The sequence below is a fragment of the Simochromis diagramma genome, unplaced genomic scaffold, assembly GCF_900408965.1.
Source record: "Simochromis diagramma unplaced genomic scaffold, fSimDia1.1 OVJJ01000510.1, whole genome shotgun sequence".
Lineage (NCBI taxonomy): Eukaryota > Metazoa > Chordata > Actinopteri > Cichliformes > Cichlidae > Simochromis > Simochromis diagramma.
The window spans coordinates 1,279,638-1,337,552 of record NW_024387326.1 but is presented as its reverse complement, the minus strand read 5'-3'; the positions used below and the strand labels follow the sequence as shown (position 1 = coordinate 1,337,552).

At 38.6% G+C, this 57,915-nt stretch overlaps 3 protein-coding genes and 1 long non-coding RNA gene across 6 annotated transcripts; 1 reads left to right on the top strand and 3 right to left on the bottom strand.

The window, feature by feature from the left end:
* Positions 1 to 5,893: 5,893 nt before the first annotated feature.
* Positions 5,894 to 11,494, bottom strand: LOC120717880 (cytoglobin-1-like). Of its 2 annotated transcripts, XM_040006170.1 has the most exons (5): positions 11,292 to 11,493; positions 11,056 to 11,198; positions 7,929 to 8,160; positions 6,757 to 6,956; positions 5,894 to 6,470 (listed from the first exon to the last, which is right to left on the bottom strand). In XM_040006170.1, the coding sequence occupies exons 2-4, from the start codon at positions 11,196 to 11,198 to the stop codon at positions 6,792 to 6,794; spliced, it is 540 nt and encodes a 179-aa protein (XP_039862104.1). In that variant the 5' UTR covers positions 11,292 to 11,493; the 3' UTR covers positions 5,894 to 6,470; positions 6,757 to 6,791. The 2 variants fall into 2 exon arrangements, with proteins under 2 accessions (XP_039862104.1, XP_039862105.1); XM_040006171.1 differs by having other exon boundaries at positions 5,894 to 6,956; positions 11,056 to 11,200; positions 11,295 to 11,494.
* A 2,423-nt stretch (positions 11,495 to 13,917) lies between these two features.
* On the top strand, positions 13,918 to 25,586 carry prpsap1 (phosphoribosyl pyrophosphate synthetase-associated protein 1). 2 transcript variants are annotated; one of them, XM_040006088.1, is made up of 11 exons: positions 13,918 to 14,309; positions 14,562 to 14,614; positions 15,936 to 16,002; positions 16,105 to 16,277; positions 16,368 to 16,483; positions 16,595 to 16,650; positions 16,856 to 17,001; positions 18,053 to 18,094; positions 20,655 to 20,725; positions 22,276 to 22,422; positions 23,924 to 25,586. In XM_040006088.1, exons 1-11 carry the CDS (start codon positions 14,227 to 14,229, stop codon positions 24,080 to 24,082), a joined length of 1,113 nt encoding a protein of 370 aa, XP_039862022.1. In that variant the 5' UTR covers positions 13,918 to 14,226; the 3' UTR covers positions 24,083 to 25,586. The 2 variants fall into 2 exon arrangements, with proteins under 2 accessions (XP_039862022.1, XP_039862023.1); XM_040006089.1 differs by lacking the exon at positions 18,053 to 18,094 and having other exon boundaries at positions 13,919 to 14,309.
* Positions 25,587 to 29,613: 4,027 nt separating this feature from the next.
* Positions 29,614 to 31,222, bottom strand: rasd4 (rasd family member 4). Its single transcript, XM_040006203.1, has one exon. The coding sequence runs from the start codon at positions 31,067 to 31,069 to the stop codon at positions 30,443 to 30,445; it is 627 nt and encodes a 208-aa protein (XP_039862137.1). The 5' UTR covers positions 31,070 to 31,222; the 3' UTR covers positions 29,614 to 30,442.
* A 20,419-nt stretch (positions 31,223 to 51,641) lies between these two features.
* On the bottom strand, positions 51,642 to 55,513 carry LOC120717882. The gene is made up of 4 exons (XR_005692285.1): positions 55,378 to 55,513; positions 55,199 to 55,280; positions 52,656 to 52,970; positions 51,642 to 52,579 (listed from the first exon to the last, which is right to left on the bottom strand). It is a non-coding gene; the product is annotated as an uncharacterized LOC120717882 (long non-coding RNA).
* Positions 55,514 to 57,915: the final 2,402 nt, after the last annotated feature.

The window sequence follows — 57,915 nt, the reverse complement described above, 5'->3', positions numbered from 1 at the left end:
TTGGGCCACTGTAGCTAAGTTCTGTATTCATGACGTGAATTTTGCTCTAATGTTCCCATTAAAATTCTGCTAAGGTTTGAAGTTATGCAAAACATGGGAGCATGGATGGTTGGTCTTGATCAGCATTCAGCTGCACTAAAATATAATGGAGTTTGTTGGTCAGTTTTTCTTGTTAAAACATTTTGTTTTAGGCCTATTTTTCCAATAGCCGAAATTAGCATGTCAATGGACTTTGCTCACCAAGTTAGCTAGCCCTGAGTGGTGTTAGCTGTTTTCAGGCCTCCAAACAGGCGTCCATCTTTTATGTAATCTATGGTTAACCATAGTGTGAGATGAGACTATATACAGTATAAAAGATGTAAGTAGTCATACTGGTTAGTGAACTCCATATGAAGCCTAAAGTTTAGCAGCTCATGAAGGAGGGGTGGGAGTGACAATAAAACCGAGGACAGTGTACGCCCTTCAGCTAACAATGTCAATTACAACTGGTAGCATTAATAATAAAAAACAGTGAACTTCATGTCTTATTCAGTATGACTTTAAACTTCTAATTGAACCCATAAAGTTATCAGTAAAACGTTTACGTCGGTGGCTGAGTGAGAGAGCTGAGGACTTCTAATATAACGGCTCTGTAAGAATAGAGTAAAAACAGGACACCAACCTTCTTGTGAAAAAGGAAAAAAAAACTGGGGTTGCCTGGTAAGGACATTGAATTCTTTCACATTCAGCAATTGATTGCATGTAGTTCGAGCATGCAACACCTTCAACCTCTGAGTGACTACTTTTGATCAGGAGGCGATTGCACAGGTTGCCTGGTGAGAGGCGACCTGTCTCCAAGCAATCATGCTCCAAACCACACAGACTGTAATTACAAATTGGTAAAAGTTTGCAAATAATTGCCAACTAATTTAGAAATGTAGACAGATTACAAACGCCTTGCAATCAGTCTGTGCCAGTCTGTTCCAATGAGTACAACTCATCTGTCATGTGGGTGGTTATTAGCTGGTTGGACATAGCTGATTATATGCTCAAATATAGTGAGCACCTATGCTATTTTGCAGTTAAATTGCCAGTCCTGGAGTAACTACCTCCCACTTTCTTGTGGAATTTGTAAATTTTCAGTTTCAAATTAAAGAAAATTTTGCTGAACTCTGAATGTTAATTGTTAAATTGAATTTCTGTGTATGTAATTCCACAGATTTATCACAGCTGATCACAAACAGATTGAACGTAACTGCTAACTTGACCCCATTCAGTGACAAACTGTCTTATTGCCGTCTTATTCCTGTTTGATCACCATCCTGAAACACCAAAGTTAGTTTAAAGTTGGCAGCTGACTGCAAGTGGTCACAGTAACATAACCAGAAGTCTTTTTGCAACCACTGCAGTCGCCCCCCTGTTGGCCACTAGAAAGAATGCAGCTTTAAGGCATCTTGGCCTTGGATTCACTTCTCTGGTCTAGAAGCTACTTGCACCACGTGTGAATGAAACATACATTTTGCAAGATTTAAAATGTAATATTGTTGGAGGGTATGAAAATGTTTTGTTCTATTGTTTTTCCTTATGGAAAATAATTTTATATGTCAAAGTAAAACATCAGACAATCAGAGAAGAACATTGTGGCATTTTATTGTGTGGAGGCACATTTTTCTTACTTTAAACCCTGGAAATCTGATCAAATTCACAAGCTAAAGATACATTTTGACTCTAAAGCAGACAGCAGTATTAGCAATGTTGTAAATTCAGCCTTTGTCCAGTTTCATCTTCCAAGCTGAAACATACCCATGTTCACTCATTTGCTGTTTCCTCTTCAGTAAAACGAACATCTGCTGGACAGATAGGGGGGAGGCATGATCAAAACAAGCCTCATTGTTTTTGTAGCCCTCTATTTCTTTTTTTTTTTCACTCCCAGTGGGAGCTTTACTGTGAGCTGCCAAATGCAGATGAATTAGAATCAGATCACTGAGAGAATACAAAGAAGATTACATGAAGTCTGTCCTGTAGCATCGGTGGAACAAGTGTTGACATCAAGAGGCCACTGAAAAAAAGAAGCACAAAATAAATTAAGACTTGTTTTCTGGCTTATTCAACTTAAAATTTAACAAATGACGTCTGCAGGGGAGGATGAGCAAGTAATTGGGAAAAAAATTAAATGCAAAGTCATGAATGATGTGGGAAAACAGCTGTCTCCAGAAGATGATTCATGAAGCTAACATGCTGTGGTTCATTATGGGGGTCAACTACTTTATTAAGTTCCCCTACACCGGCATTTAACAGTGCGGTTCCAGGAAGGTGATGTATTTATACTACCCCTCCAAAGAGATGATGGATTGCTGTTCTGCCCATGAATCATTTAGCGTAGTAACAGTGAGTCCTCAAAAGCCAAACGTGAGGCAGGCATCTCTGTTCTTCGTGCATCTTTCGAAGGTTTACAAAAGTTACGAAACCTCCTTCAGTTTCATCACTACAGCACAGCGTTTGCAGGTGTTCTAGAGATGACAGAGGATCTGGCAGATCTTTCAATCTATGTTTAAAATATCGCGCCTGGAATGTCAGAAATGTTGGAATGTTTTCTTTTTTTTCTTCTTTTTTATTGCAGAATTGATTTATCAGTGGGGTTTTTCCTTCCTCTGTCATAACAGACTGAACAGCCCAAATCCAGCACACGTTAGACTAGATCGACTCAGGAATGTGTCAGAATGCACGTAAGTTATGACTTCTCTCATTATCTCCTGTGATAAAGCTAACCGAGGGTGCGCGCCTCAGTTCACTCCTGTTGGAAATGATCATATAATGATTTTGAAACGCATGACATCACCGCAAATTTTAAAGAGAGTTTATTTATAGGCAATAATTTACTGCAATCAAATGCTACACGGTGTATCTGACACACATAAGCAAACTAAATTAAAATAAACTAAGGTGGGAAGAGGTTTTCCACTCACAATTCCGGTTTGCAATGGCTAATGACATTCTAAGTGATGGCTGGAAGTTCAGAAAAAAACACCAATGACATTTCAGACTTTGTCCATCTGCACTGGAGAGGAAAACAATTCCTCCACTTATGCAATTGGAACTGTAAACACTGCGAACACACAGTTTGGTGCTGAAATGCTGTTAGTTGCAAAGTCATGAATGGCATTGGCCAATAATGATTTAGAAGGAATAGTCATCCTGACTCAGCTAAATCCAATTGCCCTCATAAAAGCGCTCTCCTAAGGTGGCCTGTGACCTACATGAAACCTCCATCCTGCAGTGGGGCACAGGTTTACTATTTTATGTAGCGATCTTTCACATTCGCATTTAACACTGCGGTTCCAGGAAGGCAATGTATTTATAATAACCCTCTAAAGAGATGGTGCATTGTTTCTTCTGCCTCTGAATCATTTAGTGTTAGCAGTGTAGCAGTGAGTACTTAAAAGCCAAATGTGGGGCAGGCGTCTTGGCTCTTTATGCATCTGTGCCTCTCCAACATGCTCCACTGCTCCACTTTCTCCACTTGTCTGAAGCCCCTTTGTAAACCCCTCCTCTCTCTCTCTCTCTCTCTCACACACACACACACACACACACACACACACACACACACACACACACACACACACACACACACACACACACACACACACACACACACTATTTCCTCATAATTGTCAGCCTGTCTTTCCGTCAACCGTCGTGATTCTCAATTTTGGTGTGTTGGTCTTAAGTATGTTGTAATGTTTTTATTTAATGAATTGCCTTTTCTTTTCGATTTACAACAAAAATGTTTTGTACATATCATATGTTGAGTTCTGTAGTGTGATTTGGATTCTTAAAAACTGACTGTATAAACACTGTCAAATCCTAGAACAAAACATATTGCGTAATCTTCATCACAAGCACATTCAAAAAAGATCAGGATTTTGAAAACTTCCTTGAAAATCCTGATCGTTTTTGAATGATTCCTCATTAAAAACAGTGTTTTAATGAGCACTGGAGGTTTGCTGTGATTTAACAACCTGTAAACAGAGAACATTTTTCAAGGCTGCAATAACAACACCCGGTGGACGTTATCTCATGTCAGGCCAGTAGAAGGATGACATGCATGTTTGACAGTTTCAACAGCATTTAACAACCTGGGCTGTAAGTTGAATTACAGGAATTGTAAATCCTAAAACTTTGGAACCTGGCCAGCGCTAAGCACTAAAGAAGCCATCGGATCTTGTTGTCTGCCGCTTTTTAATCTGTCGCTCGCATGTTCTCGAATTTAAAGAAAAGGTGTTGCATTTTCTCAGTATGCTTCCCTTCAGGTCATTTGTTTGCGTTTTCTTACCCAGTCATTTCTCTGTTTCTGTTTCTCCGTTGCTCTTCATGTATGGCACGTCTTCCTCAAACTCCTCTCTCTGCCTGTGGGAGGTGATACATAACAAGAGCACAATGTACACTTTTATCATGATAAAATCTTGAGATCTGGATGATGGAAAATGTGCGCACAGTTTTTCCTGTTTCATTTATTTCTGTTTGCTTTTTCCAGTCTTAATAGTGAGCTAGATGCTGCCGTGCTCCATGGTGCTGTAGCCGTTGGCGTTGTTTGCTATTGCAGTGTGAGTGGGTAAGCAGGGCCAGGGGCCTGAGATGATTGCACTTAAAGTCAATTAGTAGCTATAAACTCGAGAGCACTGATATTTTTTTCCTCCTCCATTCATGTCTCCATTAAAAAAAGCTGGAATACACTGTCGTTACATAGCCAGCCACTTAATCCACCACGCTGTTGCTCGAAGCAAGCCCTAAAATAATCACATGGCTGATTTCGAATCAATGAAAACCAGTCTCTCACGCTGTTCCCCTCATATGAAACAGATATGGCTTTTATGTGCTAAAAGTATAGTTTTTGTGTCAATTATTTAATGAGCTATTTAATATATTTCTCCAATGGCTCAAAGTAAATTTCCTCTTTATTCTTTCAGGCATTTGCTAAAGCAAATACTGACATGAGGCGGTTAAATGCAAAAATAAAACAACATTTCTAGATGTGAAAATTCAAACGGGGGTTTATAAAGTTAGACTCACGGTTTGATTTTGTTGGAGAACCTCTGTCGTAGGATGAGAGCAATGGTGGTGAGGACCATCATAGTCGTACACATGGCTCTACCCCAAGGATCTCCTGCCTTGGGAACGCTGGTGGTTCAGAGCACTGAACCGTCTTCCGCCATTGAAAGGCTTGAATGGTAAAAGGCAGAGTTTGTGGTGTAACAATCTGACTATTCCTGCCTTGGCGCTCACACATGATTGGGGAGATTACCATGGAGGATTAGCTAGGATCAAGGAGGGGGGGGTTAGATCTCGCTGGCAGGACTATGAGGTAAACAGAGCATGCTGTGAGTTGCTGTTCTAAAAACAGCCCACCCTTACCACCATGTCATTAGCACAGCATGCTAAATCCATCTCATCAGTATATTGTCTTTTTTTCAGTTGAGGATAGGCAGAATTATGTAACGGGGGCAACAGGGTAGCTTCGCAACATGAGCCTAAAGATCAACATACCAATCAGCTTACATTGCTTTATAAGTGGATTATCTAGTTCAATATTATTGTGCTCAAACATAACTTGGGAAACAGTGAATGTTTAGAACATATCATGGGACTGCTTCTAAATATACCAAAACCAGACCCTCTAATGACTTCTCTGCAGGCCAAGTCCGGTGTTCCTACAATATATTATGAAAAGAGAGCACATAGTGGGATAAATGAGGGTATAAATACGGACTGTCGGCAGCTAAGCCACTTATACTTAGCACTGCTGACTCAAGTACAGAATAAGGGAGCAGTGGGGCAAGGAATAGAAAAGAAAGGTGTAATTTTGTCGGTATGCCCACGAGTGTGTAGTGACAGGAGGGTCACATTGGAGCAGCAGATAAACAGAGGCTTTTCTTTTTATTTGAAAATTGAATCAATTACAGATACAAACGTGAGCCATGATGAAAAATGTACAATCGCCACATTTAAATGTAAAAATGTAAAAACGTCTCGTATACTTAAGAGCTAATAAAGTGGCTACAAGTGGATACAGACTGATAAGATTAAACATCTGAAAGACATCATACTGTTTAGAAAGAATGCTGTTTACATTTCTGTTTCGAGATATACACATTCAGCAGAAGGCACATCCAAGTCAAATGTGACCTCTAGTCCACTGGTGGGTCTATGTTTGCATTTTCTTCCTCTTTGCTCTCTCTCCTTTTAATGGTTTAGCTTTTTACAAGAGTACAAATGTAAGAAGGTGAGCTGATTTTTTTTATTCTTCCCTCTCTCCCTCTCTTTCTTTCTGTCTCTCCCTCTCTTATACACACTAGAAACACACTTTACTAACCACACGTAAGAGTGGACGTCCCATGATGATCTTAGATTACATCAAGCTGTATCTCACATTAGAGTCAACTGATTAATGTCCTATGAAGCCTGGAAATCAGAAGGTTTCCCCGCATGCCTGCCTATGTGGAAAAGAAATAGAAAATTAAAAAAACCCAAACAAAAACCGAGTAAATGTTTGTTTTATATGTGTAATTCTCAAAGCTTATATTTTATACCATCAATTTACATATGAAAGTGGCCATTTCACATTTTTCTCATGCAACATTAAAAAAAATTCAAACTACGACACCAGAAAAACAGAAAATGGACACAATCATGAGTAAATCATAGTATTACGATATGTATGTATATAAAACTAACTTTTACTATTAGAGAGCGTGTATATTTCTAAGAAAATTTTACTACTTCTTTTCCATATGGGTAGTCCAAGTGTAAAACGTTCAACCAGTCGAGGTTGAGAGCTTTTCCCAGCCCAGTTCCTTGTAGATGGCAGAGATACTGCAGTAAACCGTGGCCAAGAGGTTTGTCCATGCTGCGCCCACCTCAGGTGTGATGACCTCTGGAAATTCTTCTCCCAGGACTTCTAGGATTACACCGCTCAGAATCTGAGTAAGACACAAACAAATGTGCTCAGGACATTGATGGAGCGCTTTGACTTGTTTTTCCCTGAAAATGTTGACCCCCAGTCTCGGGTTTTTGTACAGTTGAAGCAAAGAAAGCATAACATGTACAATATACAGACTGCGAGGGATTGAGTCGTGCTTGTTATCTTTGGTCTGATGCATGGAACTGTTTTTCAAATTTGCAAATACACTAGCTGTCTCTTATCTTCTTATTTAGTGTCAGTTTTTTCATGTAACTCTATGTTTCAATACTGAATCAAAGGAATCTCAGATGGGAAGGGTTGCTAACAGTCTCTGGCGCTCTCAGCTAATTAATCTGGTTTCCTGGTCCAAACAGCTGCGTTGTGCATCATATTAAACGGTGTGCAGCTGGTTTCTGTTCACGAGCTCACAACAATTGACTGTACATTATGTATCTGCTTAAAACTACATGCAAGAGAAAAAACATAAAAGAATCAAAGGACAGGAAGCAAAACCAAGTCACAAAATTATGGTTTGTGGAATACTAGAGGTGGCAGGAAAGAGGAGTTTAATGACGAACATAATATAAAGTGGTTTATACTGTAAGGTAAAAACCCAATGATACAGAGACAACCCCAACAATCAACCAATCCCTTCTGAGCAAGAACTTGGCAACAGTGGGAAGGAAAAATTCCCTTTTAACAGGAAGAAATCTCTACCAGAACCAGACTCAGGGAGGGGTGGCCATCATGACTGGTTGGGGGTGATGACATGCGTCGTATGCTTGACATTTATCACATTTGTCTCACATTGTATCATTTCCTGTGAATGCAAAATGATTTATTGATCATTTTATGCTAACCTATTAAACTGACTGACTGTAAATACGTGACTCTACAGAAGCACATGGTGCAGAATGAAAGACAGTTTTTTTTTTCTACTAATGTCTTGAGCGTGCTTTCTGCACAGCTGTTCACGCACTGTTTTCTTTACCTTGAAGTACACAGGCTCCACCTTGTGTTGGAGTGCATGGGCCTTGGCCACCAGCTTCAGCACCGACGCCACCTTATCTGAGTTGTCAAGGTTTTCCACCAGTGTATTGATGGCATTCATAACTCTCCGAGCATGCTTCCTGAGCTGGGCGCTCTTCTCCAGCTCCTCCGCGTCCTCAATGTGCTTGAACTGGTTGAAAAACTGCTTGGAGGAGGGGAAGTTGACAAAGAATCTGCAAAGGAGGAGTGCTAAATGAAAGATACGATATATATACATACGTGTAACTGCTGTACTATTCTCATCTTCCTTCTGCCTGCAGCCTCATCCTATAAACCCACGTTCCCTTGTCAAGTTGGCAAGATAACACGAGTAAACACTAGCGCATGTATAAGGGTGCTGCATACTTTTAGTGTAAAATAACTGCATTAAACTGATACTGTGCAGTGTGGTTTCCATACATTTGCAAAGGATTTACAACCTAAAGGGAAGAGTCCAGCTGCAGAGCTGTGATCATGGCAAAGAGCTGAATAAATAGATACTTTACACAGTGATTTCACAAGTTCTGTTGTACTAAACAACAGCTGTGGTTAGGTTTATGAAATAAAAACGAGGAATACTGACTGACTAAATATGAAATAGTTATCATCATAAATAAAGTTATAGCTTCCTTTGCTTTCCAAACCAATTAATATGTCACACTGGAGAAGGAAAGTAAATCTTGTAGCATCAGATAAAGACTCCCAAAGCGTGCACTAACTCTGATATTCTGGGAGCTTTTCTGTTTCATAACTGTTTTTGCTTTGATATGGATGGAGACTTCTTATTGTATTTGCAGTTTAAGGCCCTTTGCCATTCAACTTATAAGGTAGTATACATACGCGTATCCTTATTTTGTACCCGAAAACCCAGTGTGATGAATAACTCTATTGTTTTTAAAGAAAAACAATTCCAGTCCTGTTATCAATGTCAATATTTGTTCTTTTACCCATTCCTTGGGATGGAATGAAAAAATTAATATCAGGAACATGAAAACTGTCTCCTCATATTGTTTTCAAGCCACCCACCCTCGCCGCTCCTCGTTTGGGAACCTGTTGGCTGATGTTTCTAGTTCTGCTCTGGTTCCTGTCAGGACTTAAAAAAACATGATCCTGCATACTTTCCAAAAAAAAGTAACATGCTTATTACAGATGAGGGTGTGGGTATTCTATGCTTACTAAGGTTGCTATGATCACACCTGATACTTCCTTTTCTTTCTGAGTGACACTGAAATTATAATTCCTGCAAAGACAGATACGAAGTTATACTTATGTTGGAATACTCAGTTTCTCATCTCAGTTTAAGCTCCGGGTCGAGAATTTAATATCGCTGCGCTCTTTCTGAAGACAGCAAATAGTCCTTTTAAAGATGTTTTCTTTGACGCTCAGAAGTATCAGAGTGAATTAACAATGAGGAACCTAAAAACGTACCCCCTCCCACAGTCTGGGAAGAGGGCCAAAGCATCTGGTTTTTGGCTATCGGATCGAGATATCCCATCTCCTCCCTGTCTGTAGAGCAACTAACAGAAAAAGGAAGCGCGGATTTACACTGTCAGATCTGCAACATATGGCTCGATATTAAAGTTTTACTCGTGAACTTAAACGTCTGAGGGAAGGAGGTTGGGAGGCGGCGCATTCATTTTTCAATCCTGGGTGTATGGGCTTCTGCAAGTGCCGGAGCAAAATAATGAACCGTGCTGTTTAATCTTTCTGTCTTTGTAATTGCATGTGACCTGTGGTTGCATATAAATAGCCTCATTAGTTTTTCATATGGTCATTGGTTCTTAATCCTTCCTTATCTTATTTCGAGACTAAATGAAGAGCTGAAGTGATAGAAAGTTTTTCATTTCAGAGACAGAGCGCTGAGATTTGCTACTTTAGATCCTATCTGACGACCATAAAGCCGACGAGTTTGAAGGATTTGCAGCGTTAGGCTTGAAGTTGGATACGGTGGCAGGATCTTTTCTCACTGGCTGAAGGAGACTTTTGCCAGGACACGGATATCAATCGGACTTTATTAATCAAATTCCCGAAGGTCGCAGGAAATTAGTGATGGAATATAAGCAAGACAATATGAAAGGACATATTTTAAATACTTTTTTATACTATTTTCTGTTTCTGTAGGAAAGCGCAGAAGCTAAATTCCATCTTTTCAACAATCTGTGAAAACTACATTACTAATGGTGATTGTATAAATACAGTATTACACTCCCTCTCAACTTTCACCTCCTACAGTCAGAACGGATTATAAAGGCATGCTCTGTCGTGCATCGAATCTCGTCACACAAGAATTCCATTCAAAGCCGTCACACTTCTGCGAAATCCCTGCACATGGATGATTTTTGCAACATTTGCTTCGCTTAACTTTCAATGTGAAAAAATGAAAGTGTGGTAAGTGCAGGAATCAACCAGCAAATCAACAAAATATGATGTAGTAAATATATGAAAGACTGAATACCTGCTGTGTATGTATCCACTGTAATAGAGAAAAGAGGAGGATTTTAAATGTCATGCTGCCATAGGTTGCCAAGCCCTCTATACAGGCATTCAATCAGAACCTCTTCTGAGAGGGAGTGTGCCCCTTTCATGGGCACAGATGGGGTTTAAATGTTTGACCTCTGCCCTAACAACTTAACAAACAGGATTAAGAGAGCGTCACATCTAAAGAGATGACTGTAAAACCTGTAAAAGTCAGCAAGCTCATTGAAGTTGAGCGTATCCTGGATTTTGAAGTTTTTTTAAAAAAAGTCTGCACTGGGGAACAAACAAGCATCAGCTGTTTTTTTATTGGCTCCTGCTGGTGCGCTGACGGTAAAAGGGGGTAAAAGGCAAACCTTAACTTACGTGTGGTGAACTATATAATAAAGATGGAAAGAACTTTCATACCAAAGTCTCAAAATAGGTGATATTACACTGTTTGTGCTATATTTACTCAGCATGTGAGTAAATAGATGCATAGCCATAAAAAAGGATGTTAAAATAGTTCAAATATAACATTCCTGTTAATTATAGATAACATTTTTCACAGTACTCTTTTTATTATTTTGGTGTGAATTAGATATTTCCTCAAAAATACATAGAAAAGGAAATACCTGACTAGTATGGCCACCCCGACATCATCACAGTTCTGGTAGACTTTTCCCCAGGAGGCCTGGATCATCACCCTCTCCTTGTCAGTCAGCGGGCTTGGCCGCTCCAGGTGGTCCACCTCTCCGTCTCCCTGCGTCCTCTCCATCTGGAAACACAGTGTGTAGTGAGCTGAGCACATGCAGAAGGCAGGGCTGATGAGAGCACCCCTCCCCCTCAGGCAAATAAACACAATTTGTACCTTTTTTGTTGTTGTTGTTGTTGTTGATGTCTTTTCCTCTTGTTTGTGTCTCCTATGTGGTGGCAGAAGGGAAAAGCAGTTTCCTGTTTTCCACCCCTTGTCCCTGTGAGAATCTCTGCTCCCGACCTCTGAATCTCTGCTGAGCGAGAGTGTGAGTGAAGAACGGGCTAGGAAAAAAAAAATCACACAAGAAACACACGCAGCAGCGAATGAGGAGGAGCCTCTGTACTCTCTCTATACACTCTCCCTTCCCTGCCTCCCTCCTTCTCTTCCCCTTCTCTCCCTCTGCCCGCCTCACCTTTGTAGGTGGTGTTTAATGAAAATACGATGAGATCAGAAACAAATCCCAAGCAAGGGAGCCGGATATGTCATGCACATAATGTGTGAGCGCAGATACAGTGTAATGTCAGCATGGTAAAATAAGATAAAGGTGCACTCTTAACTTGTTTTACCTCTAGAGTCCCTCATGCAGACTTTCCAGGAGAATAACCTGGAATGATATTGAATTTCTCACAAGCTCCTTTTATGTAAATGAAAAAATAAATACATAGATAAAAATCATAATAATAATATTAATAATAATAAGGTGTTTTGTGCTTTAACTTTTTCATTTTCTTCCTTCATAAGCAAACATGTGTAGCTTTGCTGTGGTTGGTGTTATCAGTATAAGGATATATCGCTTCCATGTGTTAAAAAAAAAAGCTTGAGTAAGTTGTTATTGCTGTTTTATAATGAATTGGCCAACCAGGACCCAGGTAGCCTGGAATCTGGGAGGTAAATGTGGGAGGAGAGCAAACACAAGACCAGACACTGTGACTTAGGTAATATCAACTGTCTTACAAGGGGAGGTACAATGTACGACTCTGCGTTAAACATTGACAGAGTTGATAGTATGCCATTCAAGTTGGTGAAAAAAAAAGTAGACTTAAGGTAGATGTATCATAACCAACCATTCAAATAGCTTTCCCTTACCCCGTCTGCAGAGGCAGTGCCAATTAAACAGGGGAAATGAACAGGGGGATAGTGTAACACGGGAGACGGGGAATTATTGCTCCTAAGGTGTGCAGTGAGAAACATTACAATGAGATCTGGGTTTCGTGATCAAAAGCAGAGCACACAGGACCCAACTTGACACGCAGTGAGCTGGGCAGGCAACAGAATGGAACTGAAGGCAATCAGAGCAAGTGGCCTGAGCTGGGCAGGTAGACAACAAGGTGATGGGTAAGTGCTTCAAGCAGAACGGTTTGTCAGAGAGACTGCAGAGTGATGCTTCCGGTGATGAGATGATGAGCCACAGGTGTGCATGCTGATTGGAGCCGGGGGGGTATGAAGAGGAGCTATAGAGCCCAGGCCGTGACACATGCACCATCAGTTCATGTGTGAAGCTCATTATAATGCAGGCATGTGACCTTCAAGCTGGCTCGTCAAGATCATGACTATGCGCACGATCCTAACCGTGTAGGCTACTCGTCAACCTCGTGTAAGCGTACAGTCAGGGCTTTACATTTGCTCCTTTACATTGTCCAAAGATCAGCACCACCATGGCTGCCTTGCCACCACTGTCTTACAAGTTATAACAGTAATTATAAGCATCACATTAAACCAGTGGTATACAAGATATTGCATCCCGTCATGGTTGTAAGGTGTACAAGAAGCCACATAATTAAAGGATGGTATGTTGTTCATGTGCATGCTGTGACCTGTGGCCCCAGGTCAGAGCATTATTGTGGATAAACTTTGGGATCAAAAAACTTTATTTTTACAGGTTTATGTAGACAAATCCACATACCTCTGTAAACACTTCATGACTCCTTGAATCTCTAGTGGTGTTCACACCCACAGTAAATTCAGACCCTTTTTCACAAACCTTTAACCCACTCTCTTAAGAAAAACAATAATATTATCATCCAAAAGAATAACTGCTGTAACTGCAGTCAGTACAGCGTTAGTGGCATCTACTGGACAGTTGTGGTAATAACGCTTTATAGTGTCTTTATTTTCTTTTTTCTTTCTTTCACACAGTTCGCTATCTTAGTTTGGGCAGTAAACTATGGTCATCTCATCTTAAGTGACTGACAATCGCACTATGATTAATCTATGACAACAACATATTTCATATATCATATATTAACCAAAATTAAAAAAACCTGTAGTATATGAATATAAAATAATATGAATTATTATTATTTCAATTAGAAAGTTTGTAAATTTGCTGGAGTACATATATTTTATGCTACTTTGACCGTAGTACAGTAAATAATTGAACTCCGTAATTAATTTTTTTTAAAGCTTTAACCTACTTGGCCTGCCAAAACAGTTAAGTGTTTAAAAAAACTGAAAAATATAATCTTACATAGATAATATGCAATAATATGAAATGACGAGTTCATCTAGTCACTTGACTATGTTCACATTTTGCTCAACTATATTTTGGCTCTGAATAAATTACTTTTTTAACAGAATATTTTCAGTGTGTTATTAAACTATTGCTTAATAAATGTAATCTCTTGGTTAACCAAATTATTACCAGATTATTAGTATCCCTAAAGAAAACCGCCGTCTGACATTCAGTACAACTGAACTTGTGTTTTTTGATTTGCGGTTAAGACTGACCCGACGGGGATCCCGTAGTTAACATTATAAGCTACATTGCTACCTGAGAGAGAGGCAGGTGTCAGTAGACTTCCGGCGAAAACTGCGACAATAATTTGACAAACCAAAATAAGCAATGCTTATTTTACTGCTATGTTTTAGCTAACTTTGTGCCGCACTCTGACGGTCATTCTGGGTACATCCGCTCCCCTAGCAGGTTAATTTGAGCCAGCTAGCGAGCGAGCAAGCTAACGACTACGTCAGAGAAAAAAGGACAAGAAACTAAGTGGTTAGAAGGAATAAGGTTGAGCTGTTGACAGTGCCTGTCAAGTTAAACACCAGAATGAATGTCGCTAAAAGTGCTTATCGAGTATTTTCTGCAAACTCCTCTGCAGCATGCACAGAATTAGCCAAGAAAATAACAGAGTAAGTAATGCTTTGAACCGTAAGACTGACTGCTAGTTAATGTTTAATGCCACTAATAGTGCTTCTTTAGGTTGTTGGTCGGTGATAATTGTGGAAAAACTTCACTGCTGACACTTTACCATGCATAGTGAGTGTGGTCTGTAATGCGTGGATGAATGAATTAGTCGTGTGGTGAAAGCCTGATATTGTGTGTTGAAACTCTGCAGCTGGCAGATGACCATTAGGTTTCCATGTTGTGCTCATGTTTCACAGGCGTCTGGGTGTGGAGCTGGGGAAGTCTGTGGTCTTCCAGGAGTCTAACAGAGGTGAGCAGGGTGTTATGGCTTTATATGCAATTTTATTCCAAATGTTTCTGGTCAGGTTTTATCTGAAATGTAGGCTTGTGATCTGATACACAAGTAGGTGAGGGTAGTTAGAGATTGTGTGCTAAAGTTACTGTAGTTGATATTTTTAATCACTATTTGTTGTTTCAGATTGGTATTTGAATTTTTCCTTTTTATTAAATGTATAATGTAAGTGCAATTTTCAGGGACAGGTGTAAGTTCAGTTCAGACTTGGTATTTCAATTTGTTCTGCTTGATAAGCTGATTTCTCACCAGAAGTGGACTTTATAAACAGCTTGTCCATGACTTTTCCCCTCTTATTTTAATACCTCACTCCCAATGATCACTGTCACCAAGTGCTTGCTCCTAGGGGCTCATCTGATTGTTGGACTTTCCTTTGTATTATTGTAGGGTCTTTATCTTACAATATAAAGCACCCCAAGGCAACTGTTGTTGTGATTTGGTGCTATATAAATAGAAGTATCCTCTAGATCAGGGATACCAAACTCATTTTATATCATGGGACACTACAGCCCAGTTTGACCTTGAATCTGAACAAGCAAAACTGCTTACTGTCAGTGTAAAGAAGTTTAAGCTTATATAATACCTGACATATCTTAATATAAGATCAATACATGTAGTTTCAATAACATGGTTCATTTTTCTATAAGATAAAGAAATGCTGATGTTGTAAAGAAAGAAATCTGTCAGCACGACTGTTTGTCGTGTACAGTTAAATTGTTAGAATATAATGTGTAAAATTACAAGAAGAGTTCTGGTTATTCACGAACAGGCTGTCCTGTTGTTATAAAATAGAAAGCCTTTGCTAATTAACAGAAAACTTCCTATTTTATTCCCGCTGTAGTCCCATTGAATCACATTTCTATAGTAGATAGTGGAAAATCAGGAACTTTTATGTTATTGATGTGTTTATCAATTATTTACTAGTTTTGGTGTAGTATGAATGGTCAATGAAGAAATTGATCTAGGACATTTTAGCTCAGATTATCAGTATCTGTACCACTTTCTGTTTCATTAGGTAAAGCAGAGCTTTCCTGATAGTTGCATTAAAAGTTGTTGGCACAGGATTGCAGTGGAGTAGGGCATGGATATTAATACGACACGACTGTTGCAGAAATTAATGGAATCCATCAAAAATAGCACATTGTTCATGTAATAGAGCTACAAGATTTCATCAGTTTTTAGGTCATGAGATGTAAATGTACAACATCCCGTGTTCTGTTGCTCAAATAAACAACAAATGTGTATTAAAAAGTATTGGTGAAGTATGTTCTCTGTTCAGAGACCAGAGTGGATGTAAAAGAATCTGTTCGTGGACAGACCATCTTCATTATCCAGACCATCCCACGGTGAGTATAGTAGGATGTGCCAAACATTTAAAGAGGTTATTAGATTATCACCAAACAGAGTCATATTTTTTTTTTTTTTTTTTTTTTTTTTTTTACAATCAGGGATGTGAACACAGCCATCATGGAGCTGCTTGTCATGGCTTATGCCCTCAAGACCTCTTGTGCAAAGAACATCATTGGAGTTATTCCTTACTTCCCCTACAGCAAGCAGTGCAAGATGAGAAAAAGGGGCTCAATAGTGTGCAAGTTGTTAGCTTCCATGTTAGCCAAAGCAGGTAAAAATAGCAAAAAAGAAAACCTCAATCTGTGATTTGTTCAAAGAATCTTTATTTGAGTTTGATTATTTGATGTCTTTTACTCTGAAGGATTAACACACATCATCACCATGGACTTGCATCAGAAGGAGATCCAGGGCTTCTTCAGCTTTCCCGTGGACAACTTGCGTGCCTCCCCTTTTTTGATTCAGTACATTCAAGAAGAGGTAATGATCCCTGTCAGATCTCTGCTGTGTGTATTCTAGTGACCTGTGGATCACTCAGTCCAGAACTCCATCAATAAGTCTAATAAAACTGTTTTCACTCTTTATTGCCAGATCCCTGATTACAGAAATGCCATCATTGTGGCAAAGTCCCCTGCTGCAGCTAAAAGGTAACTGATGCAATACACCACTGATAATTTTTGATAATCTTTACATCAGATATATATTGCAAAAATAATTTCTGTCCTATTCTATGCATGCATATTTAGATACATATGTATAACTAACGTGCATATATATATACATGTTGTTACTGGTAATAATAATAATGTTGTTATTGACTAATTGTTAATTATTATTATTACTATTTTATAGGGCTCAGTCCTATGCAGAAAGACTGCGTCTCGGTCTGGCTGTGATCCACGGCGAGGCTCAGTGTTCAGAGTCTGACATGGCTGATGGAAGACACTCCCCACCATGTGTACGCAACACAACAGGACACACAGGCCTGGAGCTTCCTTGTAAGAAAACCCATATGAAAAGCATTTATGTTTAATTTTTATAATTTTTCTTGTAGCTTAAGTGCTCCATAGATATTACCAGCACTGATGATTTGCATTATTTATTGTTTCTTTCAGAATTTTCTCCTAGTTTAACTCTTCAGTTGTCTGAATTTTTAATGTTAGCACTTCATTGTATTTATAATTTAACAGACCTTTTCACAGCAGACATTTAGAAGCAGAAAAAGCACAGGTGGATTGATGAGTTTATTAATGATGGCTTAAGCGTCACAGGAAGCTATGACAATTAGCTAACATGCGCAACAGCATCAAAGTCAGTGGGATGCAGTCATGGTAGAGTTCACCTGTGTTTTAGCTACTGTAGCAGTTTAAAATGTCTTCTGTGGGAAAACAGACAAAATACAGCTCTTACTCATGCTAACCTGTTTTGAGCTGACGATTCTGCCGTTTCTCACTCATACCATCAGCCATACTGCAAGTAACTGATTTTTGTTTTTTATTTATTTTTTGTTAGTGCATGATTTCGTTTCTACAGATGAGCTACTTTGACTCATGCTGCATCGGCAAGCTGCAGTTCCTAACTTACAAAGTGTAAACTACAATGTAATCATAAAAGCGCAGTCTTCTGCTTGTTTCTTGCCACATTAATTTTACCTTCTTTTTTTTTTTTTTTTGGTGCGAATACATGTGACTGGGTGAAGCTTTTATAGTGCTAACTCTGAATCTGAAGTAATGTCAAATGAGTGTGTCGTTGGCAAATGACTCCAAATTTGTGTCCAATATTTAGTTGATTATTTTGTTTAAAAAAACCAACAAAAAACCAACAGCGTTGTGCTTTTAACCTTGACTTAAAAAATCCTCTTTTGGAACTGCAACTCACAAATGGCTTCATCCTTAATTTTTCTTATTAGAATCAGTCTGATTTGTTGTGTCGCTTTTTAAATTCCCGTCAGGCCGAGCAGAGGATTTTTCAAGTCCTGGCGTCATGTGTTGTGTCGTGTCAAATATTTGTGCATTTGTGTTTAACGTGGTGTTTATTTGTTGACAATAGCAGGCAAACAACAAGCTCCGTTCCCTGGCATAGAACTTCCAAGTACGACCGTAAAATTAATTTACATCTGACTATGAAATGATTCCTCTTCAAATGGTTCCTCAATTTGCATGTGTAGACAAAGGGTTTGTGTTGCATCTTGTGAAAATACAGTCTGGATTCAGGTCGGTAAAAACAAAGTGGATGATTAGTGCTCAAACGAATTAAAAGACCAGTTAATTTCAGTTTCGATATACTGTTTGCATTATGCCACATTTCTTTGACTCCAGACAGCTAGTTCTACAAGATGGTCAAAACCCTCTTTTTTTGTTGTGTTCTGATTTTTATTTTACTTTATTTTATTTTTTAAACTCCAAATCCATAAATCAAACCAGAACCATACCAAACATTCTTTCTGTTTTTATTTTGTAGTTGAACATCTGGACTCATCTTGCCAATCAACACATTGTGCACCCATAAAAAATCCGCCCTTAAAAACCTGATTAACATTTGGTCATAACAGCATGTCATAAAACAGTAACGCATGCATTTGAAATCTAACATCCAGCGACGGGAACAAAAGATGTTGTGAATGGGACGGTTAGTGAATTATAGCATATAGCATAATCGTAGCAGTTTTAATATGGTGGATCAGATAACCTATTTTATTATTGAATAGTGTTGGATCGGTCAGTTACTCCTACAGGTCTGGACCAGCTTTTCTTTTAAAGGGACCATGTTTTTGATTCCAAGCAATGCTCCCAACAGATAATGCAGACCTTGGTTCTTGAGCTGGTGGTCCTCCCAGTGTCTATCCTGCTTGGCTGAGTAGCCTTGTAGGTTAAGTACCATTTGTCAGCCACACTGGTTAATGGCAGCTCTCCTGTTGTGATGCTTGCTCTTGGTAATTTTGCTAGGTTGTACGTTGGTGGCCAGGAAAAGAATATAGGTCCCAGGGATCTGTTAATTTTAAGGCCTGAGGGTAACATGTAAGAAGTATTAAAAGATTTATTGCTTATTCACAAGATTACGTAAAGAGTTAAAACAGAAATGTCTGAAATTTAGACTTCTGAATTCAGGATATTTTATTGAAGCAGTTTAGCAGGGGCAAAGCAAAAACCAGGATGTACCCCATCTCCTTTCGCTCAAATCATTTCCAAGACACTGTAATACCCATAGGCTCAGAGCCACTGACCCTTTACACTAAGAACCGGTCCAGACTTCCTGTATATGGGTTACTGGCTGATCTGATGGGTGGCATATTTAATGTGATGCAAAGCTTTAACTCTGTTAGGCCGTTTGGACAGGTTGGGCATGCCAACCTGTTGATTTAACATTTTCTACAGATAACTCAAAGTATCGATACGTTTTAGACATCTGAAATTAATTTCAGAAACCTCTGAGCAGACATTTTCAGAACAATGTTGTAGCACATCAACAAACTGTCGAGACAATGTATTTTAAGTGTGTGTACCGCTAACAACATGGCTCTTGCTGTTTTTGGTTGATAGCAATAAAAGACTGAATGTGACACTCCCAGGTTTTCTGATGCTGTGGGACTCACGGTATTCAGCAAAATGTTCTGCAAGGCATGCCTCCACCTTTCTCTGCTGCTTTATACTTTTCCTGCACAATCGGCTTGGCTGGCTGATTGTTTATCAGTTGATTGTTTCCTCAAAACCCTCTAAATGACTGCATTTACATGCATACCTGTAATCAGAAAACAGCTGTTTTTGATTTGGGTTACATGTCAGAGTGTTACTGATGGTTCTCCACTTTAAGTACACTGCATCAATCCTTATCTGAGGATAATTTTTAATGCATCAGTTGAGAATTAGAGACATGATAAGATCTGCCACAAGATGAAGCACTTTCATGTTTTATTAACACATAGCGATATGTGATATGATATCATGTGAGACCAGAAGTGTTATAGTGGACGTCAGCACTGATGCAGTGACAGTATTGATGATAATCAGAGCTTTTCTTAATAGAAATAAATTATATCCAAGTCACTGTATGTTTTTTAAAGGGTAGAAAATTATGGCGTGCATGTAAAAGTAGTTACTGGCAGCACTGATGTTCCACTGAAGACTGATCCCAGAACACTGGCAAGTGTGTATGAAGAAACCCTCATCAGTGCTTGCCACTGTTGACCCATGTGAAATAAGACTGTGTGGTGCTTATTTGATTCATATACAGAGTGCTGCCACATGCCTGCCACAGCCTGGCAACCTAACATGTGTGTCAAGGCGGTTGTATACATTGTCTTCTGATTGGGTATTCTGGGCAGAAAACCCTTAGGCCATTTGATCTTTGCATGGCATGTTTTGTACTATGTTTGCCATTTGAGTTTAATCTTTTAGGGGTAGGAGGGGTAGAATGGAGGGAAAGTGTAATCAAGTGCATTTGAAATTTAAATTGAATGCAGCATTTCTACGAATCATTCACATCATGCAATGGAAAAAACAATGATTTGGAGTGAAAATGAGCTTAAATCGCAAAACAATTTTCTCAACCCATTTTACCCAATCTACTGAGATTTATTTTTGATTAAGTGAGAAACTGTACGCATAACTTCCTGGAAGTGCTCTCATGGGCAAACTGCTCTTTTCATTTCCAGTAATGATGGCCAAAGAGAAACCTCCCATTACTGTGGTTGGAGATGTGGGAGGAAGGATTGCCATCATTGTGGTAGGTCATTTCTGCTGCTCCTTCCTTAGTTATCATTTCCATTAGCTTCCGTGGCTAACTTTAGCTGATGATTCAGCCCTCTTTCTTGATAAAATCTACCAATGCAACACTACAGCTTTCTTTAAAATGATTGGCTAGTTCTTTTTGAAGTGTGATATGCTTACTGTCTGCCAGTCACTTCCTTTAAGTGTGTCTATTTATCCAGTGCATTCTGCACCAAGTGTTTTTGCAATTCTGGTTTTGCACTGTCCTTACTTTACTTGGTTACGTATGCTCTTCATCTTCTGCTACATATTTTTGTTTTTTATTTTTCCTTATTCGTTGTAAGTTATCAAATTCTGTTTTAAAGGATGTGAAAAGATCTAATCCAAGCCAAAAAATGGGAAAACTGACATTTAAAAAAAAAAAAAATAAAAGTAGTGCTGTGCGATATGACCAAAATCTCATATCCCGATATAAGACATCTATCGTCCCGATAACGATATAAATCACAAAAATGCAACATTTGAAACATGTGAAGTGTTTCCAGCTGGGCGTCGTGTACCTGGAGTCGAGTGTTTTAACCGATGCATGAAACTACACATTTTTAGACATAAGTTGTAACGGCCGCCATTTTCTTTGTGAGTATTTATTACACAGCGTGCTGCGGGCGGGGAAAAGCCTGTTCTAACGTTTGAGTCTAAGGTTTATTTTTTTTAGCACCTGGCGACTCTTTTTTTGCTTCCCATCCGTAAACACTGCATACTCTTTCACGTGATTCGGTTTATTTTGAAAAGTCTCAACAGGATCTTGAGCTTTATTGTGAAAGGTTTATATGGAAAATAAACAAGCGGACACGCGATGGTTTTACCGTCGTTGTTGCTAATGACAACTCACAAAAACAGTCGCTTGTCCGTCTGTAGTGTGGTTATATTAAATATAAGAGAAAGAGAGAACTTTTAAGAAATTAATATAGCAACTACAGTGACCATCAAAACGATGAAAAAATATTACCGTAAACAGTTTATGTTGCGACACCACGAAACAAACGATAGCGTAAAATGAAACGATGTTTTTATATCGTCATCCGATATATATCGTTATATCGAACAGCCCTAGAATCAAGTAAAATATCCAACAAGATGATCAAATTCAGTCTTTGAGTGTGATTAGTAGGGGTATAATGGATCTTTCGGTCTTTCTCCTGAATCATTTGGTACCCAGCGCTTAAGGTACAGACGCTATCCCTTCTTTGTTTTTAAAACAGGAACAAAGTTTTAACTTCTTTGTTTTTGTTTGATCAATATTTGTTCTTTGTCTATAGTCAAAAAGCAGGAAGTTAATTCTAATGGTAAATATGATCCAGTTATCTTTCTGAACAATGAGCAATGTGAGAGTTTTGACACTTCCTAATCTTTTCTTGTTGACAGTGTTTTTGTATATTTTGTATATCATTACACTGCTTGTGAGCAGTGCCGCAAGTATATCACCAATAATCATAGGAAAAAAAGCACAAAGAAAAAGGGTGATGCAGTTTTAACTACAGATTGTATTTTTTTTTTTTCTGACAGGATGACATCATAGATGATGTAGGAGACTTTGTCGCTGCTGCCGAGATCCTGAAAGAGAGAGGAGCCTATAAAATTTATATTATGGCCACACATGGTTTACTTTCTGCTGACGCGCCACGTCTCATAGAGGAATCAGCCATTGATGAGGTGAGGACTGATCCCCCCACCCACGCGAGAACTGGTTATTCATGTATTTGAACGAAACTGTCACACAAGCTAAAGGAGAAGTGGTAAAAGGTCTTTTTTTTTTTTTTTTTTTTTTTACGGGCTATCATTTGTTCATTGCAAACAGAGTGTAAAACGAGATGCTTCCTCGTAGTGGGCATTTTTTCCCTGTACTGTGTAAGGAGTTTCATGATCTGCTGAATAGAAGTTTTCATTTTCACTTCCTCTTAACTATCTAGAAAACAATAGTTGCAGTTTACTCTACATTTATGATTTATTAAAAACAAACAAGTGAGATCTGAGATCTATTAATTATTAATTGATCTATTAGTCTCTTTAATCTTGATCCACTTACTGGTGAAAGGACTGGTAGTTGGTGCTTTTCTACCCTAAGCCCTTAAAACATACATGCCTCATGCACTCATTCATACTTTATATTTAATATTCATACACAGTTGCACTCCAGTGAATGCATCTAAGGCTTCAGTATCTTTCCCATTAATGCTTTGGTGTGCAGACTGGAGTCACCAACCCTCTAATGACTTGCTCTAGCTACTCTACTATAGCCATCCTGTAGCAAAGTGTTGTAGTACTACTAGAAAAGCTTCAATAATTCCAGTGCCGTCTAACACATTAGTCAAAATCTGAATTGTGTTCATCTGGGTCGATGTCTGGTAAGTGTGAAAACCACAGCTGCTTATTCACATCATTTTCATACTTGTCAAATTGTTCAGTTACTCCTCGTATCATATGGATGAAAAAACAATCATTCTTATCAGGGTAGAAAAAGACAAGTGGGTCCAAGCCATGTCTCTGTCAGCATAACAGAGCCACTAAATTATCCTACAGAGTCAAGATTCAAGTTTTTGCTTTACTTTGATATTAATACTATTGGGGAAACAAACAAACAAATGTTATCTTAAAAGTTTGCAGAGTGTGAAGGTGGCAAACTCAGTGTGGAGCTGTTTCCTAAACTGCTGCAGTGCTCATTTATTAAGAATTATAGAAATAAGTTATTCAAACAACAGAATCAGAATATTGATCCTGTGCCTCTTGCACTTTTCTGATTGATTGCACGAAGAAGAAAGATAGAAAAGTCAGGGATGGCAACTAGGAAACACTATACCTGTGATCTTCTATTCATTGTACAAGTATTTTGTCCTCTTTTTGAACTTGGGACATCTTTCTTTCACAAAACTGAGATCTGAGTAACAGACCTGAGTCAATGGCAGTATTGCTTAAGTGTTTAATTATGTTTTGGGTCCAGTTTATGTCTTTACCGACTTGTCCCTTTTTTAAAGTAAAACTTACCCCCCCCCCCCCCCCCCCTCTTTTTTTTTTTTTTTCTTTCAAGTGCATGCCCATGTTTGGATACTTGCGTTTCAAGTCATTTTAAAGCAGCTCTGTTAATTATATGTCAAACTAATATTACAAAAAAATATATTCATAGTATAAAATGTCTGTGTTTACTGTGGGTCCTCAGGTTGTGGTGACCAACACAGTTCCCCATGAAGTACAGAAGCTGCAGTGTCCAAAGATCAAAACTGTGGATGTCAGCATGATATTAGCTGAGGCTATCCGCAGGATCCACAATGGCGAGTCCATGGCTTACTTGTTCCGCAACATCACTGTGGATGACTAGAGTGGCATCAGAGGTTGTCAGTGATAGAGAGCAAGTCATAATTTCCTGTGTTATACATGTTAAAAAAAAAAGCAATGTAAGTCATTTGAAGAGATTCTATAAATTGCCCAAAGTTATTTATCTTCTTACCAGAAGTTATTAAAAAATATTTCACTTGTTAAAAACTGATACGTTTTCGGGCGTGTCGTGGATATTATAAAAAACAAGACCTGTTTCAGTTTTTTAAGGCACGTCTCGCTGCTCTCATTCATTTCACTTGAACAAAAGATGCTTTGTATTGGTATTATTTTGTCATACTCTAACAGTACCTCCTATCTAGTGACTGAGCTTAATCTGCAAAGGAGAAGAGCTGGCAAGAATTTGTTGGCTTTACTAACCAGCACCTTGCCAGGTCTTGTGATCAGGGCTGCTCAGGCACTGATTTCTTTGCACTGAACGAGGCATGTTTCATCTAATGAGTAAGAACAAGTATACAAACTGTAGTTCTCAAATGATCATTTTTATGAAGCTTTTCTTTGCATCTTCTGTGGAAATATTTGGGGAAATAAAAATGTTTTTGAATGTCGTCACCACAGGTTAAAATGTCACTCACTTTTGTTGTATTGCACTCTCAGCAGGAAGTTAAGAGCGAATGGCTTCATACCACCGCTGCAAGCTGCTGTGGGCGAAATGAGCCTTAATCATATTCTCGCTTTATTAATCGACTGAAATGCCGTTAACTATTACCTGATTGTGACAATGCACTACATATGACATAGCTAAAGGGAGGTGTGCACCACACTATTGCCAACTGATGCAGGGAGCTGCGATGGTTTGGTTGAATGCCTTTTGATGAAGGTGAATATTGTTCTCTATGTGTAATTAAAAGTACAGATAATTTGTGCTACCTACTTTAGATGGCCTATATTGAAGCCTTGACTTGGATAGACAGTTTTGCAACATACTGACATCTTTGTAAGGTGTCCCCTGTTTGTGCATTTGTTTTGCCTTCTAATTTTTAAGATGATTTGCAACACAGCAGCACAGTTCTGATGTTAGTCTCCAAGTGACTATGGCCTCTGAGAAAACTTCAGCGTGAAGGTTGAGTGAAAATGACTTTATTTTCTATGCTGTTTGAGCCTTTTGCTCAGGGAAATATACTTTAGAAGCCAATGCACAATTATTTGCTCTTGTGCTTATGAAGGTGTTTTACTGTTGTGTGCGCTCACCCTAATACTTCGAGAATGTCTTCCATACAGCAGTACTGTACACCTGTGCTCGTTTTATCTTATCATTTAGGTTTGCTATAGATGCTGGATGTTATTTGATAAGGTTGGGCACTCTTGTGCACAGAGTTGGGTAAAAATGCCATTGCCATGTCAGCTCAAATTTCTGTCCACAGCGTGTTTCAGAAATCCTCTGTATTTACTGTTTCCCTGAACCCCTCCCCATCCCAACCCCACCTTTCTGTCAGACTGTACTGTGTTTGTCACTGTTTGTGAAATTAAAAAAAACATTGCCTCTGGTTCTGCCTCATCTCTACCAAATAAGGAATTTTATTATTCATTAAATTAATTAAATCCACAGCATCTGCCACTTTTCTGAAAAAAATGTTATTTGAATAACTCCCTTTGCAAAACATGTGCACACTATCTATCTATACATTCTAGATTATTTGAGTCTGTTCTGTAATGAAAATCACATCTAATTTGTGCTGCATCAATCAAAAACAAAAAACCGCTTATTAGCTTTATAACACATGTTATAACACTCAAGCTAAATAATTGCAGCCATATTACATTTCTGCTTAAAGGCTACCACATAGCTTATAAAGTCACAAGCCTGAATTTGACATCAGTTAACACAATGGGGCATCCATTAAACATAAGTTCTAATAAAAAGAAAATCAATCTTTAGCTGTGTTCTTGACATACTGCCTGACTATGAACCTTATGTAGACTGTTTGTACTATATGGCATAGCCATTACCCTTTACAGCTCCATCACTTTCACTTCAGAACCTCTCTGAAGCCTTTGTGGTCCAGGACTGTTTCCAAAGAAGGACGTGGATTCAGAAATCAAACTGGATTCTCTGAAAACCAAAATAGTCACAGAATTTCCTTTTTGTTCCATAGCAGCTAGTTTACTGATGCTGTAGAGATGCAAATGTCTGTTTAGTTTTATAGGTTGTGAGTTGTGGTGCTTAACAAAAGTTATTGGAAAAACAGGATATGGGGACTGGATTAAAGTTTAAGAAGTACCAGGTTTGGTTTGTGGGCCTTAGTTTTGAATTCAACTAATATGTAACAAAAGAAACTGGTCTGTCAGAATCAGAGAGATTTAAAGATTACAGATACATTTGCAGTCCAAATGTTCTATTTCAGCAAGGAAAAGCTAACATTTTGTTCCATTTGTAGTTTTGGCTACAAAGAACCAGATTTCTCTTTGCTTTTCTGGGTTTTTATATGTATTCTGTTTGGATATTTAATGAATCCTGCTAAAACGATCTTGCAGAGACAAATGTAAAATTGAATACAACTTTATGAGAAGGCTTTCATTTACTTTTAACATGCACTGTGATTCAAATGTTAGCATAAAGATCCAGTATGCAGTTGCCATTAGGTCTTACCGCTTCCTTAAAAACACCTGATGTGGACGTCAGAGATCCTATACTTGTTCAAAACTTCTCAGGTATGTAAACAGCACTGAGGAGCTTGGACCAAGTCTAGGAGCAGAGACAAACACTTTGCCAGGCAGTGTAGGGATTTCAGAGGTCATACTCACAAATCAGACTTTTCTACTTGTTGCTATAGTAGCAGTAATCTTATCTGAGTAGTTTGCATTTCCTTTACCCTTATCTACAACTGATCCCTGTGCTCTGCCAGCAACCTAAGCAAAGAGGTTTAAATCGCACCTGAGTTTTAAAAGGCAGGGGTCCCCCCTCCCGGGTCTTCGTCCATGTGCTGAGAAAGATGGTTTTGTGAATCTCAGTGGAGCAGCTGAAGGCAGCTGTGAGTTTAAACAAGGCACTAAGAGGAACTAAAGATGTGATAATTACAGATCACTTCCTTGTCTCATTCTGAGGAAACAATGTACCTTATCTGAGCATTTTTGGAAAAAGGAAGTGCACCTTTTTGTCTCTTTCTCTAAGCCTGTGTTGCCTTTTAACAGTCAGGAAATGCTAACAATGTGTATGAAGTTCTTTTAGAGAACATGAAAAGTGAACATTAAATAGCATGATACTTTATCATGCTTTATTAGGCAACTTTGTCCTGTCATTGCTGCCATTGTTAAGAGTGGAGAATTAGATAGAGAACCATCTGGAGTAAGCTCTTTAGTCAAATCATCATGTGAATTTCTTGAAGCAGTAGATCAGATTTTAGTCTCACCCCACCAGTTTGGTTGGAATGAAAACCTCTTTATCAACTTTTGTCGCATGTTTCAGTATACACAGTAGACACAAAATCCAGCTAAACAAAACATGAGACATTACTCATCCAGATTTAATCTCAGTAACTAATTTTACTTCAGATAATAAAATTAGTAACTAGATTTCATTTTGCACTTTAGGAGGTTTTGGAGACATAGTCAGTGGTGTCTCTGTTCAACTCCTCATTAACACAAATATCTAATCAGACAGTGACGTGGCATTAACTCAAGATGACCTGCTGAAGTTTGAACAGGGTTAAGAATTGTTTTTTATGTTCAACGGGCTGGTCTGAGATTTTCCTGTGCAGCATCTCTTGACTTTACAAAGAATGGTCCAAGAAACATCAAATATCCAGCACGCGGCAGTTCTCTGGGTGCAAAATACCTTAATGCCACACGTCAGAGGAAAATGGCCAGACTGCCTGGAGCTGCCTCGAGCTGATAGGAAGTTCGAGCTGCCTCGAGCTGATAGGAAGGGAACAGTAACAAGGTGTGCATAAGGGCATCACTGAGCGTGCAACATGTCAAACCTTGAAGCAGATGGGCTACAGGAGCAGAAGACCACACTAGTGCCATCCTGTCAGTTATGAAATAAGGCTAGATTTGGCACAGTTCATGGTGGTGTAAAGGTTTCTTGCCATATTTCGGCATAGCTGAAACGCCACGGCCTACCTGTGACCACTGTGCGCCCATCTTCTGACAGATGCTTCCAACAGGAAAACAGACCTTGTTATAAAACTATCATGATCTCAAACTGGTTCTTGCACATGACGATAGGTTCCCTGTATTCATGTCTGTGAAGGTTCTCAGTCATCCAGGTCATCGTAGTCTAAGGAGCCAAGGTGTGAGCCACACCCGCTTTCTCACCTTGGCTCATGTGATTACGTAGAGGATCATCAGGGGGTCCTTTGTCCCTCTTTGGGGGGAAACTCCCACTGGGTTTAAATCTGGGACTCTCCACCATTTGACCCTTAGAACTGAAGAAGCTTCTCGGATGAGAGGTGAAACGTCTTCAAGCAACTCAAAGAAGTCCAGACGCTTTTCTTTCCAAGCTCCTTAGACTTCCCTGTATTCAAATGACCTCCACAGTCACCAGAGCTCAATCCAATAGATCACCTATGGGAAACCTGCAGCAACTATGTGATGTTGTCATGTCTCAGAGGAATGTTTCCAGCACCTTGTTGAATCTGCGCCACGAAGCTGTTCTCGAGGCGAAAGGGGGTACAAACCAGTACTCACAATGTGTACCTAATAAAGTGAAGTCATCAAACAATGCACACATCACCAAGTGCACCACCAGAGGGCAATGCAGCACAAAACAGAGCTTGTGCCATTGAGATTGTGTTAAAGACCAACCAAGCGATCCTATTAGTTGATTTAATCCACTCAGTACCAACATAACTTTTCTAGGGTCTTAGGAACAAACTGTAAGACATGTCAGTTGGGTGATTCAGCAGGGTTTTTTTTTACATTTCCGTCTTATAAAAAACAAAAAAACAAATGAAAAAACCTTTACAGATCTGGTTAGACCAGCCCCATTCTCTAGAAGGGAGGTATAGTTTGTCTCTAAGTTTTGCCACAAATGCATTGAAGCGTGCAACAGGAAGTAGTGTCTGGGCAACTGGGCTTTCCTCCTACAGTACTAAAATTTGCATGTTAGGTCAAAGTTTCTGTAGGTGTGAATGTGAGTGGCAGTGGCTGTCTCTGCACCATTAGCCCTGTGATAACTGGGCCAACAGACTAGACAGTCTCACCCCACCAGTTTGGTTGGAATAAAGAGACCCAGACCCTGAATCAGGACAGCAGAAGAAAATTGATGGATTGATGTTGAATTGATTTGAATTCTTATTATAAGAGAAACAGTATAGGAGGTCTGTGCAGTGTGAACCTTTTTAAGGACATACAAAATAAAGTTGTTTTATTTATTTAATGGTCACCTGTTTTCACGTGTTAGACTTTAATTTTTTTTTCTTTTTTTAGATTCATAACTTTTCACTTATGACTGTGAAAACTTCCCCTAGTTATACAGTAACTTTCATACCGTTCCTGTTTGTCTGCTCTGCTGCTCTGTCAAATAACAAAGTCACAGCGGTAAACAAGATAAAATAGTCGGGATAGACAGGATTAAATTCAAATCTTTTATTTAACTTGAAATAAGCACTGAATAAATACATCGAACATGCCTTTGTGGCTCTTTGTGGTGTCACAATAAATAGAAAATACCACATTAATAAGAAAAGAAAAACAAAAAAACCCTTTATGCTCAGATTTGCAATGCACTTCTGTCAGCTATTCTTTAAGACAAACTCACATAAATAAACATCAAAGTAGAGAGAACCAGCAGTGAATGTGCTCTGTGTATTTAAATGTTAGCGGTTTTGCAAACAATCTTCTAAGAGCTGTAGAACAGGTTGCACAAGCATTCACAAGAAAAAGAGTTTAAATTTGTCCTTAGTTGTTCACTTGATTCATAAAACTGACATATGCAGACACAAAAACACTTTTGCATTTATATGGTTTCACAGTTATTGCACTTTCTTTTAACAGCAGTAACATAAAGGCCCCAAATCAAACATTATCATATATTTGTATGTAAAATGAGCTCTGCACTGTCACCATATCTTACATTTTTAACATTCACAGTAAGTATTTTCGAGCTCAGCCACATTCCACACTGTCTTTAAGGTCGTATTTGTTTACATCATCACATGTTGGTCCTCGCTGCAGCATCTCTGTGCTGTCAGTGCCTCTGTGGGGCTAACTGCAGTGCTTACAAGACTGATGGACAAATATTTTACTGACTCAGTGTCTCACATGAAGCTTAAGATGTATAACAGCATTTCTTGTTTTGCTTCTGTCCAAATCTGACCCTTGCAAACGAGGAACTTTCAATCTATTTACAACAGTTTTCTGCCCCCCAGTCTCTCTTTGTCCTTTGTGCATCTCAATATCGCTATGAGAGGAGGCAGCTGTTGGTTTTGTTCATAGGAGGTCGTTTGTTGCTGTCTTTGGGGAAGGTTTCCCGCCTCCGGCACAGTGCTGGACTGAGCCGACTAGGAAGATTGGCCTGCTGGAGCAGCTCCCTGAAAGCTTCCAGGACATTGATGTTGTCTTTGGCTGAAGACTCCAAGAAGCTGTGGTTCCAGTCCAACTCCACAGTGGACTCCACGTCCTCGCTGGACACCTGCCGCTCATTGTTACGATCAATCTTGTTCCCTATCACCACAATCGGTGTGTACTTGTCCTCTTTGATCTCTAGGATCTCATCCCGCAGACTCTTGACTGCCTTCAGAGAGTCAGGGTCATCCACAGCGTAGACCAGAGCGAAGGCATCACTGTTCTGGATGGAGAGCCTGCGCATGGCAGGGAAGGAGTAGCTGCCACTGGTGTCCATGATGTTGATAGTGACTTTGACACCCCCCACCTCATATTCTTTCCTGTGGAGCTCCTCCACTGTACGCCGATGCTTTGGCTCAAAGGTATCTTTGAGGAAACGTTGGATGAGGGCTGTCTTTCCCACTCCACCTGCTCCCAAAAACACCAGACGCACCTCTGTCTTCTCTTTCACTTCAATAGACATCTTGATGTGCTTCTTCGTGTAACAGGAAGAATTTGCCTTTTTTCACCCCTCTATTCTTCTCCTCTTTGGCTGTGGATCCTTAGCCTGGAAGGTGTTTTGATGGCAATGATGAAGAGGGAAGTGGTTGGCATGTGAGTCTGCCTGTGAGGCTACACTGCTCATTTATTTACACACATTGCCTGCCCCCTTCTGCTCCCAGCCAATCAGCAGGGAGCAGTGTCTCCATCTTGAACCTGCACCAGCCAATCAGAGATACACGTAAATCAAGTCCAGTAAGAGAAAAAAAAGGTGATACTGAGGCTTTCACTGAGAGTTTTTGTGTGCAGTGCAGAAAGCATTCCTGACTGCTGGCTCAACATCAAATATCTCAACACATCTGTTTATCTGAAAAATAATACTTCCCTTTGCAGCAAGGAGGTTAATCATTTTCATCTTTTGCTAAAAGTTTGTTGTAAAAGAGTTTATACTATAAATTGTTCACACTCAAGTGGAATTTTTCTTCTAACATAAAAGACTTAATACTCAGTTGTTGTAGCACCAGAATCAGAAAAAATATTTAAGGCTTTTGGTCTGCCTTCTAGAGTTCATTTAGGCAACTACAAAGTCGATATCAGCCACAGTCCTGACAGATCAGCTTTCTATGTCTAATAGGCAAGTCTCATATGGAGCATAATGTTTAAATTGTTTTAGCCTGCTAAAAGTTGCTGTGCACATGCAAGCTGTTTTGCAACCCATTTTTGTCCTTCTAATATTGTGACTGACTTATTCACATCTATTGTACCTGATCACTGCTTTGTTCAGTACTGATGGTCTTTTATCTTCTTCACAGATCTCAGAACAGAGCAATGATGAAAAATATAAATCACTGTAAATAAACACTGTTTGACTTTATTTGTCCTCACTGAAGTATTGTAATTTAAATTTACTGGTATAAGAAAAAGAAAGTAGTCACAGGATTCTGTGGCATTCAGTACAACCTTACTGCTTCCAAAATAAGCAGTATAAAGAATTAACTAGCAGCCAGTTGGTGATAATGAAGTGCACATCATTAACTGATAATCTGCAAGCGTGAGCACCTCTATAAAGGCATAATTTTCACAGTGTGCCAGTCTAGTGCGTTCAGTTGTCTGTTAACACAATCTTCCCAGAAGTGAATGTCCCAGCAAATTAACCACAAGGTCAGACTGTGGAACGCTCAGAGAAATAGTAAAAAACCCCAAAAGCTACATCTCAGACTCTACAGGCCTCAGTTAGCATTTTAAATGTCGAAGCTCATGACAGGACAGTTAGAAAAAGATTGAACAATTTTGGCTTGTTTGGAAACGTTGCCAAAAGTCCTAAGGCTTGTAAAGTTGTATCTGAACAAACTGCAAGACTTCTGGAGAAATTTCTTTGGGAAACATGAGAGGAAACTGGAGATGTTTATACATGCAAAGTGGCATATTTGGAGAAAATCAAGTGCAGCATATCAGTGCAAACACTGCATTTCAACTGTGAAGCACGGTAGTGGAAGTGTGATGAAATGGGCTTTGACCATAAACTCAATTGTAAGGATTCTGACAGCTAAAGGTTGACTCTAATTAGGACATAAACAGGACAATGATCACAAGCACAGCAGCAAATGCACAACAGAATGACTGAAAAAGAATATGTGGATTGTGTAATTCACTCTAAATATCCAAAATAAATTGTCAATTCATGTCATTTTTGAGTTTACTGATTTTACATCATGATTTTAATGCATACTGCACTCTACTTAAAGGGGAATGTTAATAACCAGTAATATACTGGCTAATTCAGGAAATAAAACAAGCACACTGTCACCGTTTTCTCTTTTGCAATAAATATTAACTGTAATACTTTTAAAGTACAGTTTATGATCTTACTTTTATTCATTAGGGATGCTACATTTAGACTAGATGTCCATATTGATCATATTTCTCTAAAGATGGAATGCAATGTCTCTCTCTGCTCAGGTTTTCACTTCATTGGTGAGTATTGGTGCAAAAATAGCTTTGGTCTTTGGGCTTTTCCATTCTGTGGATGCATAACTTTGTTTTGGCAGCTTTGATCATTTCTAGCTTAAAAAAAACAAAATATTGATAAAATGCTAAATTCGAGAGTTCAAACCAGCTGGGGAAGTTAGTGTAGTTTTTATTTATAGTCTTGACCGTGAACAGTAACTTTATTTTGGTCTGTTTTTCTTCAGCGTGATCCATTTTTAGATATGATTTACTTTTGTTTGCTTTTTTAAACATCCATTCCAGGCTTCTCGGATGTTAGATACAGATGTGAGAATAGTAGCAGCACCAGCAGTGATGTAGCATTGAGCTGGTGGTCACCTGGAGGCGTTGGTTTCTGTTGACTGACTGTCACAGTGGAAGGAACAATTTGTTTTTTGAGCACATGGCCTTTCATATGGTCACAGGATCTGGTGTTCTGTTAAGCAACTCTGATTTTTGTACACTGGTTACTCCGATATTATTCAGCTATAAAAGAAGAAGAAGAAAAAAACCCTTATTTTGACATGTAACTGTGGTTTGCCCAGCATGTCTGCCTTTACTGTCCAAAGCAAAATGAAGGTTACAGTTTAGAGCGATGTTACCCAATGTCCCCCTAACTTCCAAAACAGTTTTTGAGAAAGGTATCAGGAGCATTAATTCAGTTGCATAAGTAATATAATATAATAGTTGCATAAGGTACATAATATATCTAATGCCTATCTGTTTATTTCTAACTGTTAGTTCAGCAGGGTGTGTCATATTGACACGCCCATCAGTCAAACACTCAAACTGTCATGTTTCACAGGATGTTTCCTTGTCACACTACACTGGTCCAGTGCCATTGCTGGATACGCACGTACTCTGTACGTAGTCTGTACTTACAGTTGCAAAGTTTGCACTTCATGCCAGAACCTGTACCAAAAAACTGCTCGTAGTAAGAGCCAATATAAATTTAGATGTGAGCAACGATATAGATGCTGATGTAGCTGAAAAAAAGAACAACTTTATTTATTGTTCAGTGAATTCACAAACAGAGGAGTGTAAGATAACATCAGGGTGAGCTAAGGCCAAAATGATATATATAAATTGCACCATTTAACACAAGCTCAGCCAACCTGTGCAAATGTAGCAAACCAAACTTCAACAGCTTACCTCCTTAGTCTAACAAAAACATAAGGAACACCTAGAAAAAAAAATAGTAGCTCACCCCTACTTACTTCCTTCTAAACACAGATCAAACTTCCAATTACATAACCACCATTATGGCTGGCTGAGTGAAAGGGAGGCAAATTATCCTCAGCAGGTGGCGGTCATCTTGTCTCCATATATAGGGTGCAATCCTCAGGTTGAAGCCAATGATCTGAATGCTTTAGACTTGCCACATCAATCCCAGTCAGGCACTGGGATAATCTGATTAGCATGCTCTTATCCTATACAGACGAAATACACAAAATAAAAGATATATGGCGATGTCCTTTGGGCAGACAAGGTTGCAAAAACTAAACACAGCATATCAGCACAAATACCTCATACCAAATCATCCAGTCTCTGAAGAAGATGTGCCTTCATAGTACATTCATCCGTGGTACTAAACCAAAGTCATATAACTCCAGTGCTGTATACCCAAAGGTAAAAGGTAGCTGTAGGTCACGAGGCCGAATGTTAGCACATTTTTTTGTGTCTGTGCTACTTATTCCCTATTGGTACTTAACAGTTGGTATGAGGTCCAGAGTTAAGCATGGTGGTGGAGGGGTGATGATTTGGGCTTGTTCTGCACCCACGGGAACAGGGCACCTTGCAGTCACTCAGCTGACTATTCAGATTTCTGTATATCAAAGTCTCCTAAAATCAAATGTGAGGCCATCGGTCTGACAGCTAAAGCTTGGCTGGAATTGACTCATGCAACAGGACAATGATTCCAAGCACAGGAACAAATCTGCAACAGAATATCTGAAAAAGAAAACAATCAAGGTGCTGCAATGGTCCAATCAAGATCTCCAGACCTCCTTGAAATACTGTGTGAACTTAAGAGTGTTTCCACTATAAGTATGAAGTACGGGCAGGTAAATCAGTTCTTTATTTCCTGCAGAGTGGCACCATTTGATCTGTTGGCACCACCCGCAGTTTTTTGTAGAGTTGGAATTCCTGAGGGAACCTGAGGGATAAGATCCTCTCTGCAGAAGAAGTTGATCGATATCCAGGATGATTGTAATAGCAGTCCAGCTTTTTTAAAGCTTTTATGGTTTAGTTTTTGTGTGCAGGAACTGTACAATTGTTCAGACCAGTTTCTTTCAGGGCTTCAACATTGATGCACTGTGTCATTATTTTTTTTAAACAAACACATACACTGACATACAGGTAACACAAAGGGTTGGTCGCACATACTGCTCCATCATCCATCTGAAACAAAAGAGAGCGTCACACATGCATAATGACCAGGGCAATGGAGTGATCTGACAGAGCATTTTTTGATGGATACTTACCTAATATGACCATATCTGAATTATTTTAAAATCAAAAGCTTTTTCAGAGCATAGATGCATATTCATTTTTTATTGTTCCAGGACAGCACGATCAGTCTCCCTTGTCTTAATTTGTTCCTAAATTTTTCTGGATCACCTTATTTACAGCAGATTGCAGACACGTCTTTACCGTTCACATATTCCAGCAAAAAGAACAGAAAACATACACCAACCTCCACCTCATCATTCTCTTAATCCATCTTTTTCATTCAGTGGCTTTTGGGATTTTAACTTTGGCTACAGGTCCTCTGACTGTCCTTTGACTCTGGAACATCATGTCCTGGATTATGAAAGGTGCGGTGGTGGAAGGGGAAGAAGCAACATACCAAATGGCGAGCGGTCTCATTATATCTCGCCGTAGCAGCAGGTCTGCTCAGCAACTGAGCAATTATTGTTTACCATGAGGCAAAAGCTCTCATCTATATCATTATGATTTTTCTACTGTACATGGATATATCTAAAATATCATCCAGTTAATGCTTTTTTTCTCTGAATCACTCATACTTTCTAGGAATTAGTCAGTGCCGCTTTGATTGTTCTTTTTCAACATCAGCCAAGGCACCAATGGCAGTTATGCCTCTCCCGCCAAGGTTAGCAGTAATTGAAGGTGAGCCTTTGTATGCATCAGATGTCTGCAAGGCTGAGTGAGCATTACAAAAACCCACTGGATGGCAGGCATCCACACAAGCGTGCATGTGTGTGTGTGTAATATGTGTTTGCATGCACTCAACAACAAATCTTTGAACATCCTGAGAAACAGCTAATAACATTTGGACTGGGTGTGCTGGGATTTCGTTACGCAACCTTCAGCACTGAAAGGTGAAGGCAGCTGGACAACAGGGAGTGAGCTGATGAGTACATTTAATGCCCGCTGTGCTTTTTATATTGAGTAAGCTCACAAACTGTTCATGTTACAGTCATAAGGCACATAATAAAGAGAAATATAAAAAACATTATATGTGGGAAAAAAAATCATAATTTTGCAATTTAGTCCCTCTGATTGAAGATGACAACAGAGGACAGCTGTCTTCAGTTATTCTCTGAATTTGTTTGTAAGCAGTGACTCAGGCTTTTTTTTTTAAAGATTAATTAATAAAAATAATGATAACAATAAAATCCATATAGAGATATTGCCCAGAAATACCTGCCACTCTCCTGAGAAAATAGCCAAGTTTCTTTGTAAGAATAATGTTACAGGTAGTATATGAAAATTCTGCATATTCAGAAAAATGTTAATATGCAAATTAAACTTAGAAATATAGAATTATAGAATCATTTAAGGATTATATTGTGTGCTAAGGATTGTACAGGGTGGGCCATTTATATGGATACACTGTACACAGCAAAATCTCCAGTGTTAAATTAACACTGGAGAGTGTCTATATGGGTCCACACCTCTGAGTGTTAAATACAACACTGTTGAGTGTTAAATTAACACTTTTGACAGTGTTATATGTTTAAAAGTAACCTAGTCAGTTTTGAAGATTAACAATGGCTAACACTGAGCAGTGCTGATTTTTTAACACTGGAAAATAACTCAAAATGTTAGAAATATTCCAGTGTTAGAAAATCAGCACTGCTCAGTGTTAGCCATTGTTAATCTTCAAAACTGACTAGGTTACCTTTAAACATATAACACTGTCAAAAGTGTTAATTTAACACTCAACAGTGTTGTATTTAACACTCAGAGGTGTGGACCCATATAGACACTCTCCAGTGTTAATTTAACACTGGAGATTTTGCTGTGTAATAACATGGGAATGGTTGGTGATATTAAAGTCCTGTTTGTGGCACATTAGTATATGTGAGGGGGCAAACTCCTCAAGATGGGTGGTGACCATGGTCGCCATTTAGAAGTTGGCCATCTTGGATACAACTTTTGTTTTTTCAATAGGAGGAGGGCCATGTGACACATCAAATGTATTGGTAATGTCACAAGAAAAACAATGGTGTGCTTGGTTTCAACGTAACTTTATTCTTTCATGAGTTATTTACAAGTTTCTGACCACTTATAAAATGTGTTCAATGTGCTGCCCATTGTGTTGGATTGTCAATGCAACCCTCTTCTCCCACTCTTCACACACTGATAGCAACACCGCAGGAGAAATGCCAGCACAGGCATCCAGTATCCGTAGTTTCAGGTGCTGCACATCTCGTATCTTCACACCATAGACAATTGCCTTCAGATGACCCCAAAGATAAAAGTCTAAGGGGTCAGATCGGGAGACCTTGGGGGCCATTCAACTGGCCCACGACGACCAATCCACTTTCCAGGAAACTGTTCATCTAGGAATGCTCGGACCTGGCACCCATAATGTGGTGGTGCACCATCTTGCTGGAAAAACTCAGGGAACGTGCCAGCTTCAGTGCATAAAGAGGGAAACACATCATCATGTAGCAATTTCAAATATCCAGTGGCCTTGAGGTTTCCATTGATGAAGATTGGACCCACTATCGTTGTACCCCATATACCACACCAAACCATCACTTTTGTTGTTCCAACAGTCTTGGAGGGATCCATCCAATGTGGGTTAGTGTCAGACCAATAGCGGTGGTTTTGTTTGTCAACTTCACCATTCACATAAAAGTTTGCCTCATCACTGAACAAAATCTTCTGCGTGAACTGAGGGTCCTGTTCCAGTTTGTGTTTTGCCCATTCTGCAAATTCTGTGCGCGGATCTGGGTCATCCTCGTTGAGATGCTGCAGTAGCTGGAGTTTGTAAGGGTGCCATTTGTGAGTAGCTAATTTCCGCCGAAGGGATGTTCGACCAGTTTCACGAAACTTAGCAAGCAGTTTGCTAACTGTAGCATGGGAGATGGGTGGTCTCGTAGGGTGTCTTGCATTGAAATCTGCTGCAATGACCCAGTTACTGCGTTCACCAGATATCAACACAATTTCGATCCGCTCCTCACGTGTTAACCTCTTCGACATGTCAATGGCTGTGAACAAAGAAAAACTTGTAAATAACTTATGAAAGAATAAAGTTACATTGAAACCAAGCACACCATTGTTTTTCTTGTGACATTACCAATAAGTTTGATGTGTCACATGGCCCTCTTCCTATTGGAAAAACAAAAGTTGTATCCAAGATGGCCGACTTCTAAATGGCCACCATGGTCACCACCCATCTTGAGGAGTTTGCCCCCTCACATATACTAATGTGCCACGAACAGGACTTTAATATCACCAACCATTCCCATGTTATTACGGTGTATCCATATAAATGGCCCACCCTGTACTGTATGTACTGCACCAAGACAATAACAGTTACATTCTAATGACATTAGCACTCAAAGCACTTTACTTTATATTATTTTAAGTCTTTACATTGATCGCTGGATATGATTGTTGTTTTCTAATAAAGCTATCATTACTGATCATTGTCCCTGTTTTCATTCCCAATGCATCAAACCCTGGAGCTTTGCTGAAGCCGCTGATATCTCAGAGACACACACAAGGTATCCTTTGGCAACGGAGCCATGGAGCACCTGTCACCAATGCCACTTTCACCGCAGATGCTTCATATAAGAGCAATTTATTGCAGTGCATATCATTTGTGTGTCATTTTACAACATGTGAACGGTTGTATTTTAAGCCAAATGATATTCTTTTGTTAAAACGTCCAAGTATAAGTTTTGGTGGCTAAACTGAAGCAGCCATTAAAATTGCAAATTCACAGTGGAAATCAGTTTCACCTTTTATAATGCATAATTTACAAAATTATAAACACATCAAGTTCAGTAAATATCCAAACAGTGGGTGAAAATGGATCACAATGCCATTAATAACCGTTCAGCAAAGATTATTCATTGTTATTTAAAGAATAACTATTAAAAAGTTAAATAACTCTAAGTTCACAGTAATGGAGGTTATTGAGGAATTACAGAATTTTTAATCTGATTAAACAGGTGCGAGTCGGTGGCCCACATTTGACTTTAACGAGTTAACTAAAAGGGTGGTAACACGATCTCAGAATGAGATTTAGAGAGATTTCATAAGCCAAGACCTTTTCAGACATGCTCCTCTGTGCTCAGTACTGTGAGGTTATGAGCTCCTAAGCCTTTTTTTGTCCCTTGTGTCCAAAGCATCAGAAGACCATCTGCGGCAATCATCTTTTTAATTTGAAGGATTGTGTGCAGGTTTCTCGCTGGAGGTTTCAGGATTCAGCACTTGATGAAAAGTGTTGAGTTTTGAGTAGCTGCTATATTAAACAACACCTCCTTGAAACCTCTGGAAATATTATATATATATTTTTAAATATGTGTTACTTTTTTAGCCAGAAACTACTATATGCTCTGCCAGTAGGCACTGGAGACCCAGAGGGAAGAAAATAACTAGATTTATTGAAACTTCAGAATATCGCATTAGAGTGACCTCCGAGTCAAAGTGTGCAATTATTTTCAGAATCTGCATCGATTTCTTTTCTCCTCTGAGCGCCCTGGTGTGTGAAGGCAGTTTTGTTTATGCTTGATATTTGCTGCTGTAAATGTTTATGTATTCCTGACCCAGTTTCTCATTTCAAACTTTATTCAGCTTTCTTTAAAATGCTGCTCATAGAGTGTATGTGGGGTTGTTTTAGGTGAAGCTTCTTAGTGGTGGTTGCAGCAACAGTTGCAGAGCTTCTCCATTTTAGCTGTGATTCTCTGCTAATGTCAAATAAAGAGGTCACTTAAACTAATGCTATTTATAAACCTTGACTCACTTCAGTGTTTTCAGGAGATCAGTTTAAAACATAAACAGCAGGCCACGTCTTCTAATGGTTTCTCTCTCAAACCAGATTGACTTGAGCGACAAACCATGTGAGTCTTTTAAGTGTCCGCCTAATGAAAGGGTCGTAAAAGCTTGGTATTCAATCAGGCCTGAAACTATTGACCTCTGTCACGTTCAGCGTGTAGAGAGCTGTAAAGGAATGTGCTTTGATCAATGATCTTTTGAAAGTTTCACCTTCACGTCTCTCAATGATGCATGTTCAGAATTTGTTCTTCTGCTGTTACGGCTAATTTTAATGTGTCGGTATGTTTCATACTGGGGTGGCGTGCAAACACAGTATAAAATATGGAAATATATGGGTTTGGAAAATGAAGCCAATGTAGAAGTGCGCTACACCTGAATTATATTTGAAGCCCATCAGTGGTAAGATCTGGGGTTGCAAAAAGACTTCTGGTCCTTTACAGGACTATAGGCTTGACTTGAGTTTATGGTCATTTTACTATAACGATCGTACCATAGATAAAAAAAAAAAAAAAAAAAAAGGATCAAACAACGCCACCACCACAAACACAGTGCAGGAGGTGAGTCCCCGACAGCTGCCTGTGTTGGAACGCCTGATGATCAAGGTGGCCACGCCTCCGGCACCATCGATCAGATCACATGCTTTTTAGTCCTGCAAACTTTTTTATTTGAGATTTGACTCCTTTTGGAGCCTCAAGTGGCCATTAAAGGTTAAAACCCATTAATCTAGTGTAACCATTAAATCTAGTTTACAGTATGATAAAACTTGAAGCTTACATTGCCCATAAACTGAAAAAAGAGATTTGTTGCTGAAACAACTTTGGAAATATTAACATATTTATAAATTTGGAATGTAACTAGGAAAGATTGATGTGCCATTTTAAGGATTTCTGAATAGTAATATGTAATACAAAAGATATGGAAATAACTGATATTCGAGCAGAGAAATATATTTATGCTTCAAAAAATGCATAAGATTTTTTATAAACTAAGAGTAGATCATTAAAACACCAGGGAGAAGATTAGAAAACTGATCTTTGTGAAAAGCATTATTAAGCTCCCGCATTACTGATAGAAATTGCTAGAAACTACTCTCTGACAACTATGGATTTAATTTATTATTATTTTTTAAACAATGGTGTGGGATAATTAAGCTCTAAGCTACATGACCTTTTCATTAGTGCTGCAAGTCCAAAACTAATTTCAGTTTCAGTTATTAATAAAGTGATAAATTTAATTAAACACAGGATTGAAAGTGAAATATGTCCTGAGGTCTCAAAGCCAGAAAATAATTCATTTAAAAAAAGATAATTAGGTTCCCAATATAAATATGAGACTTTCACATTCAAGGGAGTCCTCCACCTGTCTTTTGAGTTTTGTCTCTGGTTCATGGAAACATATGAAATCTAAATTTAATGAAATTTGCAAAATGCTAAATTAAGTTGTTCAGAGGGAAGATGGAGTTAAATCAGCTTCACATGCTATGTGAAATATATATATGTATGTCCCACTGAAGATATATGTATAAAAATAGCATATGCTGCTGCTTTACATTTTACACGTTTTTCATATAATCAAATGTTGTCTGGATGGTTATTAAAATTTTTCGACGTCATATTTCTGATTTATTCTGCTGCTTATTAGAAACTCAGACGTTAACAAAACCAAGCTATGTTTATGAAGCATTAGCTGGGACATGCACAACGCACAGTTTGATTATGTTAAGTTGGCATTATGACTTGAGCTCTGTTTACTTGGCCTTTTTTAAGGGACCATTATTATTATTCAGTTAAATTTTGAGTGACTTATTTTTGAATTTTAAATAAAGCCCCCATTTGTCTGTTTTTTATGTAAGTGCTGTACAAAAATACAAAATAACTAGTACCAAGGTTGTAATCAAAACTATAACTGAGTCTTTCTTCTTAACCAGGTCAGCCCCTCACATTGCTGCTACCCTTTTCTTTAAATGTGAAAATTCGAGTTGTGAGTGTGATTTTGAAGTTGTCATGGGGATAAATTAAAGAAAAGTTCACCAGATGTTGGATTTCTCTTCTGTGGTTACAGTCGGGCTTCTCAGCCTAGTTTCTGTATTTACTAAACTCAAAATCTTCTCTTCTTCTCAATCTAACAAAAACCTTTGAAAACGTTCCGCATTATTAGCTTTTCACATCTTTCATTTAATGCAGTCAGTAATTTAACTCTTTGCAACTGTGATGTATTTTGTGTTCCATGAATTGCAGTTGATTGACAGCTACTTGTGTCCCAAAAAGACCTTTTTTATATTATGACATCTCAGTTATTAAATGTAGTCCAGTAGTCCGGCCCACTCAGGATGAGGGTGAGCTATACGATTCTGAGATCCCCGTTCTAATGTATTTACATGCGCACACAGAGAAGAGCTTACCTTTTATTCTCTCTTGCTGCTTGTGAAACCTTTATCTAAATGTACAATCCTTGAAAGCACGGGCAGTGCTTACAGTTTACCAGCAGAAGCCATATAGAAGAAGCAATAAAAATGAGTCAGAATAGATATGGGAAGCTCTGGAAATGTTGCACAAAGAAGCACTTGACCTTTAGATCTATCAGGATGTTACACCGCAAGGGGAATTAATTTCTTGTATTGGTACTGCACATAGGCCACCACTGAATGCCGTGTGAGTGAATGCTGGAGAATCTTCAAATTCATCTTTATGTATTATCACATAAAACTAAGGGCAGGTTTCTCAACTGTCTATTTGTGATTCTGGTGGAGTCAGTGTGCATATATACATGTTTCATCTAAACTTTATTTCCTGTGAAAGGTGAACAAGCAACCTTTCATTTATTCTTTGCACAGACAGAATACAGAACTGCATGCGGAGGTTTTTATTCTGCTGACTTCTACTTGCTGTGGTTTAAACCAGCAGGAGTGCTGGTGCAGCCGAAAGCACGACTCTCCTGTCTTGTTCGATAACATCACATAGAAGACAAAATGAGTTTATTGAACTCCAAACATTTTGTTAGAAGAGTTTACTGCGGACACATGAGCATAGCGACGCTGACAGCTATACAGTTCAAACAGCAGGTTAAGAGTTTATAGAGATTTTATAGGACTGAAAAGCATACCCCAAAAAACTGTGAATCTGTTATATAATCAAGGTTAAAATTCTCCAGCTGATTATTAGCATCTGTGGACAGTAGGCGCTTTTGTGAGCCAAGCTTTTGTTTTTGCAATCAGATATTTTTTCTGTCTCCCTCTGGTGATATACATCCTTCAGTCAGGGTTATGTGCTATCTAACTAAACACTATGCAAATTTGAAATGACATCAATGACCCGCTCACCAGTTATCCATTAGTGTCTTATGCAACAAGCTATGTTGGGGGAAATGTTGAATAATAAATCTCATTGGGAACTACCGTGAATCACTACACCGATGTAAGATTCTTCCAGTCTCTAAGCACATTCTACAGCGTGAAAGATAAACATGTTGTCTCATCAGTTTTTTTTAGAAAGCCCTGCATTTGCATTGTGCCTCCCAAGGCCTTCTTCAAGGTGACTTCATTCTTTGAGTACTGATAACTCCAAGCATTGAGTGACCTTGGTGGTATTTGCATCAGCATGACTCAAATAGATAAAGGTTCTACCATTACTGCCATTTTTTTGTTTCTAGTTTTAAGTCACAATTTTATGATAATGAAGTAAAATTTAAAAATGCATAATTTGTTTTGTCACAAAATTTCTCTATAATTAGGGAAACTGGACACTATTAGGTAAACATGTTTAAATTCTTGTTAATGCAAATATCAAATCAGCCAATCACATGGCAGCAACTGATTGGATTTAGACATGGTCAAGACAACCCAAAGTTCAATTTGAGAATTACAATGTGAAATAAAGATTATTTAATTGACTTTGAAAAACCATACCTTGGTGGTATGTAGAAGAGCATCCACGAGTGCACAACATGTTTAACCTTGAGGAAACTGGGGGCTATTTCTGTCAGCTAAGACCAGAAGCTGAGGTTACATTTGGGTTCTGGCTCACCACAATTGGACAGTAAAAAACTGAAAAATGTTTCCTGGTCTGACTAGTTTTGATTTTTGCTTTATATTTGGATGGTAGGGTCAGCATCTGATGTAAAGATGGAAGCATGTATCCATTCTGCCTAGTGGTGTAATGGTGTGGGTTACAGTTGGCCCTTTAGCACCAACTGAGCATCATATAAACACCATAGCATTTTGTTGCTGGCCATCCCTTAATGACCAAATCATCTCAAAGAGTGATTTTGAACATGACAGTGAGTTCATTGTATTAAAATGGTCCCCACAGTCACCAGATCTCAATTAATTACAGCACCCGTGAGATGTGGTAGAACAGGAGAGTCAAATCATGGATGTGCAAATCTGTACCAACTGTGTGATGCTATCATATCAATGTGGACCCAAATCTCTGAGGAATCTTTCCAGCACCTTACTTTGCTCTATACTGACGGATATATAGGCACTTTGAGAGCTATAGGGCCAACCCAGGTGTACCTAATGAAGTGGCCATTGAATGTAAACATCACAGTTGAATAGTTTATTCTGTTTACGATGGGGAAATGACCTGCAAAAAATGGTCAAATTCTGTAAATGCTTCAGTGCTTCCGTTGTGTTGTTTTAAAGTGTCAAAAGTTTTCATGAAATCAAAGTGCCATTGGAAAAATCTCAGATTTTATTAAGTTTGCTCATGATAAAAAGAAAAAAAATATTAGATCAAACTTCTGAGTGTATGAAAAGAAAATATAATCACATACTGAGTGATTACTATCTATAAAATCATTTCTTTTTTTAAAGCTGTGTAGCTCTTGGGGATTGATGCTATGGCGCACACAGACATTGACACGTGTCTCTTCACCGCTCAGTTCAGCTGTTCTCAACTTCTGGCTGATTTTTCCAGTTTAGGTCCTAATGTCACTGGGCTGCCGGCTGCACTCTGCAAACACACAGGAAAGCACCCACCCACCCACCCATACATACACACACTGACCCTCTGTTTTCAAAGCACAAGTGTGAAAACTCTCGAGTGTCGTGAACCTCGTTGAGAAGGTGTAGTGGTTGGAGTCTGTGTTTGGGTTCCAGGACACGTGACCCGAGGCTTTGTTTGACTGTGTAATGCAGCGAGATAATGGATAGTAATGTGACCAGTGACCAGTCGACCGACTGACTCAGAATCACACAATGAATTCTGTGTGTTCATTTAAGGTCATCAGCTTACTTTAGCATTACTGCCATTCTGTTTTGTTTCTTCCTCAAACCTCTGCAGGTACAAATTCCTTGAATGGTAAATAATTTATCTACAGTAATTGCCTGAATTATATTTTACATGCTTTCAAGGTGTATTATATGCAGTGTACTGTGTTTGCAAAGATAGGAGGATGAGTAATTGAAATTCTAAATGAAGTTTTCCAGTAAAGTTAGCATACTTTAAAAAATCACATTTTCATACAGACTGGTCTTAGGAACATCTAATTGACATAATGCTTTCCCTATCCACTTACCCTAACCCTAACTATCAAAAATGAATGCATAACCCTAACCATTAGCCCAACCCTAACCATAAGCTAATTGTAACCCTGACACTAAAACCACATTTTGAGTCTCAAAAATGCCTTCAAACTCAAGGGCACAGGCATTTTGTCGCCATAAGGCCTGGTGGTCACCACAAGTATAGTAACGTTCCAGTTTTTGGTTTCCACAAAGATTTAACAACATTTTTTAAAGTCAGTTGCAATGTTTGTTTTTTTTCATCTTTGAAATTAAGGTCATTGCCTTACACATTTTGAACCCGTGATTTGTGCTCAATTTTGAAGACAATTTAAGCAATAGGGAGACAAAGTACTCTGAGAGGAAGAGAAACTTTATGCGTGCACTTGTACAGACACGCAACACATTCCCGTTCCCCGATCAAGCCAGTTAATGTCACTGGATGAGTCCCGCGCAATGCGCAGAATAGCTATTAGAGTTTGTGTTATGTTGCTGGTGTTGCCATTCCCCCCGCATTGCTCTCTGTAGGCCTGTAATTTGTGCAGCAAGTGTAAGTTATGGATTCTTCCACAGACGGAAAAAAGGGGAGGAGCCTGAGCAACCACCGTTTACATAAAATAAGTGCCCTGCAGCTGTGCTCCACTTATCTTTTTAATTGCAGGCGAAAGCATTTTACTGATGATGCATTATGTTCACCTCTATGTCAAAATTTCCACCGTGACTCATAAAAAAATATCACCTGCAATCATTGTCAAATGGATTTTTTTTTAGCCACCAAAGTTAAAATGTTCTGTTCTGTAGTTGAATTGATGCACATTAAAAACAGCGTACATCTAGACCTGTTTGCTTATGCAACTATGACGACCCAGTAAAAATGTTTTCAAGTGTATCCATGAGCCATGAAAGTGGTTCATGATCACTATCCTAAAACTGGAGGAGTTAAATGGAGTTCAACATCTCATCATTTTTTTTTCAACCTTTAGATGTTCCGTGTTCCTGCGTGGGTTTTTCCTAGGTGCTCCAGTTTCCTCCCACAGTCCAAACACACAGTGAATGAACAAATGGATTAATTGTTGATTCTAAATTGGCCGTGGGAGGAGATGAGGAAAAGGATGTCTTACACTCTGTTAGCCCTATGATAGACTGGCAACTCATATATGGTGTACCTCGCCTTCGCTATCCTGGACCGTAAAGCTGTTAACAAAATAGAGTCTGAGATAGATAATAGAGAACTGTGATATTTCTGTGCATTCGAAAGGCAAAGGTAATTTAATTAGTACTGAAAGTACTGTAGATTTGGTTGTCTTACTGTTGCGGTTTTGAAAATTCAGGCCTGAAATCTGGCACTTTAATTTTCCACCTGTCTGAATATACCTTCAATATTTCATGACTGATGATGTAGAGAGACAGGTGCTGATGCAGTCAGAACTAAAATAAATATGTTTTTAGGAGGTACATGACTTCCTTGTTCCATGCAAATGGTTTGCTCAAGCGCAATGTTTAGATGTTAAGAAATACCACAACGTTTGAGTGATTGTGAACAGTCTGTGATCTCTTGGGAGAGAGAGAGAGTAAATAACATGCACCACTGACGCTCCTGGAGAAGCGTGCTATTCTAAGAATCAGGATAAAGGAGGGGCTGTGGGCTCAGATCTGGGTTCAACCAGTCCAGCGACCATTGTCATGTCATCAAATGTTGTCACTTCAGCACCTCTAAGCAGCCCTGACTGTGCCCATGACGTAGGGTGAAGCAACATCGGGCTAATATATGATAACACAAGCTGACTGTGAATGATTTAGATCAATTTTTGAAAAATAACCAACACATCAGCAGCTAATGTTTATAATGATGGAGCCTCTGTCTATGGGGCTGTAGCTTTAGCAACTTAGTAACTTTGTAACAACTTATTAGATAGATAGCTAGAAAATGTAGCTAACATCTGTAAGTACACCTCTGTAAGTATAAACTGGTATTTTTCTGCCACACCTTTAATCTCCTGTTAGGCAAGGCAAGGCAAGGCAAATTTATTTGTATAGCACAATTCAACAACAAGGTGATTCAAAGTGCTTTACAAAGACATTAGAGACAAAAACAAATAAAAAGCATGATTTAAAATTGATTAAAACAAGCAAACAAACAAACTAACTAAACACACACATTTCACACCTGTTCGCGCGATCTGAACCCTTATCGTAAGGGGAGCTACCAGTCCTTCTGTGGACGAGCTACTTTCTATTTTAAATTCCCTGAATTTAAAATACTCTCTAGACCCAGTTGGGGAGCTACCCAGAGTTAGCTGGAATCCTCTTTTGTAAAGCCACTTGTAAAGAAGTCTAGCCTACATCCGGCTGCTAGTGGTACAGATTGGTTTCTAATCTCCTGTTTCTTTATTGAAAAAACAAACAAACAACAACAACAAAAAAACACCCAAAAAACGAGGCAGTCTGGGAGAAGGTTACATGGCCACTTTGCTTACAACAGCAAACATGATCAAAATCAGTCTGGTCTTTTTTTGGCTTGACAAGAAAACCCCCCCCAAAACAGCTTTGGTTCAAGTTATTAATGACTTTAGAATTAAACTGACAGGTGTAGTTCTTTTAGATTTGCTACATCAGATACTATCCACTACAATATTTGAATTAGAAAATTTGGGAGTTGGGTTGCCCATCTGGATCTTATTTTCTCCTTCTGACAGGTAACATTTGACAAGAATGCTTTGGAAACAGTTATTTTGGGAATTTGTTTTTGTTTTTAAAAATAGCATTCGAATATTTATTGCTGTTAGAATAACTGAATATGACTAACAGTCAAGTCAGACATCAGCTAAAGTAAAAAACGAACAAAGCTTTTATCGAGCATGTTGACAGTCAAGTCAACGCAAGCGTAGGTGGCTCGCTCGATTAGTAAAGTGCATCCATAATTCAAGGAAAAAAGAGATATTATTGAAGGATGTTAATTTTAGCTAACATAAAACAGGCTTAAAACAAAAAGTAATTACAGAGAAAACTGAATAACGGACTCCACAGAGGTTCTTTTAGTACAGCCGAATAGGATGAAACAGCACACACTTGTCACTCAGAGTCGTCAGGCCCTTAATTGTTGATGTAATTACTCTGTATTCACTCACTTTAGGAGACAGGCTCAAGTGGATATATAAGGAACTATAACTTTTGGTAGTTTCATGTGGGCCACATTTTTTTTTTGCCCCAGTAGATGGAGATGGATCAATCCAAGTATCAGTGGTATCAATATCAACACTGGTATAGGTTTTAGATTGATACAAGCGCAGGATCGATACTGTGTTTCGATCTTCTAAGTTCAGTCTGTAACCCACTAAATTGTGTTAAATATATTATATTTGGGAAATGAAAAAAGCCACAAACATACACTTTGAACACTGTATGAAGTCTTGTGTGATGACTGTGATGTCTATTTTATTTATAGCTTTTAGCACATTTAAACAACACAAGATGACCCAAAGTACTTTAGAGACGTGAAACTTCCAGCCAATGAAAAGCTAAGGATGTTTATCAATAGGGGGTGGTTCACCTCCACTGCACTGAAAGGGAACTAATTTCAAAAAGAGGTCAACCTCCCATCAAACAGCTCCACCGTTAGTGTTATTTTATGTGATGAAGTTTAAATTGCATTGCTGTCGATTGTTTTCAGCAAAGTGCAAGAAAGTGAAAATAAAAGATCAAGCGTCGACAGGTTAGAGAAAATACAGTTTTATACCCTATACAAAGCCATAATCCTTGTATTTTTCCTAGCACTGTGTACAGCCTGACTCTTAAACTACACCTGACTTTGTATAAGTAAATGTAACTGATCCTCTTACAAATAATGCCCAGACTTGTATGAGCTTCACCTTTGTTTGCTCAAATACTGCTCCTTGAATTTAAGAGCTTTTCAAGCATATGTAATTGCTGGGCTTTCAGAAGGCTTCATTCATCTGCAGCAAAAGATGAAAAGGAACGAATTAGAGAAATAGCAATATACTTCTCTCATGACTTGAGTGCCTTTGCATCACCATGGAAACTGAGTTCTACCTGATAGTGAGACAATCAAATTAATCTTGTTGTGTTTTGCAAACCCAAAGAGTAATCTCACAGTTTCTAAAGGTCTGCTGGAGCTGACCGTAAGCACTGCTGCTAAAAGCAAATTTGGTTTACTGGCTTTTTTCTCCTTTCATTCTGCAAGCAGCTGTGATCCGATATTATGCTGCCCACCACATGAGTTTGCAGACAACAGGGTGCAAAGAACGTGCACATGAATGGTGGTTACTTCATTGAGTAGTTGGAGATGTCCAGCATGTCGCCTGCAGTTTTTTAATCTAACAATTTACTGTGACTGCTGCTCTCAGAAAGAGAAAAGATAGTCACTGAAAACCACTCTGTGGATGCCTGACAGTGACTTGAACCTGCAGCGGTAGGAACTGTTTGGTTTATAGCAGCAGCAACTTATATACTGCTACTAAAAATAGTATAGTAAGTTAATGCTGTTACTATGTTAAATTACTGTGACTAAAAAGTACTTTAAATGCTTGATCGATCTATCTATCTATCTATCTATCTATCTATCTATCTATCGATCGCTTGATGATCATCATTCATGACTTTGTGGATTGCGGCGTGTTGCAAACACACACCTACACATGACATTTATAATTTTCTGTGTATCTGGACATTCAGCCTAAATGCCAGCAAGCTTCCCCTGACTGAGAACATACATTTGCATATAAATGTTCCTGATAATAACAGCGGGTAAATATAAAACATTAACATTAAATAAAAAATTAAAACTCTTTTAAGTGAACAACACATTGTTCTTTGCACCTCTATTATAAAAACAAACACACACACGCACACAAAAACAACATCATTTGTGTGATTTTCGTGAGGTGAAGCCTGAACACCCCTCTGAAAGAGCAGTTTTTTAAGTTTTTTCCCACACACCAGCACCTAACTGGTTCACGAGAAATGCATAAGGCAGTTTACATGTTTAAAGTTTGTTTGACACTAATCTGCGTTCATCAGAATTGTTGTTGTGTTTTTTTTCCATGAAACCATTCCCTTTGACTCCGGCTCTTCCCTAAGCTACTCTCCCTCTGCCTCTGTGAGCCTTCCACAAATTCAGTCTGTAGATTAAAGAACACACAGCGCTGCTGCATGCTGATCCACAGCTGTGTTTGCATTTCCCAAAGTGTGCCATTGAAAAATTAGACGTAAATGAAAGCTATAGATTGTATTCACTGAGTACCTGATCAGACACACGCACGTGTTCACACACTCGCACTTATTGAAAAGTTCTACTGCCTGCTTTGCTGTCTCATTGATCTTAAGTAAGCCTTTTATCTCTTGCCTGTGTTCTCCCCTCTGAAACTAATCTGTGCTGCGTGTCTGCTCAGCATCAGCTCTTATTATTTTGACATATCTGCCCTGGGATTGAGAGTTTTTGTGAAGCATATTTACTTTTTTTTTATTATTTATGTAACTTCTCAGAATGTAACATTCCTCACTGACTGCTGATATTATGTTAATGGATTTTTGTTATTTGTTGAGACTCATCCGATTCCAGTGGAAACTCCTGCTCTTGTGCTAAAAGTCGAAGGAAGAAAAGAAATTAAGATAAAAAGCTTGAAAACAGAATGCTCTTTCTGTCTTTTCCCACCAAGCAGAGAAACCCGTAAGACAAAACAAACCTCTCGCATGCAGTCACACGATAGCAGAGCAAACACGTGCGTCGCAGCAGCAGATGTACACCCACAGTCGGAGTGTATGTCAAGTCAAATATGCTGATGTACCAGGGGGGTGTTTAGTTGCTTTATTCTCAAAAGGTTTACACATTGTTCATCACATTTACAGCATTTCATGTTTTTTTAAGCGTAGTATAATAAAAATGGTAAAAAAAGTTCCAACCCTATATACAAGTCCCACTAAATCCAGTGTCCAAGCAAGACTCAACATCATCCACTGCACATTAGCTTAGAGTACATATCACTACACATTTACTGTGAGCTGAATGTAATATGGAAATAAAAAATGATAACATAACATTATGACTTTTAACAGACAAGCAAATAATTCTATGCAGTATTTGAGTAAATGTGACTGTGGCGGTGTGACATACAAACCTCCTTTTCACAGTCAGCATCAAACTGCCAGTAAAACAAGAGTGAAAATGAAGCTGGATTTTCTGCAGTGTGGAGATTTTTCTGCCTGTGAATTCACCTGTTCATGTTTTCTGGAATAATTAGATACTTGTGATAAAAGTTATTCAGTCTGCTCCTGCCGAATGCTCAAGTGTACTGTGCCTCTGCTTCACATGACAAGGGAAAGAAAATGCTGTGCTGCCATCAAGTGGGGAGTTTTCAGCAATCAGTGCTGTGATTTTTAAATGAAGACATTCAGCACTTCATTAGTCCAGATTTAAGTTAAACGGTGATTTTACAATCCTTCTCTCAAGATAAAGATTTGCTAAGAATTTCAGAAATTCTCTTTTTGAGCTTCCGGGGCACGACCACCTGCAACTTATAGCTGTTCACATTAAAAATGAGTCATATAAAATTCTGAAATGGACACTTTTGTTCCATTAACAATACATAATAAGATTCACTATGATGATTCCCACCATTATATACATCGACTGCACCAAATTTCCTGACCCTGAATTTGTTTTGTGAGCTCCAGGAGTTTCCGGTTGACCGAGAGTCATGGAGATGTCCTCTGGAGAACTTGTGGAAGACTCTGTAAAGACAAAAGGCTCTTAGAATGAATAAAAATAAATCACAAATTTGTTACCACCTATTTAAAGTGAGCTCACCTTGGACTGTAACAGTAGAGTTATTTTCTCGTGTTCCCACTTTGGAGCGTAGCTTGCACATGTATGATCCCTGATCAGCTGGGCTTACGTTGATGAGTTTCAGGACGAGTGAAGTCCCATTTATTACTTCACATCTGTTCTCAAGCACAGTGTTTCCATAATCATATTGACACATAGATTGATTTTTACTAGGAAATAACCAGGACAAGTGCTTAATACTTGATGAATCTAAGTTGGTTTCACATGTCAGTGTCACATTTTGTCCAAGTTGTGCTGTGATGTTGGGCAAAGTCTTCAACTCTATTTTCTGGTTGGCTGAAATACCAAAGGGAGAGAGAGGACATAGTGTTATCAGTTGTTCAAGTTACATACTTGAACGTTTTTAGTCATGTTTTAGCCAGTGTGTGAATGTGTGTGTGAATGGGTGGATGACTGGATATGTAAAGCGCTTTGGGGTCCTTAGGGACTAGTAACGCGCTATATAAATACAGGCCATTTACCATTTACCATGTTTTAGCTCAATATGCTAACAGGAGCAATGTTTTAATTAGTTAATAATTGTCATCCTTAAAAGAGTGCTTATTTATAATGAAAATATTTACTAGAAATAGTCTTCAGTGGGAATTCACTGTCTGGATTAGAGTTTAATTGGATTTCAGGAAAATGTATCCAAGTATTGCCTGGAAACAAGATTTAGGATTGTGACTTTGTAAATGCTAAATTTAAGCCACTTTCTTGTTTTAAGTTTGTACCAGGATAGCTGAGACCAGCAGGCTGTTAGCTTAGCTTAGCACAGATAAGGAACAGATACCTCTTTATTACATGTCCCTGTTAAAAGTAATAAAAACTATAAACTATAAAATAAGCAGCTGAAGGAATAGAGTTGTTGAATGGCTACTAAACACAACTGGATTTTCCTTGTTTTGATGCTAAGTTAATAAATCAGCTGCTGACTGAGTGCACAGGATGACAGAATGTGGGTTTTTTTCTGGTAATTTTAGTTTTATTTACTTTATTCTTTTGATTTTTGTTATTAATAGTTTTTAATTGTCTTTTAGCTGTTCCAAATACTGATTTTTGGTGATTTGTCATTCAGTAATTCCTTTTCTTTTCAGACACAGACTCTCCAAACATTTCCTTTGTGTATTAACTTATTTACTTGCGCTCATGTACTGCTAACAGGGACGTTGCTGAGTGCCCTCTGATGGACAAACATCAACACTCATAACATGGCTGAAGGGTGTTTCTCTCGTCTCATTCTCATTTTTTAAAATTTGAATTTATTAATTGTTAGTCGATAATGTGAAACAGATAATATCCACCCACTAAAAACTGTAAAAATAAATAAATAAAATGTCAAGCTCTAGTTTTTGATTTTTTATCATTAAGCTGAGTTTTCATATTATTAATATTTTACATTATTTTGAATTGCTAATCTTGGAGTTATTTATATCTGGTTTCTTGTGTTTTTCTTGCATTTCAGTTTATAAGTCTAGTCTGCCCCTGGGTCTTCTCTGCTTGAGGTTTCTTGTCTTTGTGTGTAATTCCCCTGGTATTTTCTGTTTTACTTTGTGCATTTGTGTATCTTACTTTTAATTTCACTTATGTTTGGTCTTTATGACTATATTGTGTCTAGTTTTCTTCCAGCTGTGTCCCATTCCCCTGATTAGCCCTCATTGTGTTTAAATAGTCGTCTCTCTTCAGCCCTTGTCAGAGCATCAGCGTATCCATCCTTGCTTGATGTTTGTTTTGGCTCATTCTGGATTTCTGTTCTGGACTCCTGACAACCTGAATAGAGTTTTTCTTTGAATCCTGCATTCGAATCTTGTTCATCTGAAACCTAACATATTCATTATTGTCACTAAAAGGCACGATAGAGACTTTATGTTGATATTAGATCACAAAAATGTACTCGGCTGATGTCCCAGAGACACAATTTTACACTTAGTTTATTTATTTATTTATTTTTTCTTGTTTGTTGTAATTGCAGAACGTTACCATGTGTCAGACTAGCTTTGTTTAACTGTGTTTTATCGGCATCATGCTAAGCTTAGCTAACTACTGTCAGTTCTTGAGGCTCTGCAGAAAAGTTGCATTCACTTATACTTCTAAGGAACATATAATGTTACGATCCAGATTTTACAGGACATCGTAAAAACTGTCAGCCGTCAAGTTAGTTGCTAATCTGCAGATGATGCTCTTCTTCTTCCAGACATGGTTATCAAAATGCCTCCATATGCCAGGAAAGTATTTTCCGCAATATCAACAGCATGAATGGGATTAGGTCGATCACACCTTTGATAAATACCGTCCTCAGTTATTGGGTCATTTTTATTGTATTCACTGGCAAGAAGACCAGTTTGGTATAGTTTACCAGAAATACAGGAAACTGACTTAGAGACAAATATTATGGAGTAAAGTTTACTACCTCAGTTGGAGGTGGAAGGCTTTTATACTGTCTTCAAAAAAAAAAGAAGAAAAGTTCCCGTGAGGACTTCTTTTTAAGCACTGTTCAAAACTCAAAACTCAAAACAAAGACTTACCTTCTGCTGCAGCTAGCCAGAAAATAGAAACCAAGGCAGTAACATGTCTCCATTCAGTAAATAAGAAAGCCATCATTTTAACCTGCATGAAAATCAATGTTTTTTACATTAGAGGAATCAGATAAAAGCCAAGCACAGAGAGCTACTACATGGGCTAAAACAAGTCTATCTATACGTACCACCCTGCTGTCTTTGATCCACTGTAGATGTCTGTGGCGTTTAGTTTGACTCTGTTTTATGGTGTCAGAGCACACGGGCAGAATGAAAGAACACACAGTGCCTCATTCTCTGCTGTTAAGACACTTCAGCTTAGGGTATCATATTTACTCAGCAACATGAACAGACATGCCCTGCTCCAACAAACTGAGTTTTCTCTTCTTAAGAAAACAACCTAGGGGAACAAATTTAATACTAACTCTTACAGTTAGTTTATTTAGTTTTCAGTCATCTTTTTTGAACTGGTTGGCTTTACCCTTCTTTTGTGATTCATTGATTGATTGAATGATAATATATCAAATCCCCACGTAATTGAGCAAATGCAGGAGTGCTTATGTGTTTAAGTGTCCATCCATCCATACATCCATCCATTTGCTCTCACTTATGCTTATCAGCTTCCCAGCTACCATGGGGCAAAAGGCGGGGGACAGGTCACTCTGGACAGCTCACCAGCTGGATGCAGAGCTATATCATGTTTTCCCCTAAACATATCATTGGCTAATGGTATTTTCTCAAACTCACGTGTTTACTCGCCTTATAACTTTATTAATGTTTGGAGGATATGTCAGAGGCAAAAGAAAATAAGCACAGGTATTACAATAAAAACAGTGAACCTTTTAAAAGCAGTCGAATCGCAGACTTGTAAACATCCAGTCTCACAACATCGTGTCTATCAATGCTTCATCGAGGAAGTTGTGATACTTGAAGGAAATATTTCCTACTTTTTTTTTTAGTTTTTAGTTATTTTATTTTACTACTTTACTATTTTATTTTTCTACTTTATTTCAATTTACTTAACTAAATGCTGTTTCACCTCTGGTTTTAGTTTCAGTTAATAATCTTGGTGATTACAAATAATTACGTTTAGGATGTACATGTATGTCACCAAGCATCAGACAAAAGAAACTCATATTTTCACAAGGTCTGATCTATCCAGAGACCTGATCTTGAATGATTGTTAATAACTTCTATCCTTTAGAAATGGAAATGACAGAGAAGACTATATGTGGCGTAACTATTTACACCACATATAGCGACTGGTGAACTGGACAGAGCAAAAGACAGTACAGTCAACACACCTTACTTTTTTCCCTCATAGCAGGAGACACTGTTTTGTTACAATCATGTGGTTTGATTTAAGTTTGAAGGATTTTGTAATGTCTGTATCGCTATGACCCATTTAAATGTAAACCGTTATTCTCTGGAAGAAGAGTGAAGAAATGTGCCGGAAAACAAATGCATTTCAGGCGATTTTCACCACAGCGCTGACAAAGACTCATCATGTCTTTTTTCCTCAATATGTGGCAAGTGTCTTTGTTTTATTTTGAGATCAGGGTTTGTCTTTGTCTAAATCCTTTTGAGCTTTCATAACTTGAGCTGGAATCTTGGCCACGAGATTCTAGTGTCAGCCATCATGGATGAGATGAGCAAAGTGCTATATTAATACATTCCATCTATTTAAATTAAGGACACGCATACATTTTTTTTTTATGAAGTGAAAACGAATGTTTTAAAAGTTCAGTAAACAGAACACTTTGAGACAGGAAAGCAAACATGAGGGGAAGTTTCAGCCTTGAGCATATTCATTAATAACACCTATAAACTAGTTTTTTTTTGTATAGTTTCTGTGGATGAAGGTGCATTTAACCCAAACCAAAGGCCTTCATATTGGGAATTGAGAGCAGGATGAAGATGGGAGTTTGAGATTTTGGATTTGTTGTGATTTTAAAGGGACCACAGAGTCAAGGCACAGAGACAACACAGAACCGTAGCGTGCCACTACGCCTTCCACATTGTGCTCTGGAGGGTCAGAGGTCAAGCCAAGCCCAGTGACTTGCGAGAGACTTTATGTTCCTGTATGCGATGATACACCTGACACTGGGCGGGAGAACAGTAACAGAGAAAAAGATGGCATGATGATCAGAGACAACGAGGTCAATATAGTGCAGGTCGGAAGGGGCTATATCCTTCCAGTGTGTGATCTTTGGGGTCTTAAACATGGTGACCAATGCTAAAGCAGTCTAAGTGACATTTCTGCAGCAAAGGGTAGTTGTGAGAGTCAGTATAGATGTGAAATATAAAATTCACAAGAAGGAGTATGGAGGGCGTCAGACATACAAAGGTAAGCATCTCAGACAGCTTGGAGATGAAGACAGCTGGGGCTTTTGGGGGTGTTGCAGCAGAACGTCTTGCAGCTGCACAGACCCAGACAATGTAAAAGTGAGCTGACAGCAGAGACTCTGGAGTTATAATATAGAAAGGTTTTATTTTAATGGTTGTCATGCCAGTAAAGGAAGAACACTGGAAGCTAGTTAGCAAGCTAACCTGCTTACTAGAGCTTAACAAAGACAGGCTGTAGAAGTTGATGCAGAGTATCCAAAGGACTCATTTTTCATTTTTTCCACTTTGTTTCATGTTATAATAAAAAGGGTTAAGTTAAATATCATTTATCAGGCTTTTTTATTTAACACCAACCAAGTAGCAGCCTGTCTGATATTGTA

Bases quoted from the DNA above. Each gene is read 5' to 3' on its own strand.
- LOC120717880 (XM_040006171.1), bottom strand. From the start codon at position 11,198: ATGGAGAGGACGCAGGGAGACGGAGAGGTGGACCACCTGGAGCGGCCA. The intron at 8,161-11,055 runs GTATTTCCTTTT...CCTCCTTTGCAG, and splicing joins GGGGTGGCCATACTAGTCAG to ATTCTTTGTCAACTTCCCCT. The intron at 6,957-7,928 runs GTAAAGAAAACA...TGTCTTACTCAG, and splicing joins TGGAGCCTGTGTACTTCAAG to ATTCTGAGCGGTGTAATCCT.
- prpsap1 (XM_040006088.1), top strand. From the start codon at position 14,227: ATGAATGTCGCTAAAAGTGCTTATCGAGTATTTTCTGCAAACTCCTCT. The intron at 14,310-14,561 runs GTAAGTAATGCT...CATGTTTCACAG, and splicing joins TTAGCCAAGAAAATAACAGA to GCGTCTGGGTGTGGAGCTGG. The intron at 14,615-15,935 runs GTGAGCAGGGTG...TTCTCTGTTCAG, and splicing joins CTTCCAGGAGTCTAACAGAG to AGACCAGAGTGGATGTAAAA.
- rasd4 (XM_040006203.1), bottom strand. From the start codon at position 31,069: ATGTCTATTGAAGTGAAAGAGAAGACAGAGGTGCGTCTGGTGTTTTTG.